This window comes from Phragmites australis, chromosome 5 (genome assembly GCF_958298935.1).
Source record: "Phragmites australis chromosome 5, lpPhrAust1.1, whole genome shotgun sequence".
Classification (NCBI taxonomy): domain Eukaryota; kingdom Viridiplantae; phylum Streptophyta; class Magnoliopsida; order Poales; family Poaceae; genus Phragmites; species Phragmites australis.
The window spans coordinates 526,871-578,635 of NC_084925.1; the positions used below are offsets into that span (position 1 = coordinate 526,871).

Here is a 51,765-nt window from a genome sequence, read left to right on the forward strand (position 1 = left end):
AGCATACACGTTACAGATATATTCTCGCTAAATGGGCACGTGTGTGGATACCCCTAACTACTAAGGGAAAAAACCCCGATGAGGCTCGTGGGTCGATCCTAGGGATTGAACCCACGACTGGCCGTCCCTATCAGTCTGCCACTGGGAGCGAACCAACCGAGCTACTGCTCGGTCATAAGGCTTATGTTATTGTATCTTCGTATCTTATTATTTGAGTCAAATATTGATAAAAAAAATGATATGTCATGTGAATCGAAAAATCATAGGACTTTTTTTTTTACTTTAATGCGACTTGCTGATTGGATTGGTTCATTAAACTTATTATTCAGTGTTATCTGAAAGATAATGTTAAACTTATACATGTTGACATGTTTTGATGGTTCTGTAGGTCGGTGTTTTCATTTTGTGTTTTCGAATCCCGACCAATACCGGTATTTTTCTGATCGGATTGGTTCGTTTTCGACCCTCTGATTATGTCCGATCGTTTTTGTTTTTTCCCATTCCTGTTTATCCCGTTTTCTTTTCCGTCCGGCAGAGAAAATATGAAAGTGAAAACGGTTAGAGAGTTTTCCCGACCGTTCCCGTCCGTTTTCATCGCCCTCTCTGTCTCCTCATCGCCCTCTCTGTCTCCCATCCGATCTAGTTCTCGTGCACCGGGATTCGGTAGTGTGGATTCGTGCAGGTTTGTCGGATTCCACGGCGGTTATTAGAACGGGTGGTGACGTCGTCTTCTCCACTCCCAGCACCACCGTTGTCTCTACGCACAGGTGCTTCTCGTCGACCTCATCAACCGATGAAGTCACCCCCAACCTCGATGTGTTCATTCGTTGCGATTTTGTTTGAGGACCTAGGTTTCTTTGGGTGGGTGTGTTTAGCGTCGGTATTCAATGTTTTTACGCCCGATTAATGATTGATTTTGTGCGTATTTGATGGCTATTTTTTTAAATCAACGTGGATTTGCGATGCAAATTTAGCAGTGCTTGCATTTTGATTTGTTAGGGTTAGTATTACTTATGAATTTTGGTGCAAATTTGTATGTATGAGTAGATACGAAGCATTAGTTATAAGGGAGATCTCAGTGCAATTGTCTGAGGAACCATCCAAATAGTATTCTAATTAATCATCAGGAAGATCATTATTCATAATCACAACCTCGACGATTAACCAGAATACCATTCCGGTAGTCCCGACACGTATTTTGTGCCCAGGATCGGAACACATGCCTTCCAACTCAAATATCACAACACAGTTTAATAGAGAGCAAATAATTAAACTGGATTACAATTATTAAACATGCAACTGCTTCCACAATTTACAACAAAAGATGAACAATAACAACTATGCAGCGAAAGAAAAACCTATACAACAAAAGAGTATGGAGCCGTATGCCCTTAGGCTCCATACCAAAAGCGCCGGAGTTCGGAGTAGAAGGTGCTACTCCTGCCCGCCACCCTGATCGGCAGGCACAAAGTAGCCGAACACAGCCTCTTCCTCGCCAACCTGCGAACCTGAAAGCAACTTAAGGGCAGCACCCCTTAGTACGAAGGTACTAGCAAGTCTTACACAGTATGAGTATATATATTCTCGACTCCAAGGATCATGCATTTAAAGCTGTAGCAAGGATTAAGACATGTTTAAGTTCATTAAGCGGTAAGCAACCTAGACTCTAGGTGTAAGCAACTGACTTAACCAACCACCGACTCAAACCCTGCCAACCAACTGATCAGAACAGATATATGAACAACAAGTGTATAAAAGCAAACCATTCCCACCAAACCACCAACCACATACCGACCAAACCACCCCAATCCAACCATGCCACAACCCACATCGAAACTCTACGACCAAAACATGGTCGCTCGATGGAGATAAGCGATAGCGATGCTCATGACCGAGAGTGCGGCAGTTCGAACTGATTATACACCCTGCAGGGGGATACTCCTGGACCCACACGGCACAGGGACCATACGGCTTGTGCCACCCGCTAAGATGCACACAAGGGGTACCCGTGACAACCTTTTCCAACCAGACCCAACCATGTGGATCAACCATAGCTCGGCACGGCGGTATTAGAACTACTCCCCGAGCAAACTAATACCGCTAAAAGCCCGGACTCAAACCGGACTCACACCGTCTATGATGAGGCCCACATGACCACGTCTGCGAAGGTAATCAGCTCGCCTACTATTATATCAGCATGTGTGAGTAAGGTAAGTGCTAAAACTGACTACACCGACGGTCGGTGCTTAACCGGTACAAGCGGTCTACGGTATCCGGGTTCCCTCCCCGAACTGCCTGAGGACTCCTCGTGAGCAGATGACACCCCTAACACCGCCCACACCTCGTCTCAACTCACCACTCACCAAACTGACACATCATCAACATAACCACAAATGTGAACAGGTAATAAGTCCTAGGCTCGCGACAACGGTGGATGCCGTCATCGACTTCTACCGGAAGGCCTAAGTACCACTAAGCTTAGCGAACTATAATTAAACCGCGACGACACCACTAGGTTTCAAAGAATAACACATGACACGTGACCGGAATGGGATAATGCATCGGCATAGGTTCTACCCAACTCGGTACCCGACACATGCAATGTATACATAAACGTAGATAACCTATTAGATTCCGAATTGACACGGTGCAATATGATAGATGCTTGCCTTGCTGTCCTGGATCAGAAAGGTGGGACGTCTCATGATCGCCCACGGTCTCCGGGATCGACGGATCGGCGTTCACTATAGAGAGCAACGCGTGCAATGTAATGAGCATGTATGAAATGCGATCATATAAGAAAAATATGCTCCACAATACATGAAAATATTTTTCCCAGATCGCACTGTGCAAAACAAGAGTTTTCCAAGTGGTCTCACAACTTTCGAACATGGCATTGACTATTTGTGTTTTAACTAAGCTGAAATACATTTAATTAATAAATGGATTCTCAGAACGTATTTAATGAGTTTCAACATTTTTAACATGTAGTTCATGTTCATACAAAACCAACGCAACTGGTCTCATGAAGTTTGGAGTTCGTACGAATTAACTATGAATTTTACAAGCTACCAACTTCCAGAAAAACCGGATAACCGCCTACGACACTGCTACAGTATTCGGGGTACCGAGGTGATCAGTGCTCGGGGTGCTCGGGGTGAACAGTATCCCGGAGTGCTCAGTGATCGGGTGAACAGTACCCGGAGCGCTCGGGTGAACAGTATCTTGGAGTAGCGCTCGGGGTGAACAGTACTCGGTGCTCGGGTGAACAGTACCAGAGTGCTTAGTGATTCGGGATGAACAGTAAAATCAGCCTCGTGCAGCTCTAGAACAACAGCCATTACGAGGGGAAAAACTGGGCTAAACTAACCTGGGAGTCTCTCTAAACCAAAAGTAAAAATGTCTAGGAGGGTGTACAGAGTCTAGACTTTGCTCAACCGACTAGCAACATGATTCCTAACTCAAATCCACATAAATCCTAATTTATTCCCAGACTGAAGAACTTTAAAAACTTTGCAACTCTAGTTCCAGATTCAAGATCTATCCAACCAAAATGAGCATACTTGCCATGGGAGCCTAGCAGACTCACCCAATGTCCTTTGCTGAGGTTGGTGACCGTTAGTTGAAGGAGGAAACAACGGAAAATGGCTTGGAGAAGAGAGGAAAAACTGCTGCTTCCTTGCTTCTCCCAAAGAACACCAAATAAGTTCAGAACCAGCTCGAATTCCTTCGGGGAAACTGAAAATGAATTGGATGGACGAGTAGTCCTTGAGCTGGTGGTCACGTGAGTACCACATACGTACCTTGATCTTGCTCCCAGAGGTAGGGATCCAAAGGGGAAACAGGGAGCCTAAGAGAGAGAGTGAGAGACATCCAACTCCAACTTGCTTCCTCAAAAAGCCTTATCTGGTGGAGTGGGTGAGTAGTAAGTATGGGCAATTTGAGGGGGAGAGAGAGTGTTGTTGCCCACCTATAGAGAGATATTTTCCACCCAAGTGGGCCCTATTTACCTAGAGGAAAAGTCCAGACTTGCTTCTAGCTCCCTTATTTCTCTTAGTTTCCTTCTCCCACCTCATTGATTCAAAGTGAAGTGCTCCAGTGACCCAAACTGGAATATGAAACTGAAATTGCATGTTTTAGGATTAAAACACACAATTACGGATTTCGGGACGTGACAAATTGTTTTGTAGGTCGTAATTGCATATCGATTTTTTTAATTGAGTTACCATTGCTAGTCGTTGTTGATGTATGTGATGTGTTTGAGTCGTGATGAATTGTAACTCTAATTGCGATATGCTATGTGATGATTGGTATTTTAACATGTGACTCATTTTTTCTCTCGTTGTTAATTTGTTCTGCTTGCTTGTATTAATTTGATATCTTATCTTGTGTATTAACCTAACTAGTTGCTAGATTTGTTGTTGTTACTTGTATGGTGATTGTGATATGGTAACTGATATGGGACAGGTGTAGTAATCGTTGTGTTCTTATTGTAGCTATTGTGGCAGCTCTCAGAATTATTTTGAAACTACTGGCTAGTTATCATGATATAGTAACTGATATATTACTCGGGTGGTAATTGATACGATGTATGTGATACTATGTATATGTATGTGTGGTATTTTTTTGTTACTTGAATAGTAACTGTTGTTTTAACAGTAACTAGTGGATTAGATATTAGTTTTACTTCGAGTCTAATTGATTTATTCTATTTTTATTACAGTATGGATCCATCTGCTGATGTAGGGACTGGAGGTGCATCATCAACATCTAGTGATGTTGGTTCTGCGCAGGGACCTATGCTTCTTTCTTCTCCACATCTATAGCGTCATAAAATTGTTGTGTCGGGACCTCTCAGGGGAACCTTCAAGAAGAGGGTGGCATGTCGGAAGCTGGTTGTAAGAGCTAATTCTAATTCTGATTTTTGTCAAAACACCACTAGCAGTGAAGAAGCAGTGCGAGGCTCTACATCATGCTCCTAGCACCCACCTTTCCATGGCAGCTGATATCATCATGGCTGGCGATCTTGTTGCTACAGATGAGGATCAGGTTATTTCATTTATATTTCTTTTTACTGCTCAAATTTTATTATTGTGGTTAATGGTTGGTCTCTGCGTCATTGCAACTAATATTGGATACATTTAGTAATTGATATGGTATCGGTGTAGTAACTATAGTAGCTCTCAAAGTTTTTTTGTTTCTGGTAGTAGATCCTGACATGTAACTGATAAGTCGGAATGGTGCCAATTGCCATGACATATGTGTAGTAATTATGTTGTAGACATGATATCTGTGTAGTAATCATTGTTGCTCTTCATTCTTTTTTTATTACTGTTATATATCATGACATGGCAACTGATATGTCAATTTGGTAGTAATTGATATGACATATATGTAGAAATTATGGTGTGAACTCTTGTTATTTCTAGGTGTAGTAATACTTCGTTAATGCAATTGTAACCATTGCAGTAGCCAATAGTAATAGTTATGTAGACGATCTTATAGTTATTGATACACTAACCTTTTCGTAACTGCAATGTCATGTAAGTTGTAACCCTTTTTTGTTGTTCTAAACATGACAATGATTTGGTTAAGTCTAAACGTTCACTCATATACAGATGTTCGCCTCCATATTCTCAAGCTTTGTTAACGATCTTTCTGATGATCAGCGAGCAAGATTGAGAACATGGGTTTTAGGGGTTTGGTTCAATTCTTGCCTACTAGCTTGGAGAGTAGGGATATTCTCGCTTGGCTGATGGACAAACTAAATTCGGATACAATGACTCTAGAGCTTGCTGGAGGCAAAGATCTTAGAGTCACTGAGTATGCTGTGAGGTGTGTTCTTGGCTTGCCTTCTGAAGGTGGTGACCCTGCGCATTTCCATGAGCATGAAGGTAAGGTTGCTCGGGAGCAGCTGAGGGAGGCCTTATTTCAGGACCGAAGTAGGAAGCTTTTACCATATGAACTTAGAAAGATGATCAATAATTCCTAGAAAGGAGATAGGAGAATTGATGATGATATATGTGTCAAATTGTTCTTTTTAAGCAGCACTCCCACCCCCTCCGCCAAGGCCAGCAATTGAAGCCCCCCCCCCCCCAAGAAACTTGCAGGTCGGTGAACACAGTAACCCAGGGATTCAATGTTGTGCTGGCAATCACTGGAGGATCTAGTCAGGAAACTAAATCAAAGAGACAGCGAAAAGAGTATGTACGAATGGTTAACCATGTTAGTGTATGCCCTACTTATGTCCATTTAAAGTGGTCTCATGTACCAATCACCTTCTCACAAGAAGACATTAGGGTGCTAGATTACCTGCATACAGATGCTTTTATCATCACTGCAAACATTTTAGGAAATGAGATGCACAGAATCCTCATAGATGGTCGGAGTTCGGCAAACATCATTTTCACCGATGCTTTTGATAGGTTGGGCCTGCAGCGAAATAACCTTTGGTAGGCTGGATCCCCGTTGCTTGGCTTTGGGGGAAAAATAATTAACACTTTGGGAAAAATAGAGATCCTGATTTCTTTTGGCGAAGGATCTAATTTTCGGACGGAGGATATCACCTTCGATGTGATTGATATAACCTATCCTTATAATGCAATTTTTGGGCGAGGAATCTTGAACAAATTCGGAGCAATTCCACACTATGGTTACTTGCGCATGAAAATACCCGGTCCTGGAGGTGTCATAATAGTATTCTGAGATCAACAAATGGCCCATAGGATTGAAGTAGGAAATACTCCAGGCAGGTAAAATGTTTATGTAGTGGCAGAGCCTTCGATGAAACCTGAGGAATGTGAAGAACGACTACATTCATAGCGGGTGACAAAGGCTACACCTGAAGGACAAACCAAGAAGGTGCTGCTATGTCAAGATAGGCCAGACACAACAGTTGTTATTGGAGCTGAGATGACAGAGGAGGCTGAGCGAAGGATGGCACAATTCCTTTGCAATAACGAAGATGTCTTCGTATGGTGGCCGAAAGATTTGCAAGAGTAAATAGAGAAATCATCCAATATACTTTAAATGTCGACCCAAATGCGAAGTAAAAGAAGTAAAAGCTTTGGGAGGAAAATGGATGGATGATTTGAGTTTGATGCCTTCAATTTGTTTGATTACTGTGCACTGCTGTTTGTTGGTTTGTTTGATCGATGATTTGAGGCTGAAACACTTATGACAAAAATCAAGAGCAAATTAAAACCTGGTGGTCAGAACTTGAATTAAGCATGCATGAAGATCGAGTAGTAATTAAGCAAGAGAGAAATGAACATAATGTGATTTTCTCTCCTGAAAATTTTTTACACATGCATAGCAAGAACACAACACTTGCCAACAACAAGATGCAGAAGCAGTTGGCGTTCAAGTTGAAGATGCTGCGGCCTCGGCCTGGCTACCTCCGGCTCGGGGGGCGGCCGGCGCGCGGCAGCTCGGGCAGGTCGAGCGGCGTCCCCCTGCGAGCCACCGCTCGATGCAGCGCGCGTGGAAGCCGTGCCCGCAGGCCGGCATGACACGCACGGCGTCCCCGTCCACGAACTCGGCCAGGCAGATGGCGCACTCCGCCGTGGCGCCCGCCAGCTTGGTCCCCGCCGCCGAGTACACCAGGGCCGGAGGCGGCTCCACGGCCGGCTTCTCCGGGTCCGCGTTGGCGTTGTTGTTGTTCTCTCCGTCTCCGCGCCGACCAGCAGCTCCGCGTCGGCCGCGGCGGAGCAGGTAGCGCGCGGCGGCGATGAGCGCGAGGGCCAGCGCGAGCGCGGCGAGCAGGGCGGCCAGGATGACGGCCATGTTTCTGGCGAAGTCGCCGGCGCCCGAGTAGGGCCCCCACCTGTTGGTGGCGATGGACGCGGCTTTGTTAGGCTCCGGGTGGTGGGCATGCTCGTGTTCCTGCCCCTGCGGCGCCATCGCCATGGCCTGGCTAAGCTCAGCTGAGCTGCATCTTGGTTGTGTTGTGTTGATGGGCCTGGAGGCTGGAGGTGCCAGTGAACTGAACAACAGAACAAGTGTGGGCGAGTACTTGCTACTGCTTTATACGGATGGCATCATCTTGTTGCATGCTCTTGGAAATGGCTATGGTGATTTGGACTGCAGGCAGGGGAGTGGAGGGTGATGTGGCGTGTTGCATCTTATCAGAAAAAAGAGAAGCTTATCAGAAAGGCAACCGGGCCGGAGCAATATAAAATTCCTGATTAATATAGGTTTTATAAAAATTCAGTTCTCACGTTCTCACATAAAGTCTTTGTTTGTTCTTAATCTAATTTTTTCCCTACAGTTTGTGTTTGGCTGCCTTGATGTCCGTGTGATACGTGGATGTTCCATATAGTTTATCTAGATGAGTCAAGATCCTCTAAGTATCTGTGGTATGTGATAAATGTGTTTGGCTGTCTTGATGTTGATTAATTTCGATATTTGAATATGCAACCACTTTGTGCTCTCTCGATCCAATGCAAGCTAGCGATGCCGCTGCTGAATTGCTGCAGACTGCCGTGTGCATCCGGGCAGCCAAACAAGAACTGCAATCGTATGAAATCCTCCTCGTCTGAATGAATGAAGAGGGGACGGCGTGCGGCCCATTATTTGATGATTATATTGATGGCACGGAGGGAGTATATCTGTATATGGTAGAAGAGAAGCATATGGGTGGAGGGAGCATTATTTATTATCCAAAAGAAAAGAAAAAGAAGATAAGAGCTCGCTTGTTGACCATTTTGGGTGGGGCCCACTAGCCAGTGACAGGGCGAAGGTGACGTGTAACACAAACCCACACCGCACGAACACGCCCCACATCGAAACGAAAGAGAAGTTTCTGCTCTCCTCCACCGCACCCCCGGCGCCGGCGACACGTAATGTCACGCGACGGCGGCACGCGCGGCCTCGAGGCGGCGGCGGCGGTGGCCGAGGCTGCGCGGGAGCTGCGGGAGGCGGCCGTCGCCCTGGTCGCGCGCCGCACCGCAGACGAGGACGCGCTGCGCCGGCGCGCCACGGCGCTCGACGCGGACATCCGACTCCTCCAGGGGTCGCTCTCCGGCCTCCAACCCTCCACGCTCGAAAAGGTCGCCTTTTATCCTCCTCCTCCTCCTCCAACTCCTCCGGTCTCGATTCCATCTCTCTGTACAGTGCCTCCTTGCCTCGCGGCCTGGCTTCAACTTTGAACCCTACTAGCTTCAGATCACGATTAGCCTGCAAAACAAATTTATGCGTAATTTTTGCATCAAAATTTTAGCCGCGATCCCATCATGTGTTTCGTCTGCTGTGATTCACGGGGATGTCCGGAGGCTTTTAATTAGGTATATCTTCTTAGCTCCATCGGAGTATGAGGTGCGGTCGTCGTCGAGATGTTGGATGCTCTGGAATGGCCGAATGATTACTTATGAGTACAGTTCGAGTATTAGATTCCATCTTAGCCCCATCATTTAGGAATTCTTGGAGCTTGTGGTTTTCACAAGTTGGGCCACCTTTTCTCAATAAGACGAGTTTTCAATACTTGAGTCAATTCAAGCTAATTGTTTGGTCCGATGGGCTGTCATATTGGAAATATGGTAGTTTACACGGAGCTGGAATATATTTTGATGTGTTCGGAATTTCTTGGCTCATGTGCTGCATTGATCTTCCACCCATTGCAATCATGCAGTTCATATGTGTTTGCTGTTTGAACTTTCAGATTAATATGTGGGTTTCAGTTCCGATAACACCTTGCAGCATTTAAGCCCTCAAGGCTTAAAGTGACCTGAAGGGCTATATGCTAGCCAATCATAATCTCCGCAACCTACATGGCATTAAAATCAGATCATAAAAGGGGGATTGGTGTTAACTCCGTTGTAATTCCCAATATGTTTATTTCCTATTTCAAGATTGTTTTATTTTGCTCTTTTAAGCTAATATGTATCCCTCTATGCTTTTGTTTGCTGTGGATAGCACCTCAATATGTCATTTGTACTTGCTGCAGGTTGAGGAGGAATTGGAGCGTGCCAGGGTAGCAATCACAGATAGTGATGTGGCTTTATTTCTCCCCAGCAAGGGAAATGGTTAGATATGTTTTGTTTCACATCACCCATTTTGCTTCAAGCTGAAGTTTAGTTGTTATTTATGGATTGTGATTTACAAATTTTGATATACTTTCTTCTGAACATGCAGGGAAGTTCCTTAAGAAGTTTCTTGGCCCTGTGAATGTGCGTTTGGCGAGGAAGGAAGATAGGCTCAAAGTCAAGGATGAATACAATAATTATAGGGTACGCTCAAGATACTTCTTCAATGTCTTTCCTTTGGAAAACGTATGCAGTTTTTTCGGATATGATATTGATATCGCAAATTGAAGTAATAACATTATCTGCTTAAATTATTGACTAGTTCTAGTGTGATAAAGGATGCATTCTAGCAATTTCTCCAGATGGTGTAAATTTTGATTTCTGATAGGCATTATGACAAAAACTCATATAACGTATGTCAAATATAATCTGCCACTGCTTGCAAAATTTAGAGAGAAGTTCAAATTATCAAGATAAGGATAGTGTTGTTAAAACTCAGAGAGTCATGCCATTGAAACATCTAACCTGTTTTACATGTGATACAGTTATAAAATCTAGTTACAACAGAAACATGTGATGCTGGGCTATATGCAGGTAAATATGTTGTGAAGTTATGCCAATAATATATAATTTAGCTTAGGGGCCGAACTGACATTGCATCTTGTAAACTATAAGAATGCCTGACACAATGATATTGATAGTTTCACCAAATCTATTGGCAGGATAGGACCGCCTATATGTTTCTGCTGTTTCCATCTACCCTCCTCCTACTGAGATGGTGGATATGGGATGGATGCCTCCCAGCATTGGCAGTTCAGGTTTACCAGGTATTTTGTTGATACTATGATACACCTGGAATATATTTACTCTGCTCATCACTGCATTGTCCAATAAGAGCAGTCTAAACAGTGTCTTCCCACTTTACAGGCTTGGTTACTATTCCTATACACAAGTTTTGCTTTGCGGGAGAATGTATTGATTGTAAATGGAAGTGATATTCGCCCATGGTAAGGGATCATCTGTTCCAAAATTTAATGCTTAAGATATTAAAATTGTTATCCCACCCCAACTTTCTTGGGACTAAAAGGATTTGTCATTGTTGCAAGATATTAAAATTGTTGGCTGCAGCATTTAAGTAATTAACTGCAAATGCCCATTTATAACACATGTCCATTTAAGTGTGCTCAAGTCAGAAAATTTATTAGTATTTGAAGGAACTGTCATCAACACGTAAAGCCCGGGTTTAGTTTAATTCTCTGGTTAAGTTTCTTTCCAAAGCATGCTTCATTTATCATGAATCGCTACTGTATTTTCAGGTGGATATATCACCACTATCTAGCAATGCTAATGGCTCTTGTCAGCCTTACATGGGAGATAAAGGGACAGCCTGATTGTTCTAGCAAGCAGGTATATGATCTTTTTTTTGTGTTGGGGGGGGGGGGGGGGGGAGGAGGGGGAGGCACTGAAGCAGGCATCGCATGGGAGCACTCACAGATCTTTGAACTCTGCGCTCTAATAATGATCTTTTGCAGAAAGGGGTGCAACTTTTCCTGCGTTGGGCAATCATGCAAGGAATTGCAATGCATCTACAGAATAGATACCAGCGCCAAAGATTACGCACTCGAATAGCTCTAGGAAAGGTAATGTCTTTTCTTGACTCAAGAAAATCATCAATATATACTCTGTAGCGTTGGAATTTTTTAACCTGGATTCATATAATGGTATATCTCACAGAGTATTTCCAGAACATGAGTCTAACCAGATTTGCAAAAGTTCCTGTATATCGTTAAACTAGAGGCATGGGTATCTTCATTTGGTGTTCTGGAAGAGAAATCCAATTTACTTGATGTTTTTCTGAGTTTTACATTTAAGCTAAGAGTTGTATACATTAGTAGCACTAGTACCAAAGATACATATAGTGAACCCTCGTAAAAGAAATTTTGTGGGCAATGCTTACTGCTAGAATGTGAACCCGCCAATCAATGTTGTCTCGTATCATTATCTAAATACCTTTCTTAAGCTCAACCTAACTTTCCTCGCAATTGATTACTTGCAGGCTAAAAGGATGGATGTCGTCGCTGGAGAAACAGCTGGTGTGGAGGGGCAGCTCTTGCTGCTATATCCTGTCCTTTTTATATTACAGGTTTGTGGAGTGTGAATTCAAAGCATGGCAGTTCCTAGTTGCTACTCATTTTAAACCCTCCATAATATGTTGTTTCATGTTGTTGCTTCTTCATCCTTAAATTATATGTCTATAATTGGACATAATATTAATTCTATGTTGCACTGATTCACTTGATCTTGGATACTCCCATGTTCACAGGGTTTTGAAGCATATGTTGGAATATTGCTTCTTCAGACAGCTTTTCATGGTCTTGCCTCCGAATGGCAGGCAAGAATAACTTGATAGTTTTCACTATTCCTAGTTGAATGTCAGATTGTTCTGTTGTCGATTAAATCTATTGCTGTTTGGGATTTTGTTTGGTCCTCTAAAGAAGATACCTTTGCTAGATATTTGAAAATAAAAAATAAAAAATAGGTGGTGATGGAGCTATAGTCAAACTGTCTCTAATAGATGTTACATTGGTATGACACTTGTCCTGAACTGAATTTTACACCATGTTTTCCAATCTGCTAGGTTGTAGTTTGCGGGATCCTGCTGGTGGTAATGGCAGTCGGCAACTTCTTGAACACTGTGGAGACATTGATATTGAAATTGAGGTTCAAAGCAAAGATGAAGAGAGTAAAGAACAGGCAAGATCGCCCACATCAAAGTTGAGGAAAGCATCATAATCTAAAACAATCGCCCAATTCCTAGAAAGAAAAATGCTGACACCATCTCTTTTGTAAATCCTTTGACCCGTCAACATTGTTGGCTGCTTGCAATTTTCTGTATTGGTAATCGGTCCTGTAACATTGACATTGAAGTTCATACTCTACACGATATGACGGATGCAACAAAACATCCTATTCTCAGATGAAAATTGCAAATTTGCGTTAAATGCGTCAGTCTGAAGCGTTTGAGTTTTGACAAAGATAATGTATCTATAGTTCTGAATAGCCAAGGGCACTAGACGTGCTGAAAGCCTGAAAGTGATCATAGTTCCGGCAATCCAGCTCCATATAAGTGGATCAGAGGCTTGTGCCGTTTGGTGTTCTCATGCCTTTTTTGAAGTTGGTGTGATGAGTATCCTTTCTGTATTGGGCTGCGACTATTGATGCTCATAGCACATGGCAAGCAGTCTGTGATGTAGAAACTACTTCAACCTGAGATGTATCCTAACATATGATGGTTTTCTGATCCATCCTGCCAACCCAGAAGAGTTTACTTGACTAATAATCTGTCTTGTGTTGCGACTGCTTATGATTTGTGCAAGTAATTAATACAGTATCCAATGAGTATGTACACTCCTAATGGTCAACTTTTTCTAGTTGCAGCTGTGGTGCATTTTACTCCTTGTTTATTTATTTATTTTGAGGAATAGCATTTTACTCCATGTTCGACATCTTGTTTTCCTCCTGAGTCAAACCATCGTCTTGTGATCTTCCTTTGCTAGGCCGGCCTCTATTTTCCAAGCTTTTCCATGCTGTGGTTCTGGAAAATCTTCTGCTGCCTGCCTGCCAACACTAGATTACCGAGTAGAGTACTACCAAAATCCTTTCCATGAAGGAGCAGGAGCAGGACCAGTCTTGGAGAATCTCCCCACAAACAAAGCAAAGCAAAGCAAAGCCACAGAGACCACTAGATTATGATTGCAGCAGCACCTCTTGTCTTCAATTCTTTTAGCGATCATATGGAATCATAATTCATAAGCCCTCCAAAACTGCTTCTGCTTTTGATCACAACTTGAATGACATGGGCACAACATAACTGAATCATTGGGCACTGATTTCTAAAGAAAATCCATTTGGTCTATCAGCTGGAGTTTGAGACAACGCATTTTGGCATAATAATACCCTGCAGGGCCAGACAAACTTCACTCTTATGGAAGAAAACGCAAAATAAATCGATATTTACATTTGACTCGAGTCAATTTCAAGTCCTCTCCAATACACAGTGATTTTCTTACCAGTTGGCCATCTTTGTACCCTTAAGCATGAAGACCAATAAATCCGTTTTACTTACTTTACTAGGAAAACAGACGCAGAAAAAGAAGAATGAAGAATGAAAAATTAAGCCATAACATTGGTTCCGTCGATCATGTGAGCTCCAGCAGCTTCCTCAGCTGTATATGATGACCATAATCAGCCTTGGCAATGGACCTCGCCGCCTTCTCCGCGATGGCCGCCCGCACCTGCGCCATCGTCGGCCGGAGCCCCGGTTGCGCCGCCACGCACTCGACGGCGATCCTAGCCACGTCACCGGCCTCCTCCACGTCATACGCCTCCCCTAGCCTGCTGTCCACAAGCCCCTCCGCCCCCTGCGTCCTGACACGAGGGAGTATCCGGGCCGTCAGGTTCCCCGTGCCGTCCGATCCGGATCCGGCGGCCGGCAGGCCCGTGATGGCCTCGAGCAGCAGCACCCCGAAGCTGTACACGTCGGACTTCTTGGACACGATGCCCGTGCGGAGGAAGAACGGGTCGGCATACCCCGGCGACCCCACGGCCGCGCGCGTCGGCGCCACGGCCGCGGAGAAGCCCTCGCAGGCGGAGCCCAGGTCGCAGAGCCGCGTGGCGAGCCCCCGGCCGTCGAGGAGCACGTTGGACGCGGACACGTCGCCGTGCACGACGGGAGGCGCGCCGCTGGAGGCATCGTGCAGGTGCTCCAGGGCTTGGGCGACGTCGTGCACGATGCGCATGCGCTGGGGCCAGAGCAGAGGGGCCGTGGCGCCGTGGAGGCGGTCGGCGAGCGTGCCGCCGGCGAGGTACTCGAGTACCAGTGCACCCCCATCCTCTGCAGTAACAATCATTTACCATTCAGCTGTTAGGTCCGTATATGATAACTAGGTGAAACAATTTGCTGTGTGCACTGTAAATTTCTTTCAGGATGGGAAGAAGAAGAAGAAAAAATAGCACAGCTTGCTCTGTAAAAATGTTTAATTTCTACGAGCTAGCATGCTTGCATGTTTTAACCGCGTAGTGAAAACCAAGCTTTCTCCTTTGACGAAACGAATGAAACAGTAAAGTGGTTTGAAACAGGTGCGGTCGATCACCGTACAATAATAAATAAATACAGGCTGCAGCGGTGAGCCTTTGTTCTCGTTCGTTAGGTAGCTAGGGAGTGCCGGAGTAAAGTGAAGTCACGCGTGCAATTCATTGGTGTAATTAAGCAAAACCTTTTCCTTGCAACATTTTTTTTCTTAACTAACACTACTCGAGTCTAAAGCTTATTAGTTGTCCAAAATTTGCCAGGCAACTGGGCGAGCTGAGAGATATCATTTTGGAAGATGTAAATAAGAGACGAATTGGCAAGGAGCCCGGCAGCAAAGCTCCAAAGAGGGATCATCCCCCACCCGCACATTCCCCTGTAAAGCCTCCAATGAAGACCGGGTAAGGAGGGCTTTGATCTTAAAAAAAAGATGTAAATAAGAGGAGAAATGCCCTCTTCCCTCTATAGTTATGTGTTTATTCTTTTTTTCTTTAAGTGTTGTTTGGGAACAAATGTTACATATATGAGCCATCTGGACAGTCACCAGGTAGGATGGGCATGTTGTAAATTAAAAAACTTTGCAGCTCCTCTCTTAATATGAAACGAAACGACAGAGCTCTTGCCTGGTTCCGCAAGAAAAAAAAATTAGCTGTCCATTTCTTGGTTGCTATTGATCATAGCATAAGCTAGCCTTCTTTAATCATGACTTACAAATTTAAAGAACCAAGTGTAAGCACAAGTCAATAATGCATGTCATACCAATTCCAAGATAGTACGTTTAACTTCTGCCAACAAGTGGTAGATAATATATAGCTTTAGCAGCATAAATTAGCAAAGGTTTAATGCTTATATATGAACTGATAGTCATCACTAACATGGAAGCTAAGAGGATCAGTAGTTAATTGTAAAAAGAAAAAGGAAAAGAGGAGCAGTAATTAAGAAGCTATAGAGAAGTAAGGAAACAAGAGTATTTAATAAAGTATGAGCGATGTAAAAAATCGTGAAAAAATGTAATAAAAAGTTTGCTTCAAGCAGAAGAAGTAACGTAAGCGTAGAGTCAAAGCTTGAATGATTTATTGACGTGCAGAAAAAACGGAGAAAAATAAGTTTAAGCAAAGTAGGGGGGAACACACAGAAGAGTAAATTGTAAGACGATGTGAGCACGCCACGCACCGTGGTCGTCGGAGTAGGCGAGGAGGGCGACGATGTGCGGGTGTCGGAGGCGGCGGAGCAGGTCCAGCTCCTGCCGGAAGGCCCGCAGACGCCGCTCTCCTCCGCACCAGCGGTGCACCTTGACGGCAACGGGTGAGCCGTCGCGGAGCCTGGCGAGGTAGACGGTGCTGGAGCCGCCCCGCCCCACCACGGCCGCCTCGTCGAAGCCGCCGGTCAGCGCCTCCACCTCCCGCCACGTCAGCCGCCGCGGCGCTGCTGACGCCTCCTTGATTCCCTGCTCCTTGGATGGAACCTCCGGCTCCGATAGTAAGGTCGGCTCGTACTGCGGCTGATGAGGCCGTGGTGGTACTGATGGAGCCTCGGGGTCGTTGTGGGGCCGGCAGAGGCAGAGGCGGATGAGGAGGAAGGCGATGGCGGCGGAGGAGAGGAGGAGGAGGCAGAAGAAGAGGATGGCGAGCGCCATGGCCACGTCCATGGCGCGCGGGCGGTTGTTGGAAGAAGCTCAGTGGGCTTGGCTTGCTTCAGAGTGGGGAAATATATGAAGAAGCGACAGGTGAAGGAAGGCGTTCATTTCCTTATAAATATGACAAATTAAATAATTATCTTTTCTGCAGCTAACTTTATTTGAGATAATTGCTCAAGAAGAAAAAATTGAAATAGTTTGTGGAAGTTGCACGTTTAATTTTGCAGTTGGATTCCCTGTAAGCAATTCAAGCTTAATTATAGGGACACGACTTGCCAAGATTGATGTCATCATAATCAGATCAGCAGTATATATAATATGCAACTTAATACTACCAGTACTTGATTCACTCCTACACTGTAAAAAATAATCCTCCAAAAAAAAAGAGAAGAAACCTCCTACGCTGTTGTTACTCCATGGGTTCACCAAAATAACAGTAATAATTTCCAAAGAATAATAGTACTAATAAACTACAATGTAAGTACTAGCAGTAGACGAATTTTAAAGAGAATCAGCAGCTCCTGGGGCAATGAATGGACAGTGGTTCCGATGTCTAATACAGGTAAAAAAAATTACTCCAAGAGAGAGGACGGCTTAATTAAACAGCCCAGCATGCATGCATAGTTGGAGTGAACTGTGTCTGTACTGTATGAGACTTTGGGACTATAATATTAATACACTGTTGTTGAGTTACTTTAGGGGTCAAACAGTAGACATCACTGTGGCCTTTTCGTTCTTGCGAGACGCACAAATTAAGCAGAGAACAGTGCTTGAAGCTGTGCATTATATTTTGTACCATCGATCTTTTTTAAATAATAACAGTTATTCCGGTCAAGGATACGCGTAGCAAAATAATTATAATTAAAAAGGGCAGCCATGGGCAATTGTAATTAGTTTGCACTAAACAAACATTCACCAAAATAACACATGGCTTAATCGATATGAAGTACTACGGCTACGTAGTTGGTTAGCCAACGGATTTGCATTGCTAAGCAGGTACAGTACGTACCCCACATGAACAAGGCAATTAGCAGCCAACACGTACACGGTACACACCAACGTTCGTCGCTATACCTACCTGAATACGCTGTACCAGACAGTACAGGCACTGTAATTTTTGGAACCAACTTATTATTAATGCTGGTATTTAATCTACCAGATGACTGTAATTAAGTTGGTATATGCCCCCACAAATTAGAAATCGTGGTTGATTAATTTCGAGAGAAAACTGAAGGGACCGATTCCCCTGTGACCAAGTTGGAACAAACATAAATTTTAACCTAGAGACAGGAAACGATCCAACAAATTATCAAACTGCCGGCCGGATCTACCTAACTTTTAAGTTGTGGAGTAGCAAAATTTCCTGACAATTACGTGCATCTCGGTCACAAAGGCAAATACATATATCCTGCGGTGTTGATTGATGAGTTCCAGCTCAAACTCATAAAGATTGAACAGCCAGCGATTCTTAATTTGCCCTAGAGCATAGCAGGCAGCTAACGAGGTTGTTCAATGTGACACAAAGACCGATGCCTGCCTGCATGTCTGGTTGGATTTTTCTCCGGACCTGTCTGTGCAGTGCAGCCCAGCAAACTAAGTTTCTGTTTATTTTTTGTTTCTGCTACTGGCAGAAGTCAGAAGCTAGAAATCAGAATAAGCGGGGTTCCAGAGAAGTGATTTCTGAAGAAGTCAGAAGTCTGCTTCTGAAGAAAATGAATTAAAGCTGAGAAGCTCGCTGAGATGTGCTTTTCTGAGAAGCTATGTGCTGAGAAGCTAAAAATTTATTATAGAAGTCAACAGCCTATTTCCAAAAGCAACTTTTCAGATAAGCCAAAAACACAACTTTTTAGAAAAACTCAAAAGCAGAAGCTCAAACAAACAGGCCCTAATTCCGCTACCTAGCTGCTAGCTCACCTTCATGTTCATACCTGCATGCAGCAACATGCTGCAATTTAATCCAATAAGCAGATTATAAAAATCTATAAAAATATTTATTTTTTTAGTTTCAGATTGTAAAAGTTAAAAGCCATAATTTAAAGTTGAGACAAACATGTCCTCAGACTTTCTCTGTGAGGTGAACCATCGTTTTCTTCATTGCTTTCAGATATACGGATGAAAACTACTCCGATCCATACAATGTCATGCAGGAGCAGGTATAGGGCGCCTATCCTGGATACTGTTCTAAATGGAGGAAATTAAGCTTCTAAATTCAGTTCATGTTGCGGATTAAATTAAATTTATCTCAAGACTCATCGAGTAAGCTCTGCATATTATTTTAATCACAAAACTAAAATAAGCGGTTGGGTGCCAATCTCTCTTTCCTTTTTAACTGCAGAATAGACTCCCTTATTATGGAGTATGATGTCATTCATTCCTGCTACTTTCATTGTCATATACCCGCTACACTGTGTAGTATATTCCGAGAAGATCAGGCCCAATATCTTCCCACCATATCCTACTACTGTAGCTATATGACTATCTCTCTCGAAAGAAAAAGGTGACAAAATTAAATCTAGTATTTATACACAGCTACGTACTTATTGACTCTCCATGGCGCACATGCACCAGGGGAAAAAAAATACAGTACAATGCTATTTAGTCAAATATATTTGAAATTTTATACGTACGATGAGTAATACACCAGAGTATTATTTGCTCTAGCTTCGTCACCGCGTACTACGTATATACCCCTATCATGCATGCTGCTATAGCAAATTTGTTTTTAAAAAGATGCAGCCAAAGTACTGCCAAGAGAATTGGCACCAGCACTCGATCTTCTTTTTAATTTCAGGAAAGCACACTTAATAATACTATATAAAAAATGGAAAGGAAGTCTCGGAAATTAAAAGGCACGAGGAAAACCAAACCACTAACACCGACTCTCCATCGATCGGCACAAGTTTTCTACTCGATCGATTGCGCTCTCCCTTTCATGTGATAGATGCATGGTTTGATTTATTGTTAATATTAATATTAGTTGATGATGTGACATATATCGCAGCTAGCACCAAAATGAATTGATTAAGCAGCATAACTACTGGAATCCGACGGCTAACAGTGACAGTCGCCCAAACCTAATCATATCATAGCTCTAACAAATTAAAAGATTATAATTAGTTGTGGCTGGGACATACATAACACAACAACCCAGAGATCTCTCCTAAGGAAAGGAGTATATCCAGACCCAACAAATTAACTATATATTACTAGTAAAATGGCCCACACAATTGCGTGGCTACAATTAGAATGTATAGTACGCATTCCTGTGATTATAATGATTGTATTTGCTATACAATAATATTATAATACATGTTTGATATCTCATTGTGTTGTGTCGGTTGTTGAGTGATGATGTGAGGGGCAACATGAATCCCCACCAACACCGATAACCGTGGTCTCTTCTCGGTGTAGATGGATGCAGACTTGACCAACTGGGCTTGACGGGTCGAACTAGACATGACCCGGTTAAGGTGTGACTTGTTAGACTCAGGCACGGTTGCGACACGATGAGCTGGCGCGGCCCGTATGTGAAAAATTCGTCCAAAAATAGAAAAATTTAGAAACAATAGTTAAAAAAATTCAAAAATAAAAAACTTTTTTTTTTTATCTTTAAAGCCCAATTCACCTATGACCTTGGGTTGGGTTACTTCTCCCACGGTATCCAACATGTTTTCCTTCTTGCTGCCCCACCAGAACTTTTGTAGCAAAGAATTTATATGGTCATGTAACCCCTTTTGGCAATCTAAAACAAGCTATATGGTATAAGTAGAAGAGATTGCTTGTGCAACACCTATGACTAAAATTTCTTTTATCCCTTAATTTTATGGTAAAATTAGTGAATACCATCGCAAAAATATTCGTAGTGAAAAATACTATCAGCTAAGAGAATGACATATAGATACTGTTATTTTGTGACGGTACCGAGCAAATTGTCACTAATTTTATAGAAGGAGCCCAGCTATGCGTTAGGTCGAAGCAGCCCATCAAACTTACGGTTGGGCCTTGTCCTTGCACTTTTATATGGGCTGGCCCATCAACTCCCGAACCGACCTTCCCTGCCCTCGTTAGATTAGGGCTCCGGCAGTCGGGCTCCTCCCATTTCTCTCCTCCTCCCATCCGATCCATCTTCCAACCCCTAACCCCCTCCCCGACGCGGCGGCGGCGGCGGATCCTCCACAGGATTTCGCCGCGCCAGAGGTAACCCCTCCTCCTGCCGCTCTTCTCTTCTTCTGCTTCGATACCGTCACGTCACACCCATCCCACCCCATCCCGATGATTAGGTTTTCCAGATTCGATTCGTTTCGTTTGTGACCTGGTTGCTGATTTGGCTTCTCTGCTGCTGCTGCAGCCATGGCGAACTTGGGCGGCGGCGCGGAGGCGCACGCGCGCTTCAAGCAGTACGAGTACCGCGCCAACTCCAGCCTCGTCCTCACCACCGACTCCCGCCCCCGCGACACCCACGAGCCCACCGGCGAGCCCGAGACGCTCTGGGGCAGGATCGACCCCAAGTCCTTCGGCGACCGCGCCGTCCAGAACAAGCCGCCCGAGCTCGAGGAGAAGCTCACCAAGTCGCGCAATAAGAAGAACAAGCGCGACGCCGCCGCCGACCCCGACCTCCCCCGCCGCGACGCCAAGCGCAGGCGCCGGGCCCCCTCCCACCAGGACGTCAGCGTGCTCTCCCTAACTGACGACGACGTCGTCTACAAGCCCCAGACCAAGGAAACACGCGCCGCCTACGAGGCCCTGCTCAGCATCATCCAGCAGCAGTTGGGCGGCCAGCCGCTCGACGTGCTTGGTGGGGCCGCCGATGAGGTGCTCGCAACCCTCAAGAATGACAAGGTCAAGAACCCTGACAAGAAGAAGGAGATCGAGAAGCTCCTCAACACTCTCGCCAACCAGACGTTTGACCAGCTCGTTGCCATTGGGAAGCTCATCACGGACTTCCATGATACTGCCGGCGATTCTGCCGGTGCGCCATCTGGTGATGGCATGGACACGACCCTGGATGACGATATTGGTGTTGCTGTCGAGTTTGAAGAGTCCGATGAAGACGAGGAGAGTGATTTTGATCAGGTACGTACATACATTTGACTGATCATCATTTGTCTTCCAGTCCCGCCGTGCCTTACTGAAATATTTACTTACATCTTCCCTAATGTTTGTGTTGATCAGGTGCAAGATGAGTTGGATGAGGATGATGAGGATGATGTGGCTGAGCTGAATGGTCCTGGAGGTATGCAAATGGGTGGGGAGTTGGACGACGATGACATGCAGAATGCCAACCAGGCGCTGACCGTTAATGTTCAGGACATAGATGCTTACTGGCTTCAGAGGAAGATAACCCAAGCATATGGGGAAATGGATCCCCAGCAAAACCAGAAGCTTGCAGAGGAGATACTGAAGATAATAGCTGAGGGTGATGACAGAGATGTCGAGAATCGCCTTGTCATGCTGTTGGACTATGAGAAGTTTGACCTCATTAAATTGCTGCTGTGCAACCGGCTCAAGATTGTTTGGTGTACCCGCTTAGCCAGGGCTGAAGACCAGGAACAGAGGAAGGCGATAGAGGAAGAGATGACAAGTAATCCAAGCTTGGCTCCGATATTGGAACAGCTACATGCAACCAGAGCGTCTGCAAAGGAGAGGCAGAAGAATCTGGAGAAAAGCATCAGGGATGAGGCCAAGAGGCTTCTCAACAATGATGGTGCTGTCGCTGATGGTGCGAGGGATCGCAGGGCAGTCGAGCGGGATATGGAGAGTGGATGGTTGAAAGGGCAGAGGCAGCTGCTTGATCTTGACAGCCTCTCTTTTCACCAGGGTGGTCTGTTGATGGCTAACAAGAAGTGTGAGCTTCCTTCAGGATCATTTAGAACCCCTCATAAGGGCTACGAGGAGGTCCATGTGCCAGCATTGAAAGCTAAGCCATATGAAACCGGAGAGAAGATTGTGAAGATATCTGATATGCCAGAGTGGGCACAACCAGCTTTTGTTGGGATGACACAGCTGAACAGGGTTCAGAGCAAGGTCTATGATACTGCTCTCTTCAAACCAGATAATATCCTTCTCTGTGCTCCAACTGGTGCTGGCAAAACGAACGTGGCTGTGCTTACGATCCTTCAGCAGATTGGTCTGCATATGAAGGATGGAGAGTTTGACAATACCAAGTACAAAATTGTCTATGTGGCCCCGATGAAAGCTTTGGTTGCTGAAGTTGTTGGAAATTTGTCGAAGCGGTTGACAGATTACAATGTTACTGTTAGGGAACTCAGTGGAGACCAAAACTTGACCAAACAACAGATTGATGAAACACAGATTATTGTCACTACACCTGAGAAATGGGATATTGTGACTAGGAAATCAGGGGACAGAACCTACACCCAAATGGTGAAGCTGTTAATCATTGACGAGATCCATCTGCTACATGATAACAGAGGGCCTGTTCTGGAGAGCATTGTTGCTAGAACAGTTCGGCAGATTGAGACAACCAAGGAGCATATTCGTCTGGTTGGGCTCTCTGCGACCCTACCAAACTATGAAGATGTTGCGGTATTCTTGCGTGTTCGTTCTGATGGCCTTTTCCATTTCGACAACAGTTACCGACCTTGCCCTCTTGCTCAGCAATACATCGGGATCACTGTGAGGAAGCCACTACAGAGGTTCCAATTGATGAATGAGATTTGTTATGAGAAGGTTATGGCTGCTGCTGGTAAGCATCAAGTGCTTATATTTGTACACTCCAGGAAGGAGACAGCGAAAACTGCTCGTGCCATCAGAGATGCTGCTTTGGCTAACGACACAGTGAGCCGCTTTCTGAAGAACGAGAGTGCAAGCCAAGAGATTCTTGGCACTCATGCAGAACTTGTCAAAAACAGTGAGCTTAAAGACCTTCTGCCGTATGGGTTTGCTATTCATCATGCTGGGTTGGCAAGGGTTGACCGTGAGCTTGTTGAGGAACTTTTTGGTGATAAGCATATACAGGTTCTTGTATCAACGGCCACCCTTGCATGGGGTGTCAATTTGCCTGCTCACACTGTTATTATAAAGGGTACCCAGATTTACAACCCCGAAAAAGGTGCTTGGACAGAATTAAGTCCGCTGGATGTTATGCAGATGCTTGGTCGTGCAGGAAGGCCTCAGTATGATACACATGGAGAGGGAATAATCTTAACTGGCCATAGTGAACTGCAATACTACCTGTCTCTTATGAATCAGCAGCTACCTATTGAGAGTCAGTTCATATCCAAATTGGCTGATCAACTGAATGCAGAGATTGTTCTGGGGACTATTCAGAATGCTCGGGAGGCATGCTCGTGGCTTGGCTACACTTACCTCTATATTCGGATGCTCCGCAATCCAACATTATATGGTTTGCCAGCAGATATCTTGGAGAGTGATAAAACACTTGATGAAAGGAGAGCTGACTTGGTAAGTACACTCTGTACTTCTATTTTTGAAGTTCCGTGGTAGTTGCATAATCCTTATTGTTTTATTTCTCCGGTACTTCTTTGGTCCTTTCCTATGTGAACATTCTCTCATTGCTAGTATATTGTGTTAGGCTAATCTATCTCCTGAGATCATCTGTTTCATAGGTTCTCTCAACTGTGCATGCAAATATTTTTAAGCCTTCTGTTTTAATTTAGTATTCAACAATTGTACCAGCCTCACATCACTGGTGAATAATCTCTCCAGTAGGGGCATATAGTGAGATTTAGCAATGTGATGTGGGTATGGGTAGGCATGTAATAGAATTGCTTAAGTTCTTTTTCGTATGTACACATTAAATACATATAATTTTGTTTTGATAAAGGCATGTTGCAATTTGTTGTGAGAAATTTGCTTCAGAAGGTACAAAGTTTATAGTCATTTAAAAATGGATGAAGGGAAAGTGTCCAAATCTTGAGTTTTCTTGGTAAAAGAGAGACGTGGCTCACTGATTTTCTTTTGTGCCAGATGAGCCCCATTTTGTTAGAGTATTAGATGTGCTTCGTGATACTGGCACACGATCTGAAGTATCAAAGGAATCTAGTCCGCAATTGTTTCATACTCATATATTTTAAATGTTTGCTAGGTCCTCTCTTGATGTTGCATGGACACATAGTTGCTTTACCAATTACCATTTATTATCTCTTCCTGATCTTTTTTTGATTTTTTTTTGTATTTTTGTGATGCTGCAGATACACTCTGCTGCAAATCTACTGGATAGGAACAATTTGATAAAGTATGACAGGAAAACTGGATACTTTCAAGTTACTGACCTGGGAAGGATTGCCAGTTATTACTATATTAGTCACGGAACTATTTCGACATACAACGAGTACCTGAAACCTACAATGGGTGATATTGAGCTGTGTCGACTGTTCTCTCTGAGTGAAGAATTTAAGTATGTTGGGGTCAGGCAAGATGAGAAAATGGAATTGGCAAAGCTTTTGGATCGTGTGCCAATTCCTGTGAAAGAGAGCTTGGAGGAACCCAGTGCAAAGATCAATGTTCTGCTGCAGGCATATATTTCTAGGCTGAAACTGGAGGGCCTTTCCCTTGGTTCTGATATGGTCTACATCAGACAGGTTACATGTTCTTTCTGCTGATTGTACTTTCTTAACATGAATTGCTTGCTTTTACCTTGCTGAGTACACTTCCTGAACATGGATTGCTTTTGCCTATATGGTATTGTATAGTAATGTTTTTTCCTTTTTTTATAATGCAGAGTGCTGGTCGTCTCCTACGGGCACTATTTGAGATAGTTTTGAAGAGAGGGTGGGCTCAACTAGCAGAGAAGGCTCTGAATCTTTGCAAGATGGTCGATAAACAAATGTGGAGTGTTCAAACTCCCTTGCGTCAATTTCATGGAATTCCAAAGGAAATCTTGATGAAACTGGAGAAAAAGGAGTTGGCTTGGGAGAGATACTATGACCTGTCATCACAGGAAATTGGTGAGCTGATCCGTTATCCCAAAATGGGGAGGCAACTGCACAAGTCCATCCACCAGTTACCAAAGTTGAACCTGTCAGCTCACGTCCAACCCATTACTCGTACAGTTTTGAGTTTTGAGCTCACTATTACACCTGATTTCCAATGGGATGATAAGGTACATGGATACGTGGAGCCCTTTTGGGTTATCGTTGAGGACAACGATGGCGAGTACATTCTTCACCATGAATATTTCATGCTTAAGAAACAATACGTGGAAGAAGATCATACATTGAACTTCACAGTGCCGATATATGAGCCATTGCCCCCTCAGTATTTTATACGTGTTGTGTCTGACAAGTGGCTTGGTTCTCAGACAATTCTCCCTGTCTGTTTTAGGCACTTAATTCTACCAGAAAAATATGCTCCACCAACTGAATTGCTTGATCTGCAGCCTCTTCCTGTTAGTGCATTGAGAAATGCACGATATGAGGGCCTCTATAGTGCTTTCAAGCATTTCAATCCCATCCAGACTCAAGTATTCACTGTCTTGTATAACAGTGATGACAGTGTGTTGGTTGCTGCGCCAACAGGCAGTGGGAAGACAATATGTGCAGAGTTTGCTATACTAAGGAATCACCAGAAGGCACTGTCTGGTGAGAGCAACATGCGGGTCGTGTATATAGCTCCCATTGAAGCTCTTGCAAAAGAAAGATACAGGGACTGGGAGCAGAAATTTGGAGAATTCGCCAAGGTAGTTGAGCTCACTGGTGAAACTGCAGCTGATTTGAAGCTTCTTGATAAAGGGGAGATCATAATCAGTACTCCTGAAAAGTGGGATGCACTGTCTCGCCGGTGGAAACAGCGAAAACACATCCAGCAGGTCAGCTTATTTATTGTTGACGAGCTTCATCTACTCGAGTCTGAGAAGGGACATATTTTGGAAATCATTGTATCTAGGATGAGGCGTATTTCAAGTCATATTGGCAGTAACATACGGATTGTAGCACTTTCAGCATCACTTGCAAATGCTAAAGATCTCGGTGAATGGATTGGTGCCACCTCTCATGGCCTCTTCAACTTCCCTCCAGCGGTGCGACCTGTGCCATTAGAGATTCACATTCAGGGTGTGGATATAGCAAACTTTGAGGCAAGGATGCAAGCAATGACAAAGCCTACATACACTGCCGTCACACAACATGCAAAGAGTGGTAAGCCTGCCCTGGTGTTTGTACCAACAAGGAAGCATGCAAGGCTGACTGCATTGGACTTGTGTGCATACTCTAGTGCTGAGGGTGGTGGGACACCATTTCTTCTTGGGTCAGAAGATGAAATGGATACTTTCACCAGAGGTGTCGAAGAAGAGACGCTTAAGAATACGCTCAAATGTGGTGTAGGCTACTTGCATGAAGGTTTGAGTGAACTTGATCAGGAACTTGTAACCCATCTGTTCCTTGGTGGGAGGATCCAAGTGTGTGTTGCCAGCAGCACAATGTGCTGGGGAAGATCATTGCCTGCTCATTTGGTTGTTGTCATGGGGACCCAGTATTATGATGGCCGTGAGAATGCTCACACAGATTATCCAATAACAGATCTGCTTCAAATGATGGGTCATGCCAGCAGGCCACTTCAAGACAACTCAGGGAAATGTGTTATATTGTGCCATGCACCTCGCAAAGAGTACTACAAAAAGTTCCTTTTCGAGGCCTTCCCTGTTGAGAGCCATCTTCACCATTTCTTGCATGATCATATGAATGCTGAGGTGGTTGTTGGTGTTGTAGAAAATAAGCAAGATGCTGTGGATTACCTTACTTGGACTTTCATGTATCGGCGGCTGACAAAGAACCCTAACTACTACAATCTTCAGGGCGTAAGTCACAGGCATCTTTCTGATCATCTTTCTGAGTTGGTTGAGACTATCTTGAATGACCTGGAGTCAAGTAAATGTGTGGCTATAGAGGAGGATATGTACCTGAAGCCCCTCAACCTTGGCCTTATTGCTTCATACTACTACATTAGCTACACAACCATTGAACGTTTCAGCTCAATGCTAACCCAGAAGACTAAGATGAAAGGTCTCTTGGAGATTCTAGCATCTGCGTCAGAATATGCAGAGCTTCCAAGTCGTCCTGGTGAGGAAGAATTCATTGAGAGGCTTGTTCGGCACCAGAGGTTTTCTATCGAGAAACCCAAGTATGGTGATCCACATGTCAAGGCCAATGCTCTGCTGCAAGCCCATTTTTCAAGGCACACAGTGATAGGGAACCTGTCAGCTGATCAGCGGGATATTCTCCTTTCTGCACATAGATTGCTGCAGGCAATGGTTGACGTTATCTCCAGCAATGGTTGGCTTAGTCTTGCTCTCAATACAATGGAGTTGAGTCAAATGGTGACACAAGGCATGTGGGATCGTGATTCTGTGCTGCTTCAACTTCCACACTTCACAAAGGACTTGGTACGGAGATGCCAGGAAAATGAAGGGAAGCCCATCGAGAGTATCTTTGATCTTGCTGAGATGAGTATTGATGAGATGCGGGATCTTTTGCAGTTATCGAGCTCTCAGCTGCAGGACATCATTGCATTCTTCAAACGGTTCCCCAATGTTGATATGGCTTATGAGGTCCGTGAGGGTGATGATATAAGTGCTGGTGACAATGTTACGCTGCAGGTAACGCTGGAGCGTGACATGACGAACCTGCCATCCGAGGTTGGGCCAGTTCATGCACCGAGGTTCCCAAAGCCCAAGGAAGAAGGCTGGTGGCTGGTGATCGGCGATAGTTCCACTAACCAGTTGCTGGCAATCAAAAGAGTGGCGCTCCAGAAGAGGGCAAGAGTAAAACTGGAGTTCACTGCTCCTGCAGAAGCTGGGAGAAAGGATTACATGATTTACTTGATGTCAGACTCTTATTTGGGCTGTGATCAGGAGTACGAGTTCACCGTGGATGTCAAGGATGGTGGAGGGGATTGATGCTGAAGACTGGGACTACTTCACCCTGGTGCTTGTACGCAGTTCTGTTTCTAGATTGTAACTGAAAACTAATACTTTAGAATATTCTGTGCTTGTAGTCTCTAAACTTCGTCGAGCTGTAGCTTATCTTGAGTGCGACTCGTGCACCTTCTGTGCTCAGCCATAAGCTTTACTAGCATGTTATTGTACTTTTGTGTTATGAGGATCTGTAGTGGTTGAGCCACGGTATTTTGGTTCTGTTTTGCATCTTTTTACAGCTTTTGTGTTACTAGCCATGCGCAAGTTTTATATTGCCGCTCGTGTAATCAAAGCTGGTTGCACAGGTTAAGCGCTGGGATTGTTGTTGAACTCGTGTATTGTGGTATTTAGGTGATGGTGCTTTGCAGACTTGCATCTCCAGTTGTTTATGTTTACCTTCCTCAAAATTCAAAAAGGAAAAAAAGTTTGTCTATCCTATATCCTTGGCACACCATGAAGGGATTCTATGATGTACAGTAGCGGTAGATTTAGTGTAGTTGATTCTTCAGCTAACTGGAACTGTTGATCATTTGCTTGGAGACCTGCTGTTTCACACATACATGCTGTCGTGTGTCAAAACAATGACAATTGTAGTTGGGCGGCTGCTAGTGCTAGAAGTGGCGCACCAGATGGTAGTTTAGGTGTGGGTCTAGAACTATCTTAAGATATGTCTTAAGTTTAATTCAGTATATGACGGTTTAGCTTGTCAGATCTCTTTTTTGGGTCACTTCGTGTAGCTCATATCAGTCCTTGGATCAGTAGTTGGTACGTATGAACTCTAACAAAAGTAGACATCACAGTCATACATCAAATAAATACGATAATAGAGTACAACACAGAGTTCGTTACAACAGAAACCCGTAGGCATAAATTAATCAAACTCTCAAAGCACAGTGGAAACACACAAAAGCGACCCAAGCCCTACAGGCAGCTTGAGTGCAGACGAAACCGGCTTCTCTAATCTTCATCTTCTCTTTCGACGAAATCAGCCTCTGGATCATCTGGATCCACAATTAGCAAGTGTGAGTACATAAGGTACTCAGCAAGTCCTACCTCAAAGGGAAAAATTAGATGCTTAAGGGTAGATCAAGGATAAGGCTGTAGAGTCTTTTAGATTTTGCGGAAAGCTAGTTTTATTGATGCAGGGTTCATTTTGCAAAGACTAACTTTAATAAAAATATTTCCGAACAGAACACATAAGTTGAGCTTATGGGGCTTGACAGCCCTGGGGGAGATACATCCGTCCCGCCAGTTCCCACAAGTCATTTGCCAGAGGACACACATTCCAGGAGGCTTAGGGCACAAAGCCAAAATCCTTCTTTTCGAAAACACGGGCACACAACCCACTCACACACCAAGGAGATACTCACGCCGAAAAGCTAATCATTGTGATCAAACCATAGCATGTCCTTGACCGAGGACACGGCTATCCGGATGGGTTTAACACTCTGCAGAGGTTGTACACTTTACCCACAAGATATGCACAGGCTCCCACCTTAGCAACTGGTGAAGCCGTCATAACAAGACGCAACAACCTCACAACGAAGCCACAATATCCACCCATGGGGCACTAAGATACCAGAAGCTTTAGAAGATTCACGGGAAGGACCACTTAGCAATCCCAAGGTTTTGACATAGCCTCAACAATATCACCAGCCGGACCTTGGGCTACACACTACCCAAGTCTTCTCCTGGTCCCCATTGCCACTACCGGCCTCCGAGTGAGTACCGCACTAAGTCAGAGGGGTTAGGTCAAGTCCTGCCCATACATGCCATGTGGTTGTACGAGTGGATACTAGGTGAGATGTCACAGCGAACTGGTCCTTATATGACCGAGGCAAGAGTCTCCCAGCAAGAACACCACAAAGGCGAACCTTGCTCCAAGGTAGTTCCCACATTCGTGGGGCACCTTGCTCACCCTCGTCAACACTACTCTAGAGTTTTCCCAAGAACACAAGTTTTACATGCACACGCACCAAGCACACATCACTTCATATTGTAAGGCATGATTATCATCTGTAAATAATCTAGTTCTTTCTTTTGAGCAAAGCAATTCTAAGCATACTAGTAAACAAGCATTCATCCAAACAATCATTATAGTTGATGTTGGGATCCTCCTATGGTTTCAACGGAATAAAGGTAACAATGACAAGGCATGGGATAAACAAGCTGGGTCATAACTATTCTAGTATTTCTTAAAAATCACAACTATTAATCTAATCATGCATACTCCTATTGTTTGAAACAACGGCTCTACGGGTTGTATTTAAAAACATAGGATCAACATAATCAACGGTTGTAGGACTTGCCTTCGTTGAAGTCCTCGTCTGCTCCTTCTTCAAACTCCGGGTCCTCGGGGTCTTCCTCGAATGCTCCTTCCTCTAATAATCGCAACAACGACAAATGCACAATCAATCAAACAATTAAAACAATGACCAAACAATTTACAAAAATTATGAAATTGACATGATTGGGTAGATCTCGAATTTAGATGAATATCGGTGGAAGAACTGATGAAAACAGAGTTAGGACGGAGGAGAAACGGGCTTCGGAAGTTTTGCCGGGAGAGAAATTCAGAAAAAAGAAAAGAGGGGAATATTCCAGGAATATTCTGCTGAGTCGGCTCGGGATTGGACTTGGCTCGCGGCTCGGCTCAGACTCGGCTCTGGGATCAGCTCGCAGCTCAGCGGCTCGGTTTCTCGGCTCGGCTCAGACTGTCGGTAGGCTCGGCTCGGCTTCGAACGGGCAGCTCGGCTCATCAACCAGGGGGGCCACACGTCAGCTACACAGAGGGGAGAGAGATAAAAGAGAGAGAGAGAGTGGAGAGGGGCGGCTCGGGCAGCAGAGAGAGAACGGGAGGGAGAGAGAGGAGAAGGGGTGCGGGTGGCGGCGGCGCTGGCGCGGCAGCGGCGGCGGCGGAGCGTTGGCCGGAGGGCGGTGGCGGCACACCGACGGCGGATCCGGCTGGCGGGTGGGGAAACGGCTTCGGCCCGGCGAAGGAAGAGCGGCGACGTCCGGGCGACAGAAAGCGGCGGCGGCCGGCGACGAGAAGGACCCAGGTACGCCCACGGGGGGGGGGAGGGAAAGGAGGGAGAGGGAAGAGGAGAAGGGTTGCGGGGCGAGGCTCACCGGCGGCGGCGCTCGGAGAGAGGCGGCGGGGTGCTCGGAGGGGCTCGGGGAGAGAGAGAGTGTGAGTGAGGTGGGTGAAGGCACTGTTCACCGCCTTGTATAGGGGCGACGACTGAGCGGGCGCGCGGGGCGAGGTGGCTCAGGGCGCGAGGCGATGGCGTGAGGCGCGAAGTCTGCCGACGAGCGGCGACGGGACGGCGCGGCGCGGCAGCGGCGGTGGCAGTCGGGTCACGGGGAGAGAGAGAGAAGAGAGAGAAAGAGGGGGAGATGGGGATAACTTTTAGGGATTTGACAAACCTACCCCACTTAGGAAAATCTCGTCCTCGAGATTTGAGGTTCTTCTTCGAAGAGGTAGGGGAACTCCTTCCGAAGATCATCTTCACGCTCCCAGGTAGCTTCAGCCTCAGTGTGGTTGCTCCACTGCACTTGACAGAATCTGACCACAGATCTTCTGGTTTGTCGCTCTGTTGTATCTAATATTTTTATTGGTCGCTCTTGGTACCGTAGGTCCGGTTGAAGGTCCATCACTTCTAACGGTACTTGCTCTTCAGGAATCCTTAAGCACTTCTTCAACTGTGATACATGAAAGACATTGTGAATGTCTGCCATTTCCTCTGGAAGTGCGAGACGGTATGCTACGGCACCTATCCTGTTTAGTATCTTGTATGGTCCAATGTATCGAGGTGCTAACTTTCCTCGAATCCAAAATCTTCGTGTGCCTCTTATCGGCAATACCTTCAGATACACATGATCTCCCACCTCGAACTCAAGATTCCTCCTCCTAGTGTCGGCATAACTCTTTTGTCTGCTTTGAGCTGCTTTCAGATTTTCTCTTACTTTGGCTACATGCTCTTCAGCCTCCTTTATCAAGGCTGGCCCATAGAGACAGCGTTCTCCGACCTCGGACCACATAAGAGGGGTTCTGCACTTCCTCCCATATAATGCCTCGAAAGGTGACATCTTCAGACTTGTCTGATAGCTGTTGTTATAAGAGAACTCTGCATAAGACAAACTTTTCTCCCAATCTTTTCCATACGTGAGCACACAAGCTCTTAGCATATCTTCTAGGATTTGATTCACTCTTTCTGTCTGCCCATCGGTCTGTCGGTGATAGGCCGAGCTGTAGTCCAGCTTGGTTCCTAGGGTGGCATGTAGGCTTTTCCAGAATCTTACAGTGAATTGAGGACCACGGTCTGATACAATTCTACTTGGGACACTATGAAGCTTGAGGATATTGTCCACATACAACTGTGCTAGCTTGTCTCCTCCATAAGTTACTTTTACCGCTATAAAATGAGCTAGCTTGGTCAGACGGTCTACTATGACCCATATAGAATCATGTCCTCTCTGAGTACGGGGTAATCCCACAACAAAGTCCATCCCGATTTCATCCCACTTCCAAACTGGGATAGGAAGTGGTTGCAACAATCCTGCTGATTTCTGATATCCTGCCTTAACTCTTTGGCATATATCACAGCATGCGACAAATCTAGCTATGTCCTTCTTCATTCCTGATCACCAGTATTTTTCCTTTAAGTCTAGGAACATCTTTGTCGACCCGGGGTGGATCGAATAGGCAGAGTTATGGGCTTCGTCCATAATGAGTTTCCTGAACTCTTCTTTCTTAGGAACACAGATCCTATCTTTGTACCATAAAGTTCCTTGGTTATTTACTCGGAATTCAGGTACCTTGCCTTCTCCGGTTTGGACCTTGATTTTTTGTAGCTCTTCATCTTCTTCTTGAGCTTTTCGGAGTTGGCCTTCTAAGGTAGGTTGGACTATCAAGGTATTGACACAACCTTCATTAACTATTTAAAGGTTTAGTCGTTGAATTTCCTTAAGTAGCTCTGGCCTCCCTTTCTGAACTTTTAGATTGTAGCAATGAGCCTTCCTGCTAAGGGCATCTGCTACAACATTGGCCTTACCTGGATGATACTGGATATCCAGATTTTAGTCCTTAATCAATTCCAACCATTTTCTTTGCCTTAGGTTTAAGTCTGGTTGGGTGAATATATACTTCAGACTCTTGTGATCCGTAAATATCTTACACTTATTTCCAATTAAATAGTGTCTTCAGAGCTTAAGGGCATGCACTACGGCTGCTAGTTCCAAATCATGGGTCGGATAATTCTTCTCATACTCTTTTAACTGTCTAGATGCGTAGGCAACTACCTTACCATCTTGCATTAGAACACATCCTAATCCTTGCCTAGAGGCATCACAGAATACCGTGAAATCCTTGTGAATATCTGACAAGGTTAGCACTGGGGCTATGATTAATCTACCTTTTAGCTCTTGAAAGCTCTTCTCACAAGCCTTGGTCCACTGAAAGGGTTTTTCCTTTTGGGTCAGCTCAGTCATAAGTTTTGCTATCTTCGAGAAACCTTCTATGAACCTCCGATAGTATCCTGCCAGTCCAAGGAAACTTCTGATTTATGTTACGTTAGTCGGCGGTTTTCAATCCGTGACTGCTTTAACTTTAGCAGGATCCATTGCTACTCCTTCCGTTATAACGTGTCCAAGAAAAGCAACTTTCTTTAGCCAAAATTCACACTTGTTAAATTTGGCATAAAGCTCATGGGCTCTTAATCTTTCCAAGACTATTCTTAGGTGGTGTTCGTGCCCACATCTTGCCTCATCCTCACATCTCATACAACTCACATCATTATCATTGTGTTTGTAAATAATAAGTAAACTCTAAGCTTATGAACAATGGTTGCACTATCGCTCAACTTCTACCGAGCACCTATGCATTGCTAGATATTTCGAATAACTTTTAAGTTAGACATCAATAATATTATCAAAGTTACAAAGGTATAGACCATCAACAACTCAAGGTAGAGGTAATGCAAAACAATATAGGTTTTACCCATATAAACCTGACATCAACATCGCTAAACATACATACCTACATAAGCAATAACTTATCAATTTAGACTACATTATTTTCAAATAAAAAAAGTGCAATATGCTTAGATGCTTGTCTTGCTGCTCTGGCGGTTGCCTGATACTGCCCGCACAACACTCACAAAACTCAGGTAGTTCGATGTCGCCTTCACTCGCTTGGACCATCGGCGTAACGCTCTCTAAACAAATCAAGAATGCAATGCATAAATAATCAAACGATGGAAAAATGTACGTATGATGCATGATTTAATATTAATAGAGCGTTGTGTTTCAAAAATATTTACAAAAGATCGCTAAAAGATTAGAATTTTAAAATTTGAATCTTTGGACAATGTTACTTAAGTACATACATCTTTGAATGAATGGCGGTCAGGCCGGCGTTGAGGTTACATTATCAAAATTTCTTTCAGAAGGATCTTTCAAAAGCCACTGTGCCCCTCATGTCTGAAACTTTTTGTGGATCGCTCTCTGCAAGTTACTTTGTTGCATCTTCATTTCAGGAAGTTACATTTGCAGGTATTTTAAGCCCCCCCCCCCCCCCAAATGTTGGATTTGAGCGAGCACAAACAAGCGGTTTCTGAAGCAGTACTAAGCATTGGTGTTATGCAATTATGCACACGCACAGTGTCTAGGTTTCCCCAATCCCAAGGAAATGGCACACGATCGATCATCTTCTGGCATTATGTGTTAGATTGTAGTAAGTACTCTGCTATTCTTATGCAACGCAGCCGGGAGAGAGAGGAAAAGGAGCAGGATCCGTAGGCTTCCAGCATTTTGAGCCTATCAATTTTGAGCTGAGGTTGAAGGATGGTGCAGGCTAATTTGATGTGCAAAGCAAAGCTGGTTGGTGCGTTGCAACTCAGAGAGTGACTTTATTTGTATACTTTGGTCCTGGAGATGAGCTAAGGACATCATTGTCTGACCGTGCAATGCAAGGTTAACTTGGCCCTAATGATCAGATCACACATAGCTCTGCGTCTGACTTTTGCTAAGTGTTGTTATCATTGATGTACAACTTCTCAAAACTAGGAATAGCTTTTTTTATCATATGGATAGCCAATACCATAGGAAGATTCTATTCCCTGCTTGTAGCAACTAGCACAGCATTCGGTTTCTCCTTTTCAAAAAGAAAAGGAAAAATACTAGTAGTGTTCAGGTAGTATAGCTTCAGGATTGCTGTAAGATTAGTCGTAGAATACTATTTTGATGAAGGAGAGCGCTCGGTTCTTTCCCCTGCTTAATCTCGACCGCGGGAGATGGATCGGACGACTCTCAGCTACGTCAGGGGTCACTACCTGATTGGTTATAGAGTTCTACGCATCATTTCTTTTCGTTTGAGTTTCCAAGTGTTCAATGCACAGATATGTTAGTTAATGTTTGTGTTGTCCAATTTGAGCTGTTTTATGGACACATATGATTTATATGTGCAGTGCACGATCTGATTAATTTGAGTTCAGCCTCCAAGTCAAGCTTATGCTGTTCACCCCACACAAATTTTTTTTTTCGAAAGGAGGCAGGAGTTCACCCCACACAATTATTTGTTTGGTATCCTGGGATGGTTGTGGGCTTCTTGCGTGTGGGTGCCGATATTTCACTTGGATATAAGCGATTGTTGTGTTTAACAATACATATAGTTTCATAAATTTAGGTGGTGATTTGTTCTGTTCTTGTGTAATTACTATCATGTTGGCCTTTAACTTTTTCAATCGGTTGGATTGCCCTCTGTTCTACACGTGGATTAGATACCATGCAATTCGGACCATGGATCCACTATTCTGTAAGGTTACCTTAGCATTTGATAATTGTATTGTCTTGTTGATTTAGTGATGTTTCTACTCTTTATGTAAGGTTAACAGATATTTGAATACTGGCCTGCAAGGGGAATGCTACAGATCTTACAAAGTTAATATGCTCCTTGTTTCAGGCACAGACTGCATGCCCATCAGGTTGCGTTTGTGGTCAGCAACCAAACTGGAAAACCGAGGAACTTTCGTTGTTTTTGTGGAGCGACTGTTCAATTGGGAGATAGTGCTAAAAAAAGGCGGCAATAACTTTCGAGTATCCTGTTACTGAAAGCATGGCCAAGGAGTTGCACCGGATGATACGGAGGATACTATCCAGAGACGTAGAATACTATCCAGCTGAGCTGAGTTGTTGAACTAATCTGATGGAGGAGGAGGAGGTGGTGACAATTGACAAAGTGTCAAGGTCTCACAGCTCACTTGGTGCTGCCCCTTGATGGCCTGCACATCTCATCTCTGCCCAGTGCTAGGTTAGGTGCTGGCCGATTTGAGTCAATCGTTTGATTCGATTGCATCAACGAATTTTCAACCAGTACTTTGGGTTTTATCCTATTGCCATGCCTCCACCGATTGGACCCCTTTTGGAAGCCAAAAGCAAGTTGAGGGAGTTTAGGTTCGTTTGTTTCGTCTTCTGTTTCTAGTTTTTCTACTGTTAGAAGTCAGAAATCAAAACTTAAACAAATAATACTCTCATTCGTTTAAAAAAAGTAGGTGTATTTTTTTTAAAGTTAAACTTTATATACTTGACTAACATTTAATTAAATTATAAGAATATTTAGTGTATAAAAATTATACAACTAGATTCACAATTTAAAATAATTTTATACTATATATGTTTTGTAACTATAAACGATATATTTTATGAGAAAACGTTAGTCAAAAATCAACTTTGAAGATCGAGCCCAAAAGAAATACGAATACTATTTCTGAACGGAGAAAGTATTGTTGAAAAGTAAATTCTAAGAAGTTATAAGCCCGCTTCTGAGAAAATGAATTAGAAACTAATAAACTAGTTGAGAGTGATTTTTTTTAGAAGTGATGTGTTGAGAAGTTAAAATTTTATTGTAAAAAACAACTGTTAAAATCTAAAAACAGTTTTTAAAAAAACAAAAACACATCTTTTTAGAAAAAAGAAAAACAGAAGCTCAAATAAACACCCAGTTGTTATCCCCTGAACAGAAGAAGGAATTGGATGAAAGACGCGGTCATCAGAACACAAGGCTTGTCAGGTCAATTGCAAGTTGCAGCTGGTCCAACTGGTTTGTGTTACAGTTGCAGAGATCAAAGCTTGCTGGTCTACCACACTACACTAGCAGCAATATTTGGTCAGAAGAAGGTGCATGAATCAACAAAAGAAGAGAAACAAGTCAATATTTTTTCAAGAAGAAAGAAACACGAGTTCATACGACAATCTCTTCTCCTCTGCTCTTCAGCATTCACAGCAATACGTACACACAATAATCCAACAAGATGTTAGTTTTTACAGGCACATCGATCTACAGGACTGGACACACAACAAGTTTTTGCAGCACAAATCAAAGAATGGAAACAATAATTTGACCCCCACAGCACACTCCCTAGTTAAGTAACTGCCAACGACCATCCCGGGTTTTCCTTCGCCGGTGCTGCCTCAGAAGGAGTGGTGCTGCGGCGGCGGTACGCCGGACGCGGACGCCGCGGCATTGCTGCTGGCAGTGCGCGGGACGTGCTCCATGCAGCGCACGACCTCGGCGCGGCAGGCGACCACGCGGTGGAACACCGCGCGCACCTGCCGCTCCAGAGGCGCGAGGCCGTCCTCCAGCGCCCGGCACGCCGCAGCGAGCTCCTCGGCCTGCTCCGTGACCTCCCTGGTGCGCTCCTCGCTGACGATCGCCACGGCGGCCTGTTCGTCCTCTTCCTCCTCAGCGATCTCCTCGAGCAGGCTGTTTAGGTCTCGCGCGGCGCGCTCCACGGCCTGCATCTCGGCGAGGAGCCCTGCTGTGGCAGCAGAACCGGAGGACGACCCCTTCTTTTCCCTCCGCCTCCACTCCTCCGCGATCCGATCCTGGAGCGACGACATGGGCACCGCCCACTGCGCCTGCTTGGGGGGCGCGACCGGCGGGCTGATAGCCGCCGACGCCCGGTCCTGGCACGGCACCGCGGCGACAAGCGCCCACATGGCAAACACAAGGACCGAGCTCATGGTGTACAGGGCCAGACCGAGCCCGCATCCCGCTCCAGCGGCGGCGGCCGCGGGGACCTGCGGCGGTGGCGCGAGGTGCGCCGCCATGGCGTTCATGTGGCGCCCCGCGGACCAGTTCTTGGACACGCTGACGGAGAGAGCCCGCATGGTGCGGGAGGAGGGGGACGGCGCGGTGGCTCCGGCCTTGGCGTCGTCGGGGAAGATCCTCGCGATGGCCCTGCGCGCGCGGGCGAAGTGGGCGCGGTGCAGCGCCGGCGCGAGGAGGCAGGACGCGGCGGTGAGCGCGGCGCGGTGCGCGCCCCGGAGCGAGGCGAGCGTGAGGGAGGCCGCGTTGAGGACGTCGAGCATCTTTATGGAGCGGTCGAGGAGGTCGGCGGCGAGGCGGTCGGCGGGCGGCCTGGAGACCGCGGCGGCGACGGGGGCGAGGGCGAGGACGGCACGGAAGGCGTCGGAGGAGGAGAGGACCGCGTCGAGGAGCTTGGAGAGGAAGGGGAGGGAGAGGACGGGGCCCTGGGGCTGGGCGTGGGAGGAGAGCGCTTCGAGGCGGTCGGCGACGTGGGCATGGAGGGCGTGGAGGGCGAGGAGCTCGTCTTCCTGCGCGGGGTCGAAGGAGGCGACGGCCGTTGCGCTGCGGCGGAAGCTGAGCATGCCGAAGAAGCCCATCCCTGTGGGCGACGGCGGGTCGGCGGCGGCCATGGTGTTCTCGGTGGGCTGCTTTGTCGTCGTTGTCGTTGGAGTGGAGGGAATGGTGGGGAAGCGCCTCCGGGTTCGCCATTGATATATACGGCGACGAGAGACAGACGTGGGGCAGGGCAGTTAGTCCATTGACATGTGGGGCCCGTTGTCTGTGTGGCTCCACGTGTCAGTGACGGAAAGAGGGAAAAGATGTAGTGACTGGTGCGTGAGGAGGGTGGACTGACTAGACTCGTTCGTTGGATTGGGAGCTGACTTGGTTGCCTCCCACTCCTCTCCTCTCCTCTCCTCTCCTTTCCTAGGTAGGCTCATCACTTCCAAACATGCAAACTCATTATATAAATGCATAGTTTATAACTAAAGTTTAGAATCATTGGCTATACGTAACCAAGAACAAAAAATATTTGTGATTGGACACACGGGACGGATCTTCCCTTCGTCTTCTTTTCCTCTTGATCAGTTAAAAAAAAAAAACTCTTGATCAGTTGGTTAGGGTCGCCCGTAGTAGTCAGCTTGCTTGGGACTCGGGTACTGCTCTTCAGCCTAATCTTCTTTCTTTCCTGTACTAAATCATCTTTAACCGTTTTTTGTTAGGACGTAGATTTTTTTTATAAAAGACTTTTCATTCTCTTCAGTGCTCCAACGATTTTTTTTCACAATTTCTAGCATGAAGTGATTCTTAAATTTATTCATTTTAGAATAAGATTCACTCATTTCTCTTCAAGAATTACTAAGAAAGGAAGTTACTAGAAATAAAAAAAATAAACTAATATGAAAAAAAAGAAAATTAGGAAAAAATAAAATGAATGAAATATGGTTGGAGATTCTCAAATTTATTCTCTTTAGATCGAGATTCTCTCTCCTTTCACTTCACGAATTCCTTCAAATAGAAGCTGTTGAAAATAAAAGAAAATAAAATAATATGAATAAAGAAGAAAATTAGAAAAAAATATAATTAGAGATGATCTAAAGTCTTACTGTATATTCACTCCAATCATCTCCGCGACCTGCCGGCCAGTCGTGGCAGCTGTTAGCCGGCCTGTAAAGAGCATCAGTATGATATTCCTACCCAACGCTAGCCATTTCAGCTCTGCACACCTCACCAACGCCTGTCTCTGTATATACACAAGTACTTATCAAAGTGACAAAACATTAATTTCAGTCTCGACAGCATAAATTGACAAACGAATATTATTATTGCCGGGCAGTCCGATCCAGCGTAGATAACGTGCTGATGGCGTACTGGATGAATACCTTCATTGACTTGGCATGCTGCGACCCAAGACAAAACCATCGCGGTCGAAAAATTTACAGCACTGCATTGGCTGGCTACTTAACACGTCTTTTACCGAGACCGAATTGATCGATCCATCCATCCATCCATGATGTGTTATCCGGTTAAACCAGTGAAAGTGGCGAGCCATCCTCTGCCCATCTCCATGACCGGCTTGCCCAGACACGCCACGCGCCGAAGTCAAGACCAGGACAGATGCATCACAAGTACTACATGAATAGGTCGTTAATAATTAGCAAAAGAACACCGGCTTTTCTTTGCACGCACATAGGATAGATAACATGCGAAACACATGATCAGCAAAGCATGATTCACATATAAAGCTACAGACAGAGCTGGCTAGCTTACAAGTTCTACCAGCTTACTTGTTGTCAGACTACTTGCAAAAGCACCAGTTCAGTTACACAAAAGCAGCTTCATCTATATCAAAACATGAGGCCACAGAGAAATCAGGCCTAAAGGCAACGACAGTGCGCTTGTGCTACACTTGACATGGTCATTTCTCGTGCACCTCCACCTCTGCAGCTTCACTCGAGCTAGGCTCATCTTTAGCTTCATTCCTCACACTGCTTAGAGCAAAACCCGCTCATTAATATCTTTGCAACCAACATCAGTCATTTGTAAGAAACTACAACTGAAGGTTCGCATAAACTATCAAATTTAGCCTATTTAATCATCAATGCAAAGAGGTATGAAAAATTAGGATATGGAGCAATTTGTAAAACAACTTTGAGAACTGTCAAAGCAGAATTTGCATGGCAACAGCACCAAGCAGCACAGGAGCTGTTACAATGTTTTGACAAGACTGATAATCTACAGCCTGCACAACAGAACAGTTTTCATATTGTTGCAGAGATGTTGTGTTTTACCTACTGCATTTCTATACAATAAAAATCAAGATAAATTGCTAAACAGATTTGTTTTGCAGAACCAGCATCAAAGGATTTCCAGTCATGCATACATTTCCAAATAGGCCTTCTGCAGTACACATGAACACTAATGGAGCGTTTCTTTTATGTTCAGATATCTTCCCCTCATGGATCAGATATGTTTATGCAGGACACTACATTCTAAAAGTGAAATATAGTGGAGTGCCTAGACAAATGGGGAAACCATAAAGCAATGCAAAATCAGCCAAAAAGAAAACAGATAAACAGGACGCAAAATATACAAAACAGATATATATATATATATATATATATAGCAGTCCTACAAAAGCTTGCAGTGCCCAAAAAAAACTCCAACAAACAATTAAGCTTGAGAAAAATAGCATTAAGAATTGAAGCTTAAGCTGAAAACCTAAATTTTAAGTAAAATGAGATATTCAAGAAAGAGGCTGATACATGAGCTCTCAAGATGACTAAACTGAAATGAGTACAAATGCATTGTTTGTGCAATCACTGTGGGAAGATAATCAGAAAACAGAAGCAAACTGAGACAATACATAGAGTTGGTGCCACCAACCTTTCCTTACAATCATACCCACTGACATCCTTAATGGCTTGGTTGAGAGCATGAAGAGCTATCTTCTTTACCTGGTAATTTAGTTTCACAGGACACATACGGAATTTTTAAATTTTGTTTGAAAACACAACTAGATAAGAATGTCAAAATAGTAATGATAGAACTCTTTATATCAAATTGATATGTTATGCACAAGAGTAGTTAGTATGTGATGATAATAAGTCATATTGATAAACAAAGGACGGTTCATTATGGATACAGCACGTTATAAGAGGGTATGAACAAAATGATTGTTAGACCTCTAGTTTATCTTCGTTCACCCTATGCCCCTTCGGAAGCAGGCGAAATTCTTCTGTCAGCCTGATGCACTCTTGCACATTTTCCGGTGAAACAAAATCAAGTGCAACCTTTATACATGACTGCAATAACAAAAGAGTTGCTCAGATAATATCAATTATTTTGATTCACAAGGATGGCCCAACAGCAATGTGGCAACTGTTTCCACTTCTGTAATACCATACCTTCAAATTTCTGACTTGGTGGGGACATCCTGCTGGGATAAATACTGCCTCACCAAGCTTCTGTTCAAATGTCCAAGGTTCAATTCCTGCAAATGCAGTTAGCAAAAAACAAGGAAATAATCAGTAAGGGAAATTTCAAGTTCCAAAGACTTCAGTATGCTTAACTGACCATATTCTTCCTTAAGCCTTTTCTTGTGCTCATTTGTTAGATAGAAGCATTGATCATGTATAGGATGAGCAACCTGCAAACATAAGAGTCGGATGTCACAGTTGATTCCATGGTCAAATAGTAAGCGGAAATAATCACCTGCTTCACTGGTCCATAATTACAATGCCTGAACTCCTCTGCATGCTTTATTAGATAATCATGTAGTTTGCTGACATCTTCCCGTCTGAAGATATCCCACAATGCACCACCCTCTGACTGGTTCCCCTCTACTAATAGGGCCTTATCGTCTTTTGGCTCAAGAGATATGGCAATTGCACCCACCTTAGGTTCACATTGTCCCTCAACATCATTTGGAGATCCACTTTTATCTTCACTGCTGGAACCATTTCCAACCTTCTCTCCCCTGTTGGTTGTGCAGAAAGAATATTCTGCTTTCCCTTCAGAAAAAGAAACATCCATATGATCTGCATCGCTTTGATTGGAGACTTGTCCATTTGCCTCAGTCAAGTTTCCCTCAGCTTCAACTGCTACCACAGCTTTTTGAACACCTGCCTGCTCCTCCGATGCAACATCTAGTACTGACCGCCTCATGTTTGAGCCACTTTTCAACCCTTTACGTCTTGCCCTCATGGTTGATTCAGGATCTGTTTGTGAAACTTGGCAATTTCCATTCTCTTCCTTTTTGCTTAAGCTCTCTTTCTTTCTCTCTATAGCTGTAATCCTTTGGACTTTGAGCTTTATTTCATCAGTATGCGTTAGGATATTGACCTGTGTACACAATAGGAAACATTACATCATTTGTAAAACTGTACAAAAAACAGCAACCAACGACAAGACATCAAATCAGAGAAATAAAGCAATGATATAGTTGGGTACAGCGTGTGGCAAATACATCTTCATATTTGAGATTAATGTTTCTAGATCCCCCCCCCCCATAGAAGCTATTATATCTAGAATTTAAAATAAGGAGTGGTGCTCACACCAGAAAGCAACAAAGACTGAATTCAAGCCTAGAGGAAATTATCAAATTTTCACATGAAATTTTTGTAGTTGATCTATAATTTCAATATTTCAGGCAGTGTTTAACTCCATTACAAATTGTTTGCATTTGTAATAAATTCTAAAGAGGCTTGAAATATCAAAATTATAAACGACTAAATCCCAACAAGAGAACAACTTACAGCACATAGCAATAGCCATGGGCAAGTTCCATAAGTAGAATGCTGGGATGCACAAAACAGTATTAACTATGTGTAAGGACAAAACATTCAAATGGAATATGATACTTATCAAAAAAAAAAATGCTAGGAGGCACAAGCAGTATCCATAAATTTACCGCATCAGACATGTCACAATGAATCTTGGTAACAGAATCACCAATTCCCAACTCTTGGGCAACACCGTAAGCAATATAAGTCTTTGGACCAAGGTCTGGCTTTTTAACATTTTCGGGCAGCTTCACTGCCAGATTGAGAGGGCCAGATTTAGGGTCTGTGTATTCACGAAATGGCAAAGCAGACATGAATTCAGTATTATGTCGTGGCAGTCGATCCTCAAAGGAGCTATGTTGTGGCCAATCTTTCAGCTTAAGTAACACAGGCAGATCCTCTGGGCCAACAGCTCCACGGGAATATCCATCAAAAAACATATGAATATTAATATCAACCTGCATTTGGGGTAATGGAAGCAACGTTAGTGTAAAATTTTTCATTTCAAAATAAAAAAAATCACATCATGGGAACACATCATAGTGGTACATCAAATTAATACATAGATCTCTTTTCAGATTCTACAAAATATAGATCTCAGTTTAGATTTCAAGAGTGGCACAGACAAACAGAGTTCATCCTCTACATATTCTTATACAATAAATCCACAATATGTCTCTCTTAATCTGCTTTTATAGCTTTGCCATGTCATTTTAACATGAGCTAGGAGGTCATTTCATGGTTTTTAATCACAGCCATCAATGTCGGTTCTGCTTGGGTGAAAGCAACGAGGGACATGAAAGGTTTGCAGCAATACAGCCACCTTCCTTCCACAAGTAACGAATATCCATGATCCCTCCACACCATCCTGCTTTTCACATTCCCCACCTGGTCCTAGTTCTTGTTCTTCCACCCAACATTGATTTCCTTTCTCACATCTCCATGTGGAAACTGACAACCAACGCTCTTAGTTCTAACTGTGCAAACAAAGGTATAGATAGCAAGAAAAAACAAAAGTATTTCTTCCTTCAAATATTTGGAGGAAAATATTCTATGGCCACATTTCAACAAAAGCACCAATTTTCCAACCCTGATACAAACATACTCAACAGCATTTAGTGACTGCAGAAGACAATCTGTACATCTAGCAATCCTTAGCAATGTCCACATACTGATAACAATAAGAAAATAATGTCACATACCTCACACCACGTCAAACATTCAAGAGCAATAACTGAGAGTCGCTCATCTTTCTTTTTGTCTCTCTTTTCTCGTAAGGCCCGCCACATAACCATTGGTTCCCAGCTCAATCCAGAAGTCAATGCAAGTGTATCACGGACAATAACAGGATGACCCTTCAACCAGTGCTCCTGGAAATGATCCAAACTTCCATTTTGAACGTCTCTAGCAGTTGGACAATATATGTGGTTATCATGGGAGTTCTCTCTACAAGCTGATTTCCGTGATGTTGCATCGTTCATGTCACTGGATTCAGTGAAGCAGGAACATTTTGAACCTCCCAACTCCAGCATTGTTCCATTGTTGACCACTGAATTGGCTTTCTCCAGTAAGTCAACAATAAACTTCTCCTCAAACAAACACTTAAGTTCAAGAAGAGAACTTCCACAACCACCAAATTCATTCGGTGGGCAAGGTATGCTTCCATTGTTATTTACCCTCCATTGTCTCAAATTAGGAGTGTGGTCCTCAGAAGGAACTGCACTATCTATCAACATGTCATTATGTCCATCAGAAGGCTCTTGACTTGCAACTTTATCATCACTACTTCCATGATGCAAATCTTCCTTGCCTCCAGCATCAGGTAGGCTAGTAACCTTGCCACTAGTGACATCACCAACAGGAGTAAGGCCTTGACGAAGTTCCCGGCAGCAGCTGAGGCAGAGATCGTAGGAGCATTTGCTGCAACTTCTGTGGAAGTCAACAATAGATGTCCTGCACTTGTCACTGATACAAGGAAAACAACAATTAAACACTTGAAGAAACAAATAATTTACATATGCTTGCTAAGTAAAGCAAGACCAACCAGTATATCCGTTCGTCGCTTTCACACTTAACTAGAGGAACCTCCATTTTGCCCGGATCAATTCCTGCAATAAAAGCAAAATTAGGAATAGCAGAACCAAATAGAGTAATGAGTAGCAACCATGTTCTTAAGCTAGAAATCCAGAAACTGACAATGCAATCCTACTACCTCTAATCGAGGCCTCAACACTTCTCTCTAGCATCTGCTCTTGGTGAAATTCTTTCAGCCAAGGGAGCAGAAAGCGCAGAGCACGCGTAGAGAATTTAATTTTATCTTCTACAGATACACTCCATTCATTAGCCTGTGGAAAAAGAAACATTGGCAAATAAGTAACACCGAGGCCAGGAGATAAAATGGAAATGAAGCAAGAAAAGGGCAAACCTTTATCTCGGGAGACTTCTTACCCCTCTTGGAGCTGACTCTGGTAATGTCTCCCCGCAGACAAGCCTTACAATTACAATTGTTGCGACAAACTGGGCAATTATTCACAAAATCATCCTCTGATAAATGTGGATACCTGTTTAGGCCATGCAAAACACAAACAGTGAACATCTTAATAGCAAACACATAGAAGTAAACTGAAATTGGCACCAGTACAGTGACTGAAAGTAACATGCTACAAAATTGGAGATCAGACAAAACCAAAAACGTCACTGTACAAAAGCAGGTGCCCAAATGTAATCTCAGGTGATCACCACGAATGTTTTTAGAATGGCACAAACCAGCGTTTAATGCACTTCACACAGTATCTGTATCTCCTATTTGCTCCAATGCAGCGCAGGCACCGTACAACTCTTCCGCTATCGTTCCTCTGGCACTGATGGCACATGGTTGAATTGCCATAGATCTTTCTTGTCTTCTGCAAAATCCAGTAACCAAAGTATACCACGCATGGCCACATAGGAAACAGTAAAGCGGGTACCCTGAAATGTCGTGCTTCTGATACAAAGTGCATAAAACTATCATACGGGTAAAGATGTGGAGCAAGAATGTGCACCAAATGCCAGTAGAACAGACAATGAACAAACCATGCTTGCGACCAAAGCAAAAACTACATAAAGGAATCCAATGCAAGCACCCGATATACACGGTGTATATAATATTTTTTGTAGCTTAAGACATTGCATATGCAGTGTATATAATACTTCTCATTCCACATTGTATACATGGTGCATATAGCAATAATGTGGGTAGAGATGTGGAGCAAGCATGTGTGCCAAATGCTAGTATAATGGACAATGAACAAATTATGTTTAAGAGCAAAGCAAAAAAAAGATACATAAAGAAATCCACTGCAAGCAACCTTCATAGCTTAATCAATAATTACGTTCAGAAACATTTCGCTGCTGCTGATAACTCAAAGCAGGGTCGATGAGAAAGATCAAAATCTTCACCTCAGGCTCCTGTACCACTTGAACATTCCGCCTCTCCCGAGGCCGCATGGTCCTAGGCCCAAGAGAAGAAGGGTCAGCAACAGGATCCTTCCTGCGCTTTCTCGTCGTTCTTGAGGCCTCAGCTGTTCCTTCTGCGCCATTCTCCTACAACAGGAGAAAGAATCAATACAAGAGCTAACAATGTCAAAGGCTATCTATTTCTGTTTTTTTTTTAGAAAATCATGCAAGAAAATTCTGACCTTAGCAGGAGCCTGCAGTATCTCCTCGTTGCCATTTTCCTGGCTGTTTCCCTGAAACTCATGCAAAACAAAATTAAGCGCATCACCCAAAAACAGCAATCTATTTTTAAAAAAAAAATCTAGAACCATAGCAAGAGGAAAAAATGGCAGGGGAGTTGAGGGAGAATTTGTAGAGTGATGACGCTCAATCCTTCCCCTCTACTCCTTAACACGCTGTAGTGCATTCCAACAGCACATCAAGCAAAAACAGTTAACCAGCTCAGTCAGGAACGCCTAAGCTTAAGTGAGATACTATAAGATCCAAAGCAATACTATAAGCTTGCGCAAGCAGAAAACAACAAGGATTGCTCGTGTCCCAATAAGAGAAACAAAATGAAGGCAAATGCAAAGCTCGCAATAATCTCAATGCATCGACCTCTCCACCTCCAGAACCATGTTAAACGAACTATAGCAAAAACGAGAACAGCTCGCACCGGCAGAAACACCAAAGCAAACAGCAGACCAAGCAACGCGAAGCTCCCCAGGATGCTCAGAACAACAACAAAAAAACACTAGGATAAACCCGGACCAAGCCGTCTCCCTCCCCACGAAAGCAGCGCAATACAGGCGACTCGAGTGACGCGCGGCCTCGCTCGAGGGAGGAACCGAGACCTAACAACTCCTGTGCCTATTTACCTTGGTGGCGGGGTCGGCGGGGGCCTTGCGCGGCCTCCGGCCCCCGCGCTTCCGCTTGGGCGGCATCTCGCGTGGTCGAATCGGCGCTGGCGGCGAAGGAGTCGGAGGAATCGCCGCGCCTCGGGGGGGGGGGGGGGAGGAGGAGGTGGAGGGGGCGCGGGGACGGCTGTACAAGTAGTGCGGCGGTCGGCTGTTGGCCCACGCGTCATTGACGGATACGGGTCCGTGGGTGGGCCCGGGCAGGGGTTCGGGGCGCGGTGGTCGGTGGGGCCCGCCGGTCAGGTACCTGCGCACGTGAGTCGAGGAGGCGTTCCATTTGTTTATTTATTTATTATTACGGATTGAGAGTTCGGGTGGTGGTTCAAACTTTAAATCGCGCGGAAGCGGTAAAAGTGAAGGGAAATTTACCCGCCAAACTGATTTCGCCGTCGTGTCGGCCAATCTGATTTCGCGGTAAAAGTTTGGGTAGTGCTACTTTATGTCGCCCAGTTTTTCATCTAGATATTCCGAAATAATAAAGTACGATACGTCTTTCTAACATGCTTATACAAAGAGGGGAGGATTAAGCTAAAAAGAGGATGAACCAAGTAATATGAAGCAAAAATAGTTAGATTGAAGTAAAAATGACACTTTGAGATCTACAGTAGATTTGAGCTATGAATAGATTCACATGACAATAGTTACAATTTTTTTCTACAACGGGTTATCCTCAAATTTCATTACGCACAGGTAACGAAATTGCAATATGTCCTAATAAGCAAAATACAGACACGCGAACAAAAGATACTGAACCTACTTTCAAGTTTGTCGATACAGCACACAGGGCTAATCAAAATCAAAACCCACCATCTAAACCAACATAGGGCACTGTCGGAGCGTGAACTCCTGTCGCAGAGATCCCGAGAGACCCCTTTTTAGAGATTCGGCCGGGGGATGATCCTGGAAAAGCTTGTTTGGGAAATAAGCGGGAACGGAAACAAATACGATGTCTGGCGGGAGATGATTGCCCTAATGCGAGGAAAAGATGGGTGCACCGGGGTTTAGACAGGTTCGGGCCGCACGGAGGCGTAACACCCTACTCCTGTGTGAGCGCTATATTTATCCTTGAAGGGAATTCTTCAAGGATGTATCTGGTTCTAAGGGGAGAGCCGTTTACAAAGAGCTTAAGGCTCTCGTGTTCTAGCTTGGCTTGAGCTGGTTCGAGCGTCTGCGTCCTCTTCTTCACACACTTTCGGTTCCTTCGGTCTTGTTCGTCGGGGGCCCCTTTTACGTGTTCTCCATCCTTTCCTTTTATAGGCGCGCCGACCTCAACATATCCTGAATGGGAAAGAGGGGATGCGAATGCCAAGGTGCCACGGAGAAAGGCGCAATCATTTCGTCTTATCGAAGTGACAGGGGCGGTGGAGAAATACGGCGCGCATCCGACCACCCGCCACTGTGGAAGCCCTCGGGCGCCATAAAGGGGGCCCACCGGGTAGCCTCAGAGGTGCCCGGTGCGCCCACCCTGTCTTGTTCTTCTGCCAGGGCAGGGTGGCAGGCGGAGCGCTTCGATTCTGGCAACGTTATCCCGAGGCACCTGGATGAAACGGGACGGGACCCGTGCATTTAATGGACCCACGCCCCCCTGCCAGTGCATGGCAGGGTCTGACACTGGGGCGTGGGCAGCTGAGAATGTCAGGATGTCAGGATGTCAGACCGCGCGTGCCTATTAAATGCGGCATTGGGCCTTTGACTGGATGACACCCTGACGACGGGACCCTTCGGGTCGTTGAATAATCTTGCGCGAACCTTCGGGGAACCGAGTCCTCGGGGGCTGCCACGTGCAGCCCCGAGCACTCTCCCCCGAGTACTTGAGTGAGACCTTCGGGGAACCGAGTCCTCGGGGGCTGCCACGTGCAGCCCCGAGCACTCTCTTCCGAGCACTTCGGTGGGACCTTCGGGGCACCGAGTCCTCGGGGGCTACCACGTGCAGCCCCGAGCACTCTCTCCCGAGCACTTCGGTGGGACCTTCGGGGCACCGAGTCCTCGGGGGCTGCCACGTGCAGCCCCGAGCACTCTCTCCCGAGCACTTCGGTGGGGCCTTCGGGGCACCGAGTCCTCGGGGGCTGCCACGTGCAGCCCCGAGCACTCTCTCCCGAGCACTTCCTTCTTGGTATTTGGGCTCTGCGGATCATCGGGGAACTAGGGTGCTCGGGAACCAGAGGTGGCGGCCCCGAGCACCTTCTCCCGGGACTTAGCTTCTTCTTACCTTGCAAGGTGGTGACATGTGGTGGATGGCCGGCCTGGCCTCGAGACTTAGGGACCCCTGGTTCTGAATACACCGACAGTAGCCCCCGGGCCCGTTGGTAGCCGATGGGACGGAGACTGCGAATGGGCCCTTCGTCGCGACCGAGGCCAAGGCTGGCGCGGACGCCATGTGGCAAGCTTTCGAGGGGTGGCCCTTGCGGACCTAGACCTCAAGTATGTTCTAACGGGAAAATGAGTGGACGCGTGTCCACACAACTTCCGAAGGGTATGATAACCATACGGCGGCACGCGCGGTTGTCGCGCAGATCGAGGAAAATACGCCTGGCAACCGCTGACATCGCGCGATCGGCGGGAGATTCGCCTGACAGTTGCGCCGATCGAGGCGACGCTTCGCCGAGCGAACCGTTCGGGCGGCAGTTTTTGAATTTTGAGATATAAAAAGGGGGAACGGATCGGTCCGTTCCCCTTTTTACGCTCTCTTGCACTTGTGCTCTTGCCTTCTTCGTGCTCCGAAGCCTTTAGGGGATTCTCAGGCAACCAGAGCATTCTTCCTTCTCTCTTTCTTCACCACCAAAAAACACCTCCCATCCTGTCGAGATGACGAGGGTTGGAGGAGGTCGCCGGGACAAGACTTCGGACAGCATTTTGCCGGAGTCTCGTCTGAGGAACGAGGAGGCGGCGGACAAGATTAGGAAGCTGCTGGTGCCGGAGGGTCAGGAGGGTGCTGTGGCGGTGAGGCCGGCGACTCTGACGCCGGCGACGACCGTCCCTGGGCGGACCGTCCTCTTCACCTCCTTCGTGGCAGCGGGGCTAGTGCCGCCGTTCTCCGCCTTCTTTCTGCAAGTGCTGGAGACGTACGGCATTCAAATGGTGCACCTAAGCCCCAATTCCGTCGTGGCGTTGGCGGTCTTCGCGCATCTCTGTGAAATGTTCGTGGGGGTGATGCCGTCGGCGACGCTGCTTCGCCACTTCTTCGTCCTTCGGCCGGTGGGGAAGAAGAGGGGGCACTCCACGGCGGACGTCGCGGGGTGCTGCAACCTTCGGCTCCGGGAAGGCCTGGGGGATCATTACATTCCCCAGGTGATGCGCAGCAAGTGGCAGGAATGGCGACGGGACTGGTTCTTCATCGACATCGACCCCCACGAGCGCCTCGAATT

The 51,765-nt window shown here is 45.1% G+C and overlaps 6 protein-coding genes across 9 annotated transcripts; 2 read left to right on the forward strand and 4 right to left on the reverse strand.

Annotated features, from left to right (window-relative positions):
• Positions 1–7,208: 7,208 nt before the first annotated feature.
• On the reverse strand, positions 7,209–8,162 carry LOC133918193 (RING-H2 finger protein ATL79-like). The gene has a single exon (XM_062361938.1). The coding sequence runs from the start codon at positions 7,906–7,908 to the stop codon at positions 7,363–7,365; it is 546 nt and encodes a 181-aa protein (XP_062217922.1). The 5' UTR covers positions 7,909–8,162; the 3' UTR covers positions 7,209–7,362.
• Positions 8,163–8,765: 603 nt separating this feature from the next.
• LOC133918192 (uncharacterized) lies at positions 8,766–13,082 on the forward strand. Its single transcript, XM_062361937.1, has 10 exons — positions 8,766–9,050; positions 9,944–10,022; positions 10,132–10,226; positions 10,745–10,849; positions 10,950–11,029; positions 11,339–11,429; positions 11,555–11,662; positions 12,079–12,165; positions 12,346–12,414; positions 12,661–13,082. The coding sequence occupies exons 1-10, from the start codon at positions 8,844–8,846 to the stop codon at positions 12,799–12,801; spliced, it is 1,062 nt and encodes a 353-aa protein (XP_062217921.1). The 5' UTR covers positions 8,766–8,843; the 3' UTR covers positions 12,802–13,082.
• Positions 13,083–14,014: 932 nt separating this feature from the next.
• On the reverse strand, positions 14,015–16,856 carry LOC133918191 (salt tolerance receptor-like cytoplasmic kinase 1). The gene is made up of 2 exons (XM_062361936.1): positions 16,285–16,856; positions 14,015–14,916 (listed from the first exon to the last, which is right to left on the reverse strand). The coding sequence occupies exons 1-2, from the start codon at positions 16,757–16,759 to the stop codon at positions 14,222–14,224; spliced, it is 1,170 nt and encodes a 389-aa protein (XP_062217920.1). The 5' UTR covers positions 16,760–16,856; the 3' UTR covers positions 14,015–14,221.
• Positions 16,857–20,831: 3,975 nt separating this feature from the next.
• LOC133918194 (DExH-box ATP-dependent RNA helicase DExH12) lies at positions 20,832–28,859 on the forward strand. Its single transcript, XM_062361939.1, has 5 exons — positions 20,832–20,944; positions 21,096–21,820; positions 21,920–24,172; positions 24,922–25,311; positions 25,452–28,859. Exons 2-5 carry the CDS (start codon positions 21,098–21,100, stop codon positions 28,620–28,622), a joined length of 6,537 nt encoding a protein of 2,178 aa, XP_062217923.1. The 5' UTR covers positions 20,832–20,944; positions 21,096–21,097; the 3' UTR covers positions 28,623–28,859.
• Positions 28,860–37,823: 8,964 nt separating this feature from the next.
• LOC133918196 (protein ROH1A-like) lies at positions 37,824–39,629 on the reverse strand. The gene has a single exon (XM_062361942.1). The coding sequence runs from the start codon at positions 39,354–39,356 to the stop codon at positions 38,109–38,111; it is 1,248 nt and encodes a 415-aa protein (XP_062217926.1). The 5' UTR covers positions 39,357–39,629; the 3' UTR covers positions 37,824–38,108.
• A 524-nt stretch (positions 39,630–40,153) lies between these two features.
• LOC133918195 (lysine-specific demethylase JMJ26-like) lies at positions 40,154–48,485 on the reverse strand. 4 transcript variants are annotated; one of them, XR_009909728.1, is made up of 18 exons: positions 48,362–48,485; positions 47,687–47,737; positions 47,448–47,591; positions 46,776–46,912; positions 46,435–46,570; positions 46,222–46,354; positions 46,054–46,117; positions 45,212–45,974; positions 44,138–44,467; positions 42,940–43,569; positions 42,802–42,874; positions 42,633–42,718; positions 42,411–42,530; positions 42,112–42,182; positions 41,013–41,213; positions 40,608–40,856; positions 40,332–40,468; positions 40,154–40,246 (listed from the first exon to the last, which is right to left on the reverse strand). XR_009909728.1 is itself a non-coding variant. In XM_062361940.1 (15 exons), the coding sequence occupies exons 1-15, from the start codon at positions 48,425–48,427 to the stop codon at positions 41,144–41,146; spliced, it is 2,874 nt and encodes a 957-aa protein (XP_062217924.1). In that variant the 5' UTR covers positions 48,428–48,485; the 3' UTR covers positions 40,899–41,143. The 4 variants fall into 4 exon arrangements, 2 of the variants coding, with proteins under 2 accessions (XP_062217924.1, XP_062217925.1); XR_009909729.1 differs by having other exon boundaries at positions 40,332–40,485; XM_062361940.1 differs by lacking the exons at positions 40,154–40,246; positions 40,332–40,468; positions 40,608–40,856 and having other exon boundaries at positions 40,899–41,213.
• Between the last annotated feature and the right edge of the window lie 3,280 nt (positions 48,486–51,765).

What these genes read in the sequence shown, in the direction of transcription:
- LOC133918193 (XM_062361938.1), bottom strand. Translation starts at nt 7,908, where the DNA reads ATGGCGATGGCGCCGCAGGGGCAGGAACACGAGCATGCCCACCACCCG.
- LOC133918192 (XM_062361937.1), top strand. Translation starts at nt 8,844, where the DNA reads ATGTCACGCGACGGCGGCACGCGCGGCCTCGAGGCGGCGGCGGCGGTG. An exon ending in TGGCAGTTCAGGTTTACCAG is followed by an intron (nt 10,850 to 10,949) that starts GTATTTTGTTGA and finishes CCCACTTTACAG; the next exon opens with GCTTGGTTACTATTCCTATA. An exon ending in CTGTCCTTTTTATATTACAG is followed by an intron (nt 12,166 to 12,345) that starts GTTTGTGGAGTG and finishes CCATGTTCACAG; the next exon opens with GGTTTTGAAGCATATGTTGG.
- LOC133918191 (XM_062361936.1), bottom strand. Translation starts at nt 16,759, where the DNA reads ATGGACGTGGCCATGGCGCTCGCCATCCTCTTCTTCTGCCTCCTCCTC. An exon ending in CGCCTACTCCGACGACCACG is followed by an intron (nt 14,917 to 16,284) that starts GTGCGTGGCGTG and finishes TTGTTACTGCAG; the next exon opens with AGGATGGGGGTGCACTGGTA.
- LOC133918194 (XM_062361939.1), top strand. Translation starts at nt 21,098, where the DNA reads ATGGCGAACTTGGGCGGCGGCGCGGAGGCGCACGCGCGCTTCAAGCAG. An exon ending in AGGAGAGTGATTTTGATCAG is followed by an intron (nt 21,821 to 21,919) that starts GTACGTACATAC and finishes TGTGTTGATCAG; the next exon opens with GTGCAAGATGAGTTGGATGA. An exon ending in ATATGGTCTACATCAGACAG is followed by an intron (nt 25,312 to 25,451) that starts GTTACATGTTCT and finishes TTTATAATGCAG; the next exon opens with AGTGCTGGTCGTCTCCTACG.
- LOC133918196 (XM_062361942.1), bottom strand. Translation starts at nt 39,356, where the DNA reads ATGGCCGCCGCCGACCCGCCGTCGCCCACAGGGATGGGCTTCTTCGGC.
- LOC133918195 (XM_062361940.1), bottom strand. Translation starts at nt 48,427, where the DNA reads ATGCCGCCCAAGCGGAAGCGCGGGGGCCGGAGGCCGCGCAAGGCCCCC. An exon ending in GTGAAGTGCATTAAACGCTG is followed by an intron (nt 46,571 to 46,775) that starts GTTTGTGCCATT and finishes TGGCCTAAACAG; the next exon opens with GTATCCACATTTATCAGAGG. An exon ending in ATTATGGACCAGTGAAGCAG is followed by an intron (nt 42,875 to 42,939) that starts GTGATTATTTCC and finishes TTATGTTTGCAG; the next exon opens with GTTGCTCATCCTATACATGA.